The 71,420-nt window shown below is 40.2% G+C and overlaps 2 protein-coding genes across 3 annotated transcripts; both read left to right on the top strand.

Moving 5' to 3' along the window:
* The first annotated feature begins 14,710 nt into the window (after window positions 1–14,710).
* Window positions 14,711–37,926, top strand: VPS4B (vacuolar protein sorting 4 homolog B). Of its 2 annotated transcripts, none has more exons than XM_041475892.1 (11): window positions 14,711–14,881; window positions 17,623–17,734; window positions 19,120–19,270; window positions 20,532–20,599; window positions 22,226–22,345; window positions 22,568–22,724; window positions 23,937–24,085; window positions 24,261–24,342; window positions 26,323–26,542; window positions 29,197–29,334; window positions 37,297–37,926. In XM_041475892.1, exons 1-11 carry the CDS (start codon window positions 14,855–14,857, stop codon window positions 37,489–37,491), a joined length of 1,419 nt encoding a protein of 472 aa, XP_041331826.1. In that variant the 5' UTR covers window positions 14,711–14,854; the 3' UTR covers window positions 37,492–37,926. The 2 variants fall into 2 exon arrangements, with proteins under 2 accessions (XP_041331826.1, XP_041331827.1); XM_041475893.1 differs by lacking the exon at window positions 37,297–37,926 and adding an exon at window positions 31,116–33,434.
* A 6,928-nt stretch (window positions 37,927–44,854) lies between these two features.
* KDSR (3-ketodihydrosphingosine reductase) lies at window positions 44,855–69,717 on the top strand. The gene is made up of 10 exons (XM_041475933.1): window positions 44,855–45,087; window positions 52,021–52,110; window positions 53,213–53,269; window positions 58,181–58,246; window positions 58,395–58,490; window positions 59,480–59,671; window positions 61,372–61,455; window positions 63,842–63,925; window positions 65,731–65,832; window positions 66,198–69,717. The coding sequence occupies exons 1-10, from the start codon at window positions 44,980–44,982 to the stop codon at window positions 66,315–66,317; spliced, it is 999 nt and encodes a 332-aa protein (XP_041331867.1). The 5' UTR covers window positions 44,855–44,979; the 3' UTR covers window positions 66,318–69,717.
* Window positions 69,718–71,420: the final 1,703 nt, after the last annotated feature.

The raw sequence follows: 71,420 nt of genomic DNA, 5'->3' as shown, positions 1-71,420 counted from the left end.
CCCCACACGAAAATACAGAGGCATATGCTTTGCAATATCCCAAGGTTTTGTCAGACTCAGAATGGGTCTGGGGTCTGACTGGACTTGTCTCTCTTCCAGTACTCTGGCAGTCTCTGGCAGCTGCTTGGTAAAGAGGAATTTTCCATGAGAGATTCCATTTTACAGCATCAGCAGGCCTTGAGCTGATGTCACCACGAGGTTCAGGAAACGTCTCAGAGATCCAAGCGCCAGCCTAGCACTGCAGCCACCCGCCTTGCTTACGCAGACACCATTCTCAGGCATGAAAGCAACTAATTACCAGAAAAGTTGAGCTTGCCAGCAACCACGGGCTCAGCACACACCTTCAGGGAGGAGAGCTTAGGCAGGACAGTGGCAAAAGACAGAACCAGTCTGAAGGACCGAGAACACTGATGAGGGAGTAACTTGGAATAGCGGGGCAAAGAAGCAAACAGAAAATCATTCCTTTAAATGCCTCCTTGCAATTGCACATCACAAACGTGCTCTTTTGTGCCTAAGCATGTCTTAAATAAATTCCCCTGCATAGGCTACCCACCTTATCTTTGCCGTTAACTCAACCATTCTCACAGGAACAGACAATACACTCCTATACTGTGTCTGTCTGCTTCTCAATCTCTCTCTCTCTCTCTCTGCCCCACCCCACTCCACCCCCCAAAACTGAAGATTTGGGGCAAGTACTAACTTCACAGGTATTTCTTTCTGAGGAACTGGAAAATTACCCAGGGAACCAAGAATGCGTCATTCAGTAAACATCTACCACCCTCAAAAAGACAAATAATACAAAAAAATCTCATGAATCATGCAGTACACCTGAAAAACATTTAATTTGGAGTTTAATTTAATTTTAATGGAGTACATTATTTAGTATTAGCTGGCATGATATTATTCTATTCAGGCCTCTGGGTTTTCCTTACAGGTAAAAATCAATATGAAATCATATCCAGTTAAAAATACACCTTGTTCCTTTCTGGCTTAATGTTGAATTTGAGATGTAAATGCACTACCTGTGTTTCACTTCCTTGGGTTGCAAGACATTCAGAGTAAGAAAACAAAATAGGAAATTTTACATAATTGAATTAAATTCTTCTTCCTTATGCCAGTTAAAAGCTGTACCATGGCTCAAAAACTCCTCTGGCCTCATGAGTAACTCTCATACTATTCATGTTGGATCATTTTTTATAAAGTTTCGATGCTTCTTTTCAGTGAGAAAAACAGGAGGTATTTCATGGTGAACCTTTTATGTACCTTTGTTCATCCAGTAACTGCTGATACTCTCAAAGCTTCTTTGAAGGAGAGTGAAATTGTTTCTGGTAGTGGCAAAGCTCTCCATTCTAATTTCTTCCATTCAATGCTACTATTGAAATAAGGACCATTCAGGGCATTTTGTTGGGGCAAAAAGCTCGGTTGCACCCTTGACCTTGAATTATTGGCTGGATAGCAAATAATCTCTATTCCACCATCTGTTTCAACTGGTCAGTCTGTTTTTTATTCTCCATTTATTAATGACATATTATATTATATTATAGAGCTCACAACATTCATATTACTGAAAAAAATTTAAAGTATTAAATATTAAAAAATCTTAAATCTCTTTAAAGCCTTGAGCACCCCAAGCCTTGCAAGTCCAGTAAAGCCAGTTCCAGCAAGGTGAGAAGGGCTGAGGCTCCCAGTGAGAGGAAAGCCCATTAGCTGCCCATTAACAGTCTCAGAAATCAGACATAGCTCCTGAGTCAGTAATCACAGGGAACCCTCAAACAGGGAGGAGTCAAAAAACTGAAAATGAAATTTTACAAAGGCCTGCTGCATGGATTCTTATTGGGTGCCTCCTTTCTCAGGAAAGCAGACTCTCAGCATTTCCAGAAAGACCCGCAGCACTGGGGCATCTGCTAAGCACTTGGAGAGTGCGATCCACCCAACTTTATTTAAATTTGTGACTGTCACAGCGTGAAAGAAACACTTTCAGATACAGAAGGCAGCTGAAAGGTTACAGAACTAGTTCAGAAAAACCTTATTTAAACTTGTTTATTGATATAAGACCCCATTTTTTCTTAGTCAATCTTGGATTCAACAACAACTGCAAACCCCCACCCCAAAAGAAAAACCAAAACCAGGGAGGCTTTTACTATCTGCTTACTAAGGGAAAATCTAAATATAACTTACATTTAAAAATACAATCACAAGAATAGCAGCATCAGTGTGCAAATGTCTGACAAGTCAAGTTAGTTGTATGGCACGAATAATCTGATAAAGCAGAACCAAGTATTTATTTTATTCTTCTCTTGGTTAAGCAGTCTTTCCAGGAGAAGACACCTGTGGCAGATAAAGCATAGACAATGCTGGCCATCCAGTCCTGGGGGGTATATTTGGTTTATATCTCAGGAGCTGTGAGTGCCAGTGCTGTAGTCTCTCCAGTCCAAAAGAGGATGAATTATATAAAACAACCCACATGCAAATTTTACAAGTGAGGCATTAATATTGAAACTAGATCAAGAGTTTAACATGACCGTACTTCAGCTCTTACTCAGCACACACGATCACAAGAAATAAAAGATTTATCTGAGCCTTTTCTTCTTCTACAGAAATGACAACTCTCCACCTGGCAAATTATCTGGATAAAAAACCAAGGACACAATTTTGTCTGAACAGACATTGTGGAATACAAGATATCAGACTGATGTGGGACCAGAACATCTCATATGGTAGAGGAAAAAGCACTGTCAGCAACAGAGCGGGGAAAGTCACTCCAGGAAAGAAAGAGAAACAAGCCACTGCAATATGCTTTGTTGTACTTCAATAGCCAATGAACTGTTCAAACAAAATGGTCACACTGAAAATAAATTTGTAATTACTAGGCCTAAGCTCCTGTCCTTCACTTTAAACAAGTATGCATTAGTCACTTGGTTAATAACTCGGAGCAAACAGAGCAGAGCGTACACACCTCTGCAGAAAACGAGAGGAATGTTCCTTTCTAACAGGGGTTTACAAACCAAAATCCTACTTTGGTACATGAGGATTTTCATGGCATCACACGCAACCTGCTTTTTCGAATATGGGAATAGCCATTTGCAATAAACCACCATATTTTAATAATTCCTAATGCCTTTGCTGTCTCACCTGCCAGATCTTATTCACTGCTTCCAATGAATCTTTCCAAAAAGAAAGAAACCTAGCATAGCAATTTCAGCAGTTTTGAAATGAAACCAAAACTGTGTCATTTGGGAAGGCAAAAAAGCTTCTTTAATTCCACATGTACATTTTTGGCACAAATTTCCTTATCCCACTCCCTCCATGCAATTATGTTTCATAGCCAAGATTTGTTAACTATTAGCTTAGCATAAATTAAAGTATCAGAGAAAGAAAAAAGCTGTACTTACTTCGCAAGGCTATAATCCTGGTAAACGAATCAATGAAGTGAGCACAGCACGAAGAACCAGCTGCCCGTGCTGAGACCTTGCTGAGCAGAAGACTCTGTTACTTGCCTACTCATTGACACCACTCCCACTTTCCCAGCCTCAATTTGTGCACACACACACACTCCCTCTCACTCTCGCTTTTTTTTCCCCTCCCTTAATCATTCTTCATGGCAACTCCTACACTGGAGGAGCAAAATGATTCACACCAGAGTTGTCTTTGCCTGCCCAGCCACTGAAGACAACAACAAGCTCTGGCAGGAAAGAGCAGCCCTGTGTGTTGCCTTCAGCAAGCGCAGTACAAAAGGCACCAGACAAGAACGAATGAAGGAGCAAATGCAGAAGTTGATGAGCAATTTAAAGATCTTCTCAGCAAAACCAGCACTCCAAGAAACTCCAACTGGGATTACCTCTGTTTGCAGAAAAATTGTAGCCGTGAAAAACAAACCCAGAAGAAAACCAAAACACGTAGAAGTGTGTGGCTGGGCACTTTGCATCTGTATATGCATTAAGACAGTATCTTAACTCTGCCCACGAGGCATATGTGTGTGTTTGGCTGCCTAAAAAGCCCAAGGTCAAACTGGAGTTAATGCTCAAAGGAAAACACCTTGTTGCTGCAAAGCAAAGCTCCCTCCCGTAAGCAGCCAGGTCCTCTGCAGAGGAGCAGCCTTCCCTGCTGCCAGCTGTCCCCAGAGGTGGTACGGGAACAGAAAATCCCACCCCTTCACTTCCAGAATGGGCATCACTGAGTTCATGTAATACAGCCCACTTTAGTACCAGTGAACATGACAGGGTAGGAAAAGAAAGGGACAGGGAGAGAGGTGCCAGTGCAGCCCACCAGGTCTATTTTCTATAATTTGAAAGATGTATGCTGCCCTTACCAAGCCTTGCCCCTGCTCCTGCTCCATACAATTCCCTGGCTGGGCAGCCCAGCTGTCCACAGCGGCCAACAGCAGCAAGTACCCCCGGGAGGCCACGGCTGCCCCGCAGTCCCCATGAGGAAAAGGCCCCACACTACAGGCACAGCTCCAGGTCACACCTCACTAACCCCAGGTGGCCTTGCATATTTTTAGACCACAAAAAGCACAAGCAAGATAATTGAATCTGCCTTCAGGTTTGAAGTGCTGGTGTGCCCAGCTGTCCAAATGAAAGGGGTAGGACACCAAAGGATGCATTTTCACCAGCGTGGTACTCCCTTGGTGACAGTGGGAACTGGGGAGATGGTATCTCCTTCTGGAACGACATGTTTCTGTGTTGCTTTGAGCATAAATCAGGCCACACCACAGCATCCTGATCAGGTCCTACCCATGTTTCCTTCCAAGAAGCTCCTAAGCTCTTATTACCCAAATGATTTTTTTTTTTTCTGTGATGCAGATGGAGTTCACCTTCCATCAATGCCAGACAGCAAATTTAAAATTCATGTCCTTTTCCATAACTGAATTCATAACAAAGACAGGGTGTGGATATGTTTAGGCAATTAAAATAAGATACAGGCCAGCTGGCTAAACTGTGCCATCTGGGACATCATTGTTATGTATCTAATTAAGCTCTCTGTAAGAGAAATGTTTATGAAAATACACAATAATTTTGGCTGCCAGACTTTTCTCAGATGTCTGCAGGTAATCTAAAGCCAAGTGTTGCCATCTCTGCAGAAGCAAACCTTTTTTCAGACCCAGGTCTAACAAGTATAGTCACTGTGAGGTGGCTCAGGAGCTTCTGGATAAGCTGCGGGGAGGTGGACAACAGGCAGATTGCCTTCACAGAGACAGCACAACTCACCAGATCCATTTCCTTCTTACTGATAGGCAAGAAATACAGGTAAAAGCATGTGCCTCAAAGGGCTGGACAGTGGAAAAGGGAAAGAGCTCTGCATTGCCAAGATGGAGGTGTGTAAACATCACCTACACTTCACTGGGTAACTGCTCTGCGATGGCTGAGATCTGGCACCATGTAGCAGTACAGAATCCTTCAGTCTGACCTAGTTAGTGCTGAGAAATTAATTAATTCTGATCATGGTGCCATGAAACTAGTAATTACTTCTGCAATTGTTATGCTTCAAATGAAGTACACTGGCTCTGGTGTGAGTGACTCATGGGGCAGTTTTGCTTCCCCTCAGAATGGAGTTTGGGCTCACTTGCTCTTGGAGGCAGTGTTAAAATTACTGTGACTTCTTGCTAGCTACTTATTCAGATTTATGGGACTTGCTGGTATATAACTGGGTGTTACTTACAGCAAAAGATGCTAACTTGAAGAGTAAGAAGATGCTGAATCTCAGGTAGTTGAAGTTTGCACAGTACAAGTAGCAAAGCAGTTGCCCTTGTGTCCACGAACACTTTTCCTCCCTCTGACTGAATACCAACTACTTGTATCAGCATCCCCATGTCCTTCATTTACTTTTCACTAAATTAGTTCTGTTCAGTTTAATCTCAAAGTATTTTCAACTCACACATATTTTTACCTATTTTTTCACCACCACAATAAATTTTTAAAAAAAATAGAACAAATAACAGGATTTTTTCTTATGAAAAAATAAAAATCATTTTTAAGCCCCCTGTGAATTGGACATCTATCAAAAAATAGGTAAAAATAACAAGGTAGAAACAATGGGGATGTGACATGGAACACTGAATCTTAGTGTGAAGCCTTTAACACGGACAAGTTACAGTCTACTGGCAAAGTAATAAATGAGCTATTGTCCTCACTCTTCCAGGTCTCAAGGAAAAATCCAAAGCTGTTGCTGGATGTTAGGATCCAGCAGTTACATTTGTGTGCCTGCATCTCTGAACTGGCATGCCAGACACACTCCCTTGCAGAAGGGATGCAACCCACCAGGTGACTCTCCTGTTACTCAGCCTGCTCTCAGCTCTGACTCCCCTGGCTCTCCCTGCCACTCCCTCCTAGGAACACTGTTCCTACATGCTGCTGGAAAGGAAAAAACACCAGCTGTGCCTTCTCCCCACTCTTGCTGCTGGGAGGGAATACTCTTGCTGCTCAATACAGCATGAAGAACTATTTCAATCATTTCAGAGGCTCAAAGCATCCACTGTAGCCCTTATTTTTCCTTCCCGTAATCACTAACTCTTAGTGCATGTCTGTTTGCAATTAATGCCCACATATTTAGAAGACCACATGGGGAATCATTTACAAGTGGGACAGAATAATGAATAGCCTAAAACTGGTGCACTCTTTCTGTGCTTTCAGTCATGAAAGATCTTCTAATCAAGTTACAGCTTTCACAATAAGCTTTGGATCTTGCAAAGGAACCAGTGGTAGGAGGTTATTTGTACACTTTTGTTTTGATTTAGTGGCCTACAGCTTTAATACAATTAGAAATATTCAAAGGCTAAGAAAGACTGCAGTGTCTGTAAACAAGTATACACAGCAGAGCTTTTCATAGTTTTCACATAGCATGGGTCTATATTACTATTTAATAACAGGAATAAGCCATAGCCAAAGTATTTTTCATTTCATAAGAAATGCAAGTAAAAGATCACATTGACCACAAGTTAATTTGAAATTAAAATAACACCACAATAACAAAGCATTACTCCATGCTTCCATTGAGAGAGACATAAACTGAACAGCAACAAACAGCCGATTTTTTTTTCCCTGCCAATCCATCTTTACCAATATGTGTAAAGGCTGGTGTCACGTAGCAACACGCTGAACCAACACATATGGTAGCAAAATAGTTTTCTTCAGACATCTCTGCTGATTTAGAAGTATTACTCATCAGTGGTTACTTCTAATAACAGACAGGAAATTAATTTCTCATACTTCAATGCTTTCACTTTTGTGTTGGGGTTTTTTGTTTGTTTGTTTGTTTTTGGTGAGGCTCTTCTGAACTCTTCTGAGCAGGTTTCATTGGAAAAAATGTTTCATTGGGAAAAAAATTAAATAGGCAACCAAACAGCTGACAGATTTCAGTGAGAACAAGGCCTTTAATTTGCTCAGTAGGAAATGAATGATTCTGTGTGCTGAGATAAGGCTGTTGAAGATTTGACTACTTTCCCTAAAGGTGTTACTCCCAACACTTAGCACCAGGCATAATGCTTTGTGTAGATCAACTTAATAAAGACACAGATTCAACTGACTACTTGGAATAGCCTTGCAATATAACTAGGAATTTGAAACACAAGGGGAAATTAATATATGTAAACCAGACAAAAAACTGTGACACATTACTCTGAAACTGTACAAAGATCAACTTCTGTGAAAAAAAAGCAGAGAGACAATGCTTTGGATTAACAACTTCTCACCAAAACACCTGTAATCCATTCCTTACATGAAAAAAACCCATCTTTGAAACCCATCCCTGTATGCACTGCTGGTTCAGGGTGCCATCTCATGGGGACAAAGTTAATAGTCTTTTTCCTTTGTCACCAGTGCCCATTGTTACTGCATCAGTTTCCTTCACCAGGCTGAAACTATGATGCAAAATCACCTGCCCTATTTTCATCCCAGATAAAATGCAAACACACTCACATTTGTTACGTTTTCTATGGGTGTCTTTTTTTTCAATTTAGTGATATTTTCAAATGTTTGAAGTGTCACTCTCTAGTATTGTTTAGTTGAAATCACTTAACCACAGGAGTGCTGCTACTAGGAATGCTTTCCCTACATATCCACAATTTCTTGTGCTTGATTATAATTTGGGGAAGACCCCACTAGTGAATTATTGACAGCATAATAATCCATCAGTAAATTCCAAAGTGAGCATACAAGCAATTTTAGAATTATCTACCTTCAAATAGCAAAATAAAACCCACATGTGGATAAGATCACTCTTGTCAATGTGGAAACTCTAGAGAGGGAGGAGATCACATTGACATAGGGTAAATTAGCAGAAGTATCTTTCCCAAAAGAAATAAAGGGACCAAGCAGCTCCCTTCCTCAGATACCAAACCAGTTTTAACTCAAGATTCAGCAGATTGTGGAAGAGATTACATGACCTTCCTTGCTCACCATAGCAAACCTGGACTCTGACACACAGTTTCTCTTCCAGCTCTGTGCTTTTTATACTACTCCCTTAGGTGCCTCCTTATCAGTACAGAGGAAGGGGGAATGAGACTTAGGAAATTTTCCCCCCCATTTTTATTATCCATTGTCATCTGTAGATGAGTCACTTTCTTCTGTAATCCAAGTAGTTACCTCTGTGTGATTAATCTTGGTGAAGGCACGTATTTTCCCAGGCTTGCTTAGTGCAGGTTCACAGACTGAATTTATGCACATTAAAGTAAAAGAAAAACTTAGAATTAATATTTGCTGAATATTTCACTGGAAATGGGCGTGACTTCACAGGCTGAATTTACTCCTCTTGTGTGTTTTCAGGGTAGGATGAAGGTCTTTGTTTATCCCTGCATGCAGCTAAGACAAGGGGTGAACATGTTAATTCTTGTTTCTTCAGGTGAAAAGCAACCAAAACACCGTGTGGATTCTTATGCACAACTTGGAGAAACACACCCTGCACGTTGTTTGTGTGATCAGTAAAATACAGAAGTTATACCTGCAAACCTATCTTGACTCCCAGTTTTAAAATTTACAATTAACAGTCCAAAGCTCCAGCTAATGCAAAATGCAAACCTAGTGCCCATGAAAGTGAGGCAGCTATTCCCATAGTCAGTTGATTCAGCTCCTATGACCACTGACCCAGGACTGCAAGACTTGCACCACAAAACATGTAGAAAAGTATATTTTATTAGCCCATGATAGCAGAAGTATAAAAATGCAGTAAATTGTGAGACTCAGTTATATATTTTACAAAAGAAAGTTCTAGGACTTTATAATAGACTTCTTCCTTCTTACTTTCCCACTTACATTTACCCAGGCAATAGGTAGTCCACTGAAAACTAGTTTTCCTCAGTCCTTCTGAGATCTAATAGTCTCATTAAGCCCTATGGAAAAACTTCAGAGGATACTGCATGTATATTACAAGCTAATAAACTTACTAGCACAATAACATTAACATTTCTATAACAGGAGTAGGGTATTAAATTTAATAACACAAAAATGTAATAAGGAAAGATGTAATTACTTGTGGTAATGCAAGTACTTTCCTATTTGTCTATCTGAGGCAAACATTCAAAGTCCACTGCAAATGTGGCTGCTGACTTCAGTGGGTTTTGGGTAAAAAAGGGCAACAGTCTTCCTAGAGACAATTGTATTGAAAGGTGTGGAAGCACTGTATATGTGGAAGCACTATAGACAGGTTATGGTAGAATAATAGCCTGGTTCCAAGAGCTTCCTGCTTAAAATGAAAATTATTCTGCTAAGAGTGGCTTGGATCAAGAGAAAGTTAAATGACCTCTCTATCCAGTTTTTGCTCCTTTCCATACCTAATTAAAAGGCTTACGGATTAATAAACAGGGATCAAGTAGGGAAATTCTAGCCCAGGAATCTAGTGCAGACTACACTGCAGTAGCTCACAGCTAGTCTAGTGCCAAACCAGCTCTCTTTCCCTTTATCACCTTAATCATTCAGACCACAAGCCATTCAGTTATGTTGGAAACACTGCTCTCTACAGTCACACAGGCAAAAGCCACTTTGAATTCAGCATGAAAATTAAGTCTGGAAGCATCAGAGGCATCAGTCTTAAAACTTACTCATGCAGATGAATCTCTGTGTTGCAACAGCCAGGTTCAGTTATTCTGCTGTATATTGGAATGGCAAAAGTTATTCCCCTGTCATCTGCTCAGAGGAGTCTGGTAATACTTTAAAAAGGACCTACTGGAGCAGAACTGCTTTTATGCTTCTCTCTGCTTAACACAATTCAGATTTCTGGTACTTTGGCAACAGTAAACACCACAGACTTTCTATTGCATGGGAGATTCACGGAAAGAAAATCTGGGTCAACTCACAGATTTGTGTCTTTTTTAAGACAGCGAGACACATGCTGTGACAACCAGCTGGTTTGAACTCTTTCATAACACAGGTTGCAGAACCTGATCTACCAATTTTATGAGACCCATGATTTCTCTTTGGGTTACAGCATATATTTTTGAAAAATCTGGCAGTGATCAAAACAGACCCCCAGCTGATGAGAGCATCTAGAATATCCTCAGGAGTTGTTCCAATGATTCTACAGGTCATCAAAATTTTAAATGAAGGCAGTATGAAGCAATCTAAAATGCACAGTCGAAACCTGAACATTTCTAAACTCAAAGAAACATTGGCTGGGGAGCACTTTTTAAACTTTTAACAATAAAATCTCTGAGGGCTATATAAGGCTGTTAAGTCCTGTGACTATGAAAACGTTTCAAAAAGAAATGCTGCTGCACCAAACTCAACAATGCATAGCACAAAATCCCTGAACTCATATATGTGTAAAAGAGCTGGCAGTTTCCAGCTGGCAAAATTGTGTATTTTAAATGAAAATGAGTCAACCACTACAGCCCTGAGGCCACATCTGCTCAATTGTACAAAAAGCCATCATCGAATGGCTTTTATTTCATTCAATCTCAACAAGTTATCAAGACCTACAAATGAAAGAGTATGCAGAAAAGACCTAGGTGAAATATTTGCCCTTGGTCTCTATATAGAATGCCCATGAGAGTCCCTGTTTGCTGAGTTCAAGATGAGAAAAACCTCAGAAATCTCCAGACTTATGCTTGTAGAGGACAAATATTGCCTTTGAAGATAACACATGTAAAGTTAATAAAAATACTGTTTCAGATTTCGTTTTTTTATTCATGACAATTTCTGCCGGTCCTCATGTAACAGTAAAAAAAGTCCTGAAATTCACTATGCGAAATGTCATTCAAAAAACACAGTAGTAGCAGTGGACAGAATATTTCACAACTTAAGAAAATAAGCTATGTTTTTATTTCTATCCTCTGTCAAAAAAGATCAAATGAACAACTTCAAAATGTGCCCTGAGTTATACCTGCAATCATTGTCATAGGCTATTTTCATGTTGTGCTGGATTAATCTCAGTATGAACTACAGAAATATACATCCTAAGTCATTCCATTGCTGGGAATAAACTAACTTAGTCCAGAAAACAACACATTTTGTATATATGCACACCTGATTTGAAATCAGTGTGCCTTCAAGCATTTACATATTTTGTATTTCCAAGTTTAAAAACTAAAGCAGAAGTAGAGTGAAAATTAACATAACTAAAGCTCAAAAGTGACAAATTTAAATTTTCCACACCCATTACTGTACTATGGCAGGAAATAGTGTCACCATCCACCTCAGACCCACAAGATTGGGTAGAGTTGGAGGACCACGAACTCCTCAAAAGCCAGTGCTTCAAGTCTTGCCCCAAAGCTCATTCTTGTCTCTAATGCCATAAATGTAACACGGCTTTATTTTGTTGTCAGTCTTTCTGGCCCTGAATGCAGCTTTAATTCTTTCCCTCCTAGGCTCCATAGCTGCACAACAACTTCTCTGCACCCAGAGCACTGAGTGCTTTAGGAATAAGAGCTCTTAGGACACAGGTCTCCTCCATAAGGCTGCTATGGTTTCAGTGCTATTAAAGCGGTTATATATGGCAGCATCCTCCTGGGAATGCCACAGCAGCAGGACTCCCACAGGCCAGGCACTATGTAACAGGTAGAAAGGTTCCCAAACCCTGGTGGCTTGAAGTGCTCCTGCTTTTCAGCCCAGCATGGTTCAAAGAAGGGACCCAGCTGCACCACGAGTGCATTGCAGGTCCTGTCCCAAGTGCACGAGCTCATTATGTGTACACCAAACTGGATCGAGGTGCCGCAATGGAATTTGGACAACCTGAATTTTACTTGCTAGTCTTGCTACTGACAGCCTTTGTTACCTAGGTCAGATTGATCTGACCAGACTCAGCATCATTTCATCAGCTAGAGAAATATAGGAAAACAGAAGCTGTATTTTCCTGCCTTCTCTGCCTTGTCTGCCTGCACTGTAAAGGTCTCTAAGGCACTTCCCTCACCTGCATGGCTCTCACGTCATGTAGCTGATGCCAATCTCACTCCGATGGTAACATTAGTCATCTCTAGCCACCGCTCAGCTGCCAGGGCAGAGGAGAATCACAGACACGACACCTGGTTGTGCCGTAGGTATGACTTGTTTTGACGTATCCATCCACTCTTGGCCCAAGGTGTCCAGGCAACATGCAGTGTGGGCCCTTCCCTCCAAACCAAGGCATGGCAGCGGGAAGCATTCTGCACAACAGCTTACTCAGCCTTAGGAAACACAGATCATCAGCGCCTGTGCCACGTAAGGCCACAGCAATGCGAGCAATAACGCCCCAGGCAGCTATGGGATGGACTCAGTTGAGGACAGCAGGTACCCATATTAACACCTTTAATACGTTTTATTTTCATTACACTTGGTTGTACACAATCATTCTTAGAATATGGTAACACAGGAACTCCAGCACTGGGAAGCATTGGATAATGCGACTGTACTTGTCCCTCAAATTGAAGTAATGCCCTTAACGTGACACTTCATTAGCTTCTCAAGAAATAATCTTGATGTCATTACTCAGCATTCATCTAGTCTTTCCTCAGGCAAAACTAGCTGCAAAGTCAAATTATAGCAGGCATATCATATGAGTAAGAATTAAATAAGGAGTGCAAGATTTAGCCTGTTATCTGTAAATGACAGAGGTGCCTTTTCTGATTTACTTTCTTTAATCACATTTGCAGAAACCAGTCATTTTTTCTGGAGTTTCTTCTGGAAGCCAGTTCAGTGTGACTGGAGAGGCATACTTACACTCTTGCGAGGTACATACTGTTTTAGACCTCAGTCTAAAACCTAAATATAACATTAAAGAATTAAAAATCATAGGTACAGATGACACAGAATTACTACCAACAGGAACATATCTGAGAATACTCTGTTACACTAACCAGAATGAGAAGGTAAAGCCAAAAAGGAAATGATACCCCAAGGAAGGCCTGTTTTAAATAAAAAGGAGGTTAAAAGTAGCCCAAAGGCTTCATAATGGCATAATCAACCATGAAAGAGTGAAAGGGATGGTTTTGCCTCATCCTTTGAAGATGGAATAAAGAAATACATGATATTTAACCCACTTTTCTTGAGCCCCTCCCAACACTGATGCGATGCTTGAATCCTGATGACCACACAGCTGTAAGGCTCCTTTAGAAATCACTTCTATTTAACCCACTTTTCTTGAGCCCCTCCCAACACTGATGCGATGCTTGAATCCTGATGACCACACAGCTCCTTTAGAAATCACTTCCCCTTTCACTTTGGCCAATTTCAGTTGTCTTTAGGGGCAAACTCTCTTTACCATCTCATTTCCCAAAGCCTGATTGCATGACTTAGTCTTTCCTGTGTCACATCTTTACACATTTGCAGTTGATGCAAGGAGAACAGCTGTCACTGACCATGTCTAAAAATCAACCAAAGCATCCCCAACTCGTGAGGACACTTACCAAAATAAACTGCCAACCAGACGGAGAGATGGAGAGATTCACCACACCTTCCGGGTACAGGGGGAACTGTGGATGTGCCTTTTTCCTTTGTGCCCAGAGTAAACGGCCTACTGACCATACCAAAAAGGTTCAGAGGGCTTTTATTACAAAATAAAATCAAAAAAGTTACACTAGAATTATTAAGTCAAAGCTGCACTGTGGTAAGTTGGAGGTACTTGGAAGAATAGGTTTTATTACAGCTGAGTTTGCCAGATACTTTTTTTGCCCTAAATGAATTAATGTACCAGAAGGGAAGATATGGCACTTATTTAGCAGACATCCATACATCCACACAGCGAGCTGGCTTTCCAGAACTGGTTTGTAATTGCTCCTGTGTTGAGTCACTTCCTCCTCCCCAGGCCGTAAGCGTCGCGCGTCACCTGATGTTCGTCACTGACCCACGGGTGAGTGACACTCGCCCACGGCTCCGTCATGATTGATTAAACAGGATTGGGCCTGTTTAATGCGGAGAAAAGAGGACTGAGAGGGGATCTTATTTAATGCATATAAATATTCCCCAAGGCAGAGCCAAGAGGACGGTGTTTTTGGTGGTGCCCAGCGGCAGGAGGGGAGCAGCGGCCATAACCTAAAGCACAAGTAGCCCCAGCTCAACACGAGGAAGAACTTCTTCACGCTGAGTGGCAGAGCACTGGGACCAGCTGCCCAGGAAGGCCGTGGACTCTCCTGTGGAGAGATTCCAAACCCCACCTAGGTGCGTTCCTGTGTCACCTGCTCCAGGTGACTCTGCCTTGCCAGGGGGATTGGCCTGGACGCTCCCCAGAGCCCCCTTCCAAGCCCAAACACCCAGGGGGGAGCGCGGGGCGGGCCGGGCGCTCGGGGCGTGCCCGGAAGCGGAGGCGGAAGCGGCGCTCGGCTCTCGGTGCGGAAGCGGCGGCGGAGGCCGCGCTTTGGGTTCCGCGGGCGGCGGGACAGGGGCGCTGCGCCACCGGCAGCCGGGCCCGCTCCCCGCGCCACTCTTCTCCCGCTCCCTCCCCTCGCCGCTCCGCCATGGCGGGCAACTCCGGCAACCTGCAGGTACGGCGACGCCGGCCCTGCCCGGCGCGGGGCGGACCCGGCAAGCGGCGGCGGGCGGGAGGCGGCGCCAGGAAGGAGCGGGGCCGGGGGTGTCCCGGGCCGGGGCGCGGGCGGAGCCGGGGCACGGGGAGCGCGAACGCCCCCTGCTCAGCGGGCCGGGGGCAGCGCAGCCGAGGGGGCGTGGGGGGCGCTCGGTGGCAGAACCCGCGGGGTCGGCCCTCAAAGCCCCGGGCGTGGGACCCTGCGGAGGGGTCCCGGGAAGGGGTCCCGGGGGCACGGCCCTGCGGGACGCGGGCAGCGGGGCCCAGCGCCCGCCCGGGAAGCGCTGGTGGTGCTTCTGCTCTGGACGCGTGGTTCGGCTCGTGTTGTAAGGCTGCTGGTGGCTGTAGGCAGCTCCTGCCTGCTCGGCTGTTCCGCTTGCGTTAACCCTCGGCTCCGCGGCTGTAATCGGGGCTGCGGCTGGCCGGCAAGAAAGACCCCGAAGTGAAATAAGCGCGTTCCAAACAGCCCTTTTTGCTCTTCGGCTGTTTGAACCGTGATCATTTTTGTATGCCTTGTTTACACTGGCAGTGTGATGTTTGCATTGGCAAAGCTAGAGGAGATGTTACAGGGTTTATGATAAGAAGAATGACACCTCTTTAAGCTGACATTCTTTCCTTGGGTGATGTTCATGAAACTGTAAACCCATGGCCTGGTAAAACATAGTGTTTGTGCCTCAGGGGGTTAGAGCTGGTCATCTATGCCCAAGTTCATACAACTTTCTAATAATGTTTTCTGTTTGATAGCAGTGGTGTTCTTCACAGTAACAGGCTAAGATGCAGCTGATGTAAGGAATTATTAGAGCTGAGAATCTAATAGCCAGGTAATAGTCTTTGGCTGTTTACAAAGAGAGTGTATAGCAAAACCAGGCAATACGTGATGCAGACTTTTGCCTATTTCAGAGGAGCAGGTCTGTGGCATGCCCTGTTTTCTCACAGTTCTGTTTTAGCAGGTGATCTTTGCCATTTATTCTTTGGAATTAATGTCACGTGTATCACTGTCTTTGTTGTACTGGATCCAGGCGGTTGCCCTGGATATTGGGCAATAATACAGTTACTGGGCTGCCCTGTGGTAATTTAAGTCACTGACAGGATTTAAGAACTTTAATATGAAAATAACTTTTGGGGGGTTAATTTTTGCTCTGTTGCTGTATTTGAATGGTGCACAGAGGTGAGTAAGGGAGCCAGCATGAGACGGGCAGCAAAGAGGCAGCTGTCAATTCATACCTGGGAAAGTGCTCTTGAGCTCCCAGCCTCTCCATAAAGGAAAGACTGGATCTGTTCCGAAAAAACAAATGCTTACAGTGCTCCAGCACTTGCCACAACAGAGCCAAAGTCTGTTTAATTGGTTCATTGTCTTTAAATACTTTTGATTTCAAGTAAGTCTGTTAAGATGATCTTTGCTTCCAAGACAGCAACACAAAGCGATAGAATGCAGTATTTTGGTGTTTCTTTCATGGCTATTGTTTACTAGCTTTGTTCTGCCTGAAACAGAGCAGGCTGTAGGTAGCGGCAAGAGTATCTCTACTGGAATATCTAATGGAAGCTCCTTGCTGCAGTTCAAACTCTTAACCTTGCTCCCTGACATTACATAACCATCCTGAGCCATACTAGCAATGCTTAGGAAAGGGAACCACATGGGAAAAAATAGATGAGGAACTATGGAATACTTAGTTGGTGTTGGTTAACTCTGGCTGACTACTTATTTTCAACTTACATGAACTGATGGTCAAAATGACAGTTTTAATTGTCTGGAAGTGGTATGGACATTCCAGGAAGGAAAGTGTAATAAAAAGTAATAAGCACTTACAAGCAAGCAACGGAATAGTGGTGATACAATAAATCCACAGGGCAGTGTGTGCAGTATAGTGGCTTAGATCTCAGTCAGATTTATTTGAAACTAGCTGAACAAATAAAGTAAAAATGCATTCATAGCTTCTCATAGAACTCTTTGATGCTTGAGATTTGGGTATGTTCTCTGTCTGTTTTGGGGGTTTTTTTTCTCCTCTCCCACTGGAGTGATAATTAAAATTTCTCACTAGAATATCAAGAATCTAAATCCTCCTAGAGAAGCTACGCAACTCATCTTTGAAGATGTCTCCAAGCATAATGTTTGAAGAGTGGTAGTGCTAGTTTCAGTGATTGTAATCAAGTACTTCCTGCATTGACTTTGCTGTTTACAGGGTTTAGTGATGTCATCAGTCATAGAATCATAGAATTGTTTAGGCTGGAAAAGATTGAGTCCAGCCATTAACCCAGCACTGTCAGGTGCACCCCTAAACCACGCCTTAAGCAGCATATCTGTGTCATAGTTCAAAGTTTCTGTGTCTGTGATAAAAAACCCCCAAGCCTTATAACGGATTTCCAAATCTTTCCATGAGAAAGTGCAAGAGATTGGTAAGACAGCCTGCATAGTAGTAGCAGTAGTAGTTCCAGCTTAGTACACAGAAACTTGTTCTTCTCACTTGTACTTTTTTGTGCGCTAGTAAATTTCAGCAGTTTGTAAATTCTGCTGTTCACGAAAGGGTGGAAATGTTGTGTCTTGTACAAAACACCACCTATGACAATCAATTGCCTCCAGCTTTGAGGGGGTAAATGTTGAGGAGCAGAAAAACTGGCCATCAGAGAACAGTAACAGCTTAAATGGTCTCTGATCATGGAAAATGCTCTTGTGCAGCAATTAATTATTTGTTTGTGTTACAGAAAGCAATAGACCTTGCTAGCAAGGCAGCACAAGAAGATAAAGCAGGAAACTATGAGGAAGCCTTCCGCTTGTACCAACATGCCGTGCAGTATTTTCTCCATGTTGTTAAATGTAAGTGTGATGTGTTGGATGATTAAGTAGAGTTTAGTTGTCAGATTGCACAAGAGAAATCTCTTATGTTGACATCAGTATTTAAATTTTTGCTCTCATCAACAGTTGATAGTTGCTAATTGTAGTTTGACTGAGGTCATGTATTTTGCAGCTTTTACCTTTACTGTGTTGTGTGCTTGCTCCATTCTTGTAAGAAATTAGATTATTTTTTACTTGTGTTTTGTTTTAGGTTTTTTTAAGACAGGAGGCAGGTGTTTGCTGTCTCTCCTCTGGACTTTTGTAGCAGTGTTTCAAGCTGGCCACTGCACGAGGAAATATGACAATAAGTACAGGGATCCCTGTATTTCTGTTGTGCTGAAAACCATGTTACACATGAAGTCTTTGCTGTTTCTGCAGAGCGCTTTTTGCTCCTTTAATTCATGCTGCTTGCCCTTCTAAAGCCTCTCTGCTGACATTTTTTGCTCCTTAATGTCATAGTCTTGCTGTTTATCTTGGCCGAGAAAATGTATGAGATGGACTTGTATGTAACAATTTTTCTTCAGTTTCCATATTCTCATTATGCCTTTTCACACTTCTGTGTACCTTTTGTGCCACATTTGGTGTTTGTATGCAAGAAGTGGGCTTTCTTAATGTGGGTACAGCCCTAATGTAAGTGGGCTAGGGTTGCTTGCCTGACAAAAGTATACTTACAGATCTTCATAATTTGAAAACAAAATAGTTTTCTTTATAGTCCGTTATTAGGAAAATCTGTGTGTTTATCACTTCTTGTCCATTTAAATCTTACAGACTTTCTCAGAATATCACTTTCTATGCTTTTAACTATATTGATGTACTTTTGGAAACTTAGCTCAAAAATCTGACATATGAAATTCTGATTGTTGGTTTGAAATACTGTAATAGTGATTATGAGAACAGCATGGCTGTTGAAACACAGAGTTCTTTCAGTTGTTTTATGTAATGTTTCTTTATCTTTTAAAATTAGCAGGCTGTGGAAGAATCAAGTATGATTCTAAATAAAAATTGCCTAGCACAAGCAGCTTCTTGATTAGCTATTTTAGAAAAGCAGTTATTGAGGCAATGTCTAGCAGCTTGAAAGGCTGACAGAAAAGCTTCCAGTGCTGTTGTCCTTAATCCTGTAGAGTCAAATTTTAAGCCAAGGTAATGTTCAGGTGAATATTTGATTTCTGTTACATGTTGACATCCTTCTGGTCAGTTCTTTCCAAGGTATAGTGGAAAAATAAGTAGTTGAGATGTTTGGTTATGTTGTGAGCCCTGAGAGAGGTATATTGATAAGAGATAAAGGAGACAGATCTTTAGTCTTGTTTTTTGAGTGATGCACATGTGTTTTGCTGTTAACAAAGAATTGTTTCTCTTCAAACATTTAGATGAAGCACAGGGTGATAAAGCAAAACAAAGCATTAGAGCAAAATGTACAGAATACTTGGACCGAGCAGAAAAGCTGAAAGAATATCTGAAAAAGAGAGAAAAAACTGCACCAAAACCAGTTAAAGAATCTGGTCCTGCTGAAGGAAAAGGGTATGTTTTTGGAGAAGGTAAAGCAAAATACTTCCTGAACTCATCTTATTCTAAACTTCAACTATTCAAAGATCAATTTCACTTGTGTTTCTGAAATGCTTCAGATGATTACTAATGCTACAGTGGGCTAATAAAAATAACTTGAATTACAATCACAAGCATTTCTGTGCTTGTTTACTGAAATGTGAACATTTGCATAGGAAATTAACTGAAGAATGAAAGCTGCTTCAGACTAACAGCTGAATCCAATGATTATTGGATTTAATGGCAAGGAGCCTGATGGCCTTCAAAGGCTTTCTGCATTTAAATACTTAGTAACTACAAAGTAATTTCAGACTGGTGATTACTGGGGTTACTCAGTTTGATCTGTCTCACACGTGATAAGAGATGAAAAGCCCTATGTAGGGTAAAGTTCTGTAAGGTGGACTGAATCCTTCCAATGTGTTGCTGCTGCCTGTTCCTTCCTCTGCTTTCCTTCTGTTGGATTTGTTTCTCACTTTGCATATGAGAGAGTTGAACAAGCTGAGCCACCAAAACAAGCCCAGCCTCTTTTGCATTTGCTACTTCCTTTATGGGGATAGGAAAGAGGAAGGATTCAGGATTGTGCCTTCTGGTGGGACTGCCCTTTCTAGGAGTCCTAAACAGCTGAAGTTGCTCAGTTGTCTCTTAAAACTTCACCTGATTTTCAGTCTTTTTCAATGTCTGCTCATCAGCCTTATTTTTTGAGCTGTACCGTCTTCTGCTTATTTATAATAGAAGGAAATGGTAATACCACGAAGGCTAGGTGTATTTTCATGACCTCCACTCCAGTTGTTCCCTCTTTAGTCTCTTTTCCTTTAACTTCCACTTTCCTTTGCTCTGATGAGAATTTCATAGTACTAGATGGAATTGACCAAGTCCTGTTGTAAGCCCAGATAGAGGGGAAGTGCCAATGTCTACAAACAAACCATTCCAGCACCTCTGTGTTGCTGGATATAAGGGCTGTGTTTCCTAAAAGCTGTCTCAAAGCACATAGAAGTGTGTTAAGAGGGCTCAGACCTATAAGAGGAAGTTGAAATGGCAAAGGAGGGTGAATTGGAAAGAAATCATAGAAAAATGTACTTCTGCTTTCCTACAGTCATGTAAACCTTTAGAGGTCTGGAAGCATCTCAATGTTTATTTAATTCCGCAGCCTGATGGGTTTTCTGCTCTTTGCGTTCTGATTTTTATGCTAAGACAGAAGTCTCTCTTATTGTATTTCAACATTTTGTTTCCTAATCAGGAATGACAGTGATGGGGAAGGGGAATCAGAGGACCCTGAAAAAAAGAAGCTACAGAATCAACTTCAAGGTAATTTGAAGCATCCTTTTCTTTAAATAGGGATTACTTATATTTTTGCGATCTAAATTTTATGGATCTGTAAGTGGCTCAGCTGGTATGTAATCTTCAGGTGCAAATGCATAGTCTTTATGGAAGTAAAAGGACTTGTGTGCCATGAACTTACATAGTCACTATATTGAAATGCATCTCCTGCACCCTGTGCTTCGTGTTAAAATTGTATCACCTATCAAGCTAGCATTTTCCAACAGAAGTTGCACAATCCCAGGTAGCTATTGGCTAAACTGATTTACTGGGGTTTTTTTTACTCTGAAGTGCACTAGCATGTTACCTAGAGGCTAAGGAAATGATGATACAAATACATCGTGTAAGCAGGACTGTTTTCACAAAAAGACTGGTATTCATGTTCAGGAGTAAGAAATATGGATTCTTGCCCATTTATAATAACAGGCAGCACTTTCTTATCTGCAGTGATGATGCTGTCCCAGTTCAGTAGCATAGTTTGGGTTTTTGCACTCAAATACAGAACACAGTCAGTGAAGCAATGTATAGCAGCTACCAGCAGTTTGGTGTGCAGTAAAAAGGAGGCTTTTTGATATTTTTCCCTTTAATAATGAAGAACTGTTCAGAACTTCCCTACCAGAAGGTGCTTATGGATCTGAAGAAACCTCATTGTTCTCCTATTTTTGACTGTAACAAAGATCAAATGCATTTACCAGATCTTGTGCCTGTGTAATTTCAGGAGCTGTTGTATCACCATTGGAAACTGTGCTGTGCTTTTTCTACTTCTCTGCACGTTACTTGATCCTATGCACAGTTATAAGAAACAGTTTCCTGATTTTTTAAAAGTGCCAGAAAATTGATGAGCCTTGAATTCCTATCCTGTCTCTCACTATTCAAACTTCATTTCTTCCCACATGAATCTGACCTCAGATAGCAGAAGTAGTGGCTAGGATTACAAGATCTAATATTATAGTCTAATAACCTATTATTACCTGAGTTCCAGGTTTTCCCATCTAGAAGTAGTTGAGACAAAATTTTTAGCATGCCAGACTAACCAATCTGAAGAGAAGGCTGAATTACAAGCTCAGTTGGCTGAACTCATTGACTGAGGAGGATGAGACTTGGTGCAAAACTTTGAATGTGCCTTGACTAAGAAAATACTTCTGCAGCTAAGCAGGATCCACATAACCTTTATGATGCTTCTAGCCCTAGCTCTCAAACCTCTTTTCCATTAGATGATCCATTTGTTTGCTGCATGTCTGGAGATAACAACAAGTTACTTCATCTGCTGGAGAATATTAAAAATTCCTGAGCTAGTGCAGCTACATTGTTTAAAAGGAAATTTCAAATTTTTTGGGAAGTGCAGTGGTGGTTTAGTTATGAGGTGGTGCCAGGACTTCCCATAATTCACAAATGTTCTAGTTATCCATGGTTTATTTTGATGAAAAAATGTGACCGATATCTGTAAAAATAACACCCATTTGACTAATGGAATTCAGTGTTCCTATCATCTTAGAAATACCTTGTTTTTATTCAGTACAGACATGGGTGTATATTTCTTTTTTCACCAAATGGAATTTATTGTAATTGTGAAAAGATACATACATCACTACCTTAGACAATCTTTTCTTACAGGAGCAATTGTTATGGAGCGACCAAATGTCAAATGGAGTGATGTTGCTGGCCTCGAAGGTGCCAAAGAGGCACTTAAAGAAGCAGTCATCCTTCCCATTAAATTTCCACACCTGTTTACAGGTCAGGATTACAGCATTTATTTACTATTGTCCAATCAAGACTGGCACTGGGACCTGTGAAGTGTGTTGTGCCAATGTATCACAGACTCAAGAGATCTCTTAACAAAGAGATTTTGATAGATCTGACAGAAGTTTCATGGGTAGATGTGGAAAACTTCTGAGCACCCTACAGGAGGATACTCAGAAAATAGTATTTTGAAAATTGCTGGTTTGTCTCTTGCAGGCAAGAGAACACCCTGGAGAGGGATTCTTCTATTTGGACCACCAGGAACAGGAAAGTCTTATTTAGCAAAAGCTGTGGCAACAGAAGCAAACAACTCTACCTTCTTCTCAGTATCTTCATCTGACCTTGTCTCAAAATGGTTAGGTGAAAGTGAAAAGTAAGTTGGAGTTGCCAGAGGTCTGGGAAAACATTGTCGAGAGGAAATTATTATAGAGATAATTTGCCATAAAGAATTTAAGAGAATGGTCTTGTCTTTTTAAAAACCAACTATAGGTGTTTCTATGCTTCATGCTGCAGTGCCATGTAAAGATACCATTATATGCTGCATTTTGAGAAACTTTTCAGTGCTCAGAAAGATTTTTTGGGAGCACCACAGAGCTCATACATTTGTTACTGCATGATGTATGAAGAAGACCAGGAAGCCAGAAGACCATGAGTGACATGGCTGCAGTCTAGAAGTCCAGGAATTTGTCTATCTAGTCTTCCAAAAGAGATTTCCTGAATTAATAAAAAGCTCTGGGTTTACAGGGAAAGGATTTTCATATCATGATAAGCGTACTTGTCATAACCATGATTTAATAGTTTGAAGTGTGGGACAACTGAGCAACACTATTTAAAGCTGATAGAATGAGAAAGAAAGGCTAATAGATAAAGTGTTTGAAGTGAGGTTTTTTTTCCCCTGAAAGCTGGAAACCTTAAGCTGCTTTTCTTCTGTTGCAAAATGAATACAGGACTGGAGACTAGCTTGGCATTAGATTTTATGCTTGACTTCATTTGAGACTATTGCCTGAGATTTAGTGCTGTAATATGAAGAATTTCCCAGTGTGTTCCTATTTATTTTTCTTTTTTAAACTAGTAAAGTGTGTTCATGAGAGATGTCTAGGAGTATATGGGGTTTGTTTTAGGTTGTCTTGTTTATTTGATTTGAAACCAATATTCCTTGTCATACAAAAATTATTTAGTAAGTAAAGTTGTACTTAAAGTAAAGATACATGTTATTTCTTACAAAATCTCTAGAATTAATTTGAGTTAGAAATGTTTAGAGAAAGATTCAAAAGAAAAAAACTTTCTAAATTGATGGTTTTGTATAGTCCATTTATATAGGCTGTCATGTAGAAGTGTAAACTGAAAAGAGGCTTTATTTTGAGAAATCATCCCTGGAACACTAATTTTTTTTTCATTATGCTGGGTTCTTTCGTTCAGTGTAATTCTGAGTCATGGATTGGAAGAATGTTGTTTCTTTGAGTAGCTTTATGTCAATGCTTTTTCCCCCTTGCTTTCTTTAAAGGAAATGATGTATCACAATCTGAAGTTATGTGTTTCTGCTGTTGTAATTATTAATATAGCTTAAGCTGTTTCCTTCTTTAAGATTAGTGAAAAACTTGTTCCAGCTTGCCAGAGAAAACAAACCTTCTATCATCTTCATTGATGAGATAGATTCCCTCTGTGGGTCAAGAAGTGAAAATGAAAGCGAGGCTGCTAGACGGATAAAAACAGAATTTCTAGTCCAGATGCAAGGTAAGTTTATTTGGTTTTCAAAATCAGACAGAGAAATTAAGGCATATATTTTTAAGTGTAACTTGCATTAGAATACTAAAAATATCTGCGGTTCCATCCCATTAAATTTTGATGGCTTTTTAAAACAATCTATGTTTACCATCTAAACTGTGAAATTATTTCTACCCTAATACAGGGGTTGGTGTTGACAATGAAGGAATCTTGGTCTTAGGAGCAACAAACATACCCTGGGTTTTGGATTCTGCTATCAGGAGAAGGTATGATGGCACTTCTTTTCATGGTGTGCAATTCACAACTGGTGTGAGCCTTCAGCCAGAGAGTGCTTAAGGTGTTCATCCAGCTCATGTTTGCAGAAGTGCTTGATGTTCTGTAACTCAGTTCCATGAGGTAGACTTAGCTAAACTGATAGCCACTTGCCTCTTTAGAGAGAAGTAGGTTATTCAGTCCTGTAGTTTATCTGATTTCTTGGTTAGATGATTATGCTTGAAGAAATGAGTTTTCTGCTTGCTTTTTGGTTTTCTGGGGACTTAGGGGACAAGCTAGAAAATACACACCTCAGAAGGGCAAGAGAGGGTAGAGCTTTCCTTTTCAGCTGTTAACAAACTGGTGAGTAGCTTGAGTTTTTTAATGGAAGTGTAACCTTATGGAGAAATGCCATGTTTTTCTACTGGTCGGGCTTAACTTGTAATTTTTTAACTGCGGTTTTGCAGATAAAGGACTTTTGCAGATACAGGACTGCCTGTACCTGATTATTTGGATCTTTCTCTGAGCTGCAGAGCAAGCAGAGGACAGATACAGTTATGTGACAAACAGGATTATGTTGTGATGAGGACACAGCTTGGATAGTGGCCATTTTTGTTGACTAAAGAATCATTGATTTTTTTTTTTTTTTGTGACTGACACTGACTTTTATTTATATACTGAATTCAAGCTGACCATACTTCAGTTTGATTTGGGGTTGGACCAGGTCACCTCCAGATGTCATTTCTCATCTGCATGACTCTAGAGTTGCATAAGCCAGATTTAAAAGGTGTTGCTGAGAATTTCAAGTCATTCTTGCAATTCCAGCTTTGGCTGGGATCCACAGTAAAAGACACACATAGACCTGATCGAATGTGTTCAGAAGGGGGCCATGAAAATGATCAGGACACCTTTCTTCTGAAGGCAGGTTATGAGAGTGGGGCTGTTCAGCTTGGAGAAGAGAAGGATCCAGAGAGACCTTATTGTGGCTTTTCAGTATATAAAGGGAACTTACTGGAAGGGTGGAGAGATGTTCCGTGGTTTTTTTCCCAGGCTTGTAATGCCAGGACAAGGGGCAATTGTTCAAACTGAAAGAGGATGGGTTTTGATTGGGCATAAGGAAGAAATTTTTTATGATGAGGTTGGTGAGACACTGGCACAGGTTGCCCAGAGAAGCTGTGGATCATTGGAAGTGTTCAAAGCCAGGCTGGATGGGGTTTTGAGTAAGCTGGTCTAGGGGAAGGTCTCCCTGCCTGTGGCAGGGATTGCAATTAGACGATCTTCAAGGTCTCTCTCGACCCGAACTGTTTTCTCATTCTCAGCAACATGAAAGAGAAATTCCCTAGCTCTTGCCCACAAGACTTAAAGGAATTTGTACAACAAAGGCTGTAATAAAATTAATTTTTCATGGATTTGAGGCACTTTGTCACGTATATCAGGTTTATTGTGTTTAGCAGAATTTGGAGTTGCTCTTACTTTGTTGGTAAGAGGTATCTCCACTCTGCGACCAGATGCTGCTTCAAAGGAGGAACTGCTGTTACCAATATTGAGAATGACTTCAGATTTACTTCCATGTATGGTGTTTTCTTAATTTAGTTGGAGACTGTAGAAAGTTGTTGCATAAACTTGTTATCAAGCAGTTTTTTCTTTGAGTGTGAAATCTGTTCAAATACACTTTAACACTTAAAGACTTCTTCCTCTCAGTTTTTTTTCTTTTAAGACTCAAACTGTGCTGGAAAAATGTCAGTCTGGAGAGAAGGATTTTGTAATGGAAAGGAAGCAGTTGTTACATTCTGGATATTAGCTTGTACTAACTAAAGTATTATTTATGTGAAAAGGTTGCTGAATATTTGCATCAGATGTTTTTTTAAAGGTTTGTTGTACTGAAACTGCTTTCTAATATTTCTAGAAGCAAGCTCATTTGCATGAACTCTTTCCACTGTGCACCTGCATGAGTTGGCATCTTGGGAGCTTTGTTTTTGTCTTTTTTAAACCAGGTTTGAGAAGCGTATTTATATTCCTTTACCTGAAGACCACGCCAGGGCTGCAATGTTCAAACTTCACCTTGGGTCAACTCCAAATGACCTAAAAGACTCAGATTATCGAGAGCTTGGGAAGAGAACTGATGGCTATTCTGGTGCAGATATAAGCATCATTGTCCGTGATGCACTGATGCAGCCTGTTAGAAAAGTGCAATCAGCAACTCACTTTAAAAAAGTAAGTAGGAATCAAAATTTTTCAAGTTATTGCGCCTATGAGAACAGTCTTAATTTGAAAATTCCTTACAAATAAACTGAATTTGGTTTTGGGTAATACTGCATGCTTATGAATGTCCCTTATATTGGCTGGGGAGAGCTGTTCTTCCTTTCCCTCTACCCCCCCTAGTCCTGCCATAAGTCTGCTGGAGCTAATTTCTGAATATTCGTGCTCTGACTCTTTAATGTCTCTAGAGGGTGTTAAAAGCATTCAGTTTGCCGTTTAAATGGCAGTGTTACAGAAGTGCTTTTTTTATTTCAAGTTAAGTGGTTTTTAACATGCTGGGAAAAAAAAGTATCCCTCATCCACTTGAGAACAGATGGATTGTACTTAAGCACATTCTGTTTACTTGGCATATTTTTCAAACTGAAAAATTAAGGTTCTTGTAGAGTTCTGGTAGAAACATTGAATCAATTACAGTAGTAAAGATGCAACACAACTGAGCGAGGTCTGTGTTTCATTTACGCTGCTGAAATGTAAAAACCAGTTTACTTTTACATAGGTACACACCAAAGAGCCTATTCAAACTATATTGTTTGGCTTATCTTCCAGTTACTTCTACGTGCTATGTATCGACTTAAGTAACGTTTCTTCACAATATTTGAAGCTCAGAAACTTTGTCTGTACAAGAACCAATTGGCATTCTTTACCACCAGTCTAAATCCATTACATCTGGGAATGTCTTTCCCCTGGAGAATTTGCACAGATGGGCCTTGTTCAGTCAAATTTATTGTTCCTTGAAAACTATTAAACTCTTAAATGGAAAAAAAAGGAGTGATAGTATCAGTGGTATAAACAGAGGTTAAAATATATACAATGTGTATCAGTTGAATAAAATTTTATTTTGCTGTGTAGCATATTTTAAAGTAGACCCAGACTAAAGGTACTTTTTGTTAATATTTTTAGTGCAAAGTTTGATTTTTGCAAAAATTCATGGGTTTTGGGTGAAGGTGGGTCAGGATATTCTGCAGAGGTGCTAATTGCTGTAGAAGGAAGCCTTAATTTGTTGTTTCTTAAAAGAGCAAGTGTAGTAGGAAAAACTCCTTAGGTGTGGAGTACCATGCATGTTGTGTTGGCAGCAGTTCTTTGTCATCTCAGTTACAATTAGAGTTTCTTTACCAGCAACTCAACCTGACATAAAAGGGTTAAGGGCCCTGAACTGAACAGCTTCACTTGCTTTGAAGATAGGCTCCTTTTTTTCAATGTCGTTTCTTCCAATGAACTCATTCAGCTTAAGATTCAAAGAGAAAGACACACTTAAATCCAGTATGGTCCAGAATATGAGAGGGCAGGAAATTTAACTTCTGGGGACAACTCACAGTAACGATGTGATGTAAGCTGTATTTGTAGATAAATAAACAGTGACTTTGATATATCAAGGATTTTCTAGATGCTTCCTTCCCTTAAGCAGTGATGTCTGAAGTATTTATCTGTTGTTAACTTTATGTGACAATGGCATTTCTGGCTAAAGGGCTGTTAGCTTTTAGTGTTTAGTTCAAATTTGGAACAATCTGAGGCATGTTTCAGCTTGCCATGGAGCAATGAAATAACCTCAGTTATCACAGTTTGTGGAACAACTTCAAAAGCACTTCTTGCATCTGAACTATTTCTGCTTAAGAAAATTTTAAAAAGAAAGGAAAAACCCCACAACTGAACTACTCTGAACACTCTGACATGAGCCAGGTTGATTCCACTTGTATTGTTAATGCTTCGATTGGATGTGCTTTTGCATTTGTGTAAGCAAAATCTTAGCGTTATTATTTGTGTTATAACAGACGACTTGCCTCAGTTCAGCAGAGCTTTCCTCAGTTGTCAGTAATGAACTGTAAACCTTTCCTTGCCGTATGTGATAATGCAGGTTTGCCAGAGTGCATTTTGAATATTACAATCTGCTCCCCAGCATCTTGCTCTAAATAAATACAGCTTGGAGCAGCCAATCCAGTTCTGTCCATGGTCAGTTAGCGTGTTGTCCTCTAACCTCTGTGTATGCTCCGAGTTCCGTGGGTGTGCGGAGCTGCAGGTAACAGCGAGGGAAGGCAAAATCCTTGGTACCGGACAGTGTACTGCGCAAAGGGAACAAATGCACGGGGCAGCTTTTTTGGGGTCTGTCCGTCTGTCTGCGTGCGGAGGGGGAAGCTGTTTTGTTCTCCCGCTAGGTGGCGCTGTTTTCTACGGAGCGCTGCTCAGGTGGTGCCGGGAAAAGTGCTGGAAGCTTGGGAAGGCGGGATGTCAGAGGGAAAAGCACTGGGAAGCTTTTAGAGAGCTGTTAACTAGCGATGAATGACCTCCTAAAGTGACCAGGGACCAGGAAGGGTGGTCTTCACCAAGCAGATTTCCTGGCATGTCAGTTTTCCACAGAAATCCTCAGTCTCAAGAGGATGTGGCTTCTGGGATTTGACCTGATGTGAATTTAAGTATCTGGCTACAGCTGCATGTTTTCAAAGTGAACAATGGCAGTACACTTGTACAATTTCTCTTTCACAGGACGTGTGCTCCCAATAGGTAGGGCATCTGCATAAAATCAAGGGATGGTTTTTGCTTGGGGTGCTGTTCAGCTTCTGGTTTCTGTTTTCGAAATAATAACTCCCATAAACTGAGTGTTTTCTTATTTTTAGGTAAAAGGACCATCAGTGTCTAATCCAAATATGATGGTAGATTTATTGACCCCTTGCTCTCCAGGTGATCCTGAAGCCATAGAAATGACATGGATGGAGGTCCCAGGTGATAAATTACTGGAGCCTAGAGTTTCCATGGTAGGTATTCCTTGTAGCATTTCTCTCTTACTTTGGAGAACTCTGAAAACACTTTAAGATAAAGAGTCTTTTTCAGGACAATTGGATGAAATGTTTGTTTTCAGAAACCCTGGGCATACCAGATAACATTCGAATTCTCAACGTAAATCACTACAGTATGGCATGCTATGAAAAAGACAGCTATCTATCCCTGATAAGCATTTTTTATTCTTGTCTGCTGGCATGCAGCTGCCATCTTTTCATCCATAGACAGTTTCTCTTGCACTGTTCTTTCACTTGGCTTTTATTCATTCAAAACCTTTAGGGTTCCTGCACCATGATACACTTTCTTCTCATCACTGTGGCATTAATACTGAGAAGTGGAAAATTACATTCACTGTAAATTAGGAAATGATGTTCTATAGGTAGATATTGACCATGAAATAGATACAAGTATAAAACCAAAATGTAAGAAGATTTTGGATATAATGGTAGTTTAGGTTTAAATTTATTATAGGTGATACCACTCTTTCTGCTGTTTTCTTTGTGCATGTGAAAATACTTGGTTTGGCCTAGGGAATAAAATATCTAAGACAGTTTTCAATTTTAGATCACTGTTTAAGAAAAAAATAATTGCTGGACACTCATTCTGTATTTTTCCCCAAGAGCAGCAGAAGAAAGTTTTATATTTAAATACAAAGTTTGTGGGAAGCACTTAAACAAATCTGTGTTGCTGTAGTTTCCTGTGTGCAAAGGGCCCTGTAAGGAATGAAAGAAATCAATGTGATCATGGAGATCACAGGCAATGCTTTGAAAATAGAACCATCACTGTATTTCAGAAAAGAATTTCCTGTGTGTATTTGCATACTGAGGAAGCAGAAGAGGATTTATGCAGGTGCAGGCCTGCTCTAAAACTTCTCTCTGCATGGTCTAATTGGATTTTTAATCAGTCCTTCCTGGAATTAAAGACAGCAGTTCCTTGTGTGCTCCTAATGGTACCTGGGCTCTGATGCACTACAGGCAGATGTTTCAGTGCCCAAAATCACTTCTTGCCTTAAAACATAAGGCTTTAATTCTTTTTGAGGAAGGGTGCCTATGGTCTGATGAGACAAATGTCATGTGTGGAAAACCATTATACTAATTTTTGGATTTTACCCGTAATTTTATGGCAATATGAGGTGTTGGACATCTACTTTCTTCAGCTGCCCTTGGCTGGGAATTGATTCGTTTTCTTTACCCTTTTTATTCATAGTGTGTTTTAACTGCTGCTTTCAACTTCATAGACCTATGAATTTTTTTCTAAACTCCCATCTCCTAGCATCTAACTATTTATCTAGGAAATTTACTGAGTTGAAGAGACAGAAATTACCAGTCAGGAGCAGTAAAACTGCTAGAGATTAATCACAAACTGTTGTTCTACATTGCTGGACTGTGAAGAGTACATGGGAACATCTGATTATTTTCCACTTAATCTGCTGTAATTAATCATGGATTGAAAATAGCAACTGACCAAAAAAAACGTTCAGTACTTTTAAAAAAATAGATTAATAAAACTTGAATGGATGAGTGGCTTAAACCTAAACCTGAGGTTGTGATTTCGTTACTGGAAAACTCATTGACTGTTGTCTGCATTCAGAGGATTAAAAGGCTGCCTCTGTGCAAAAGTGTTCAGGCTTACTTGAAGTTTTGTGTTAATAGGAACTTTTTAATGATTTTTTTAATGCATATTTGTCCTGGTAGCAAAATTGCTAGCACTGGTACTATACTTGTTTCTGAAAACATGTTTGGTTTTTTTCTGACAGGCCGATATGCTCAGGTCGCTTGCTAGCACAAAACCAACAGTTAATGAACAGGACTTGGAGAAGTTAAAGAAGTTTACAGAAGACTTTGGTCAGGAAGGCTAAACCAAAGAGATGTGTGAAGTGTTAGAACCTTTTTTTTTTTTCTTTTTAAAGTATTCCTGTGTCTTTATTGATGGCACTTCAAATAAATGCCAATAAAATCACCCCTTTCTTACTTTGCAGAAGGAATAGAAGATACCTTTGCAAAGACCTGTAAGCTTTTGTATTGTATTGTTTTCCTCAGATGTCTATTAAATGTCTTCTATTGAAAAAATAATACAAAAATGCAATTTTAGGGTGAGACAGCAAAGTGATGTGGTAATGTCTAATAAATACTAGAAAGCTTTAAATTACTAGTTCCATATTAGGTAGTATATTAGACCTGGATACCAGTGAGTTTTAGGTTTTAACTTTACCTCCCAGTAAGGTCAAAAACCTTCTTAAGGGATGGGAGAGAACATATTTGTCAGGTGTTTTCAATATCAGTCAATCAGCATATGTATGAATTGCTCTCATTTCATTTAGGAAAATGTAACAAAATTTTCTAATCAAGCATGCTGCAAGTGTGGGTTTGCTGTTAAAGTAAGAAAGAAGACACTGTGAGGATAAGACTACATAGGCCAGTACTTTGATTAAATATTGATGGACCTGTTATTTGGCTTTTTTTTCTGCTATGCTGTGTTAAAATTTTGCCTTAAACAGCAAGCTTTTGTTTTTAACTCTTTACTAGCTGGTACACACTGTCACTATGCAACTTAACACAAGTTTGTTAAATGCAAGTAACTCAGAAGGTGTTTTGCTGGCTCTTCTTGGGGGGTTGTTTGGATTTGTTTTATTTGTTGTTTTGGTTTTTAAAATCTGGATTCTCTTCCTGGTGAAGCTTTGACTGAAATTAGAAAAAAGCATTAGTAATGTCCTCTAAGATCCCATGTGTTGAGGCTGGCAAGGTATATGTAGTCTTTGGAGAATGTCTGGGAAGTGTTTTGGGAAATAGCATACTTCACATGCAAGGAGATTAGAACAGATGTTTTAGCCACAGCCTTTCCAGTGATGATTTAACCCAGAACCCCACTGGTAACTGTAGCATATAGGTTACATCAATTTAGTGCTAAAACTGGGAGAGAAGGCTGGCAGTTTAGTATAGAAGTAGCACTTCCATTGCTCTTTTTCTGCAGAACTGCAAATGGAGATGTGCCTGAATGTAACTTAAAACACTACAGCATCAGCATTGAGTTTGTGCCTTGTAAGTTTGCACTGGCTGTAGATATGAAACACCATAGAATATCTAGAATACTCTTCCATTATCATTGTACAACTCTATCCTGCAAATGTTTTGTTTAACTTGCATTAAAAGAAATTTGCACATTTTAGGTGTATATGTTCTATGTACATATGCACAAATATGATCATCTTTTGATGGGGCTTGGTTTCTTCTATGTACATATTTTGTGTACTTTATAAATCATAGGATGGGTGACATTTTCTGTACTTTAATGAAGTAAAATGTTGTAGTACAACATCAGTTATGTTATTTGAGTATTTCTTCAATGTTATGTTCAAGTTTTTACTCTTTATTGTCTTCTTAGACTTTTGTTTCTGTGTTTAACAGCCAAACAAAATAGTTAAATATTCTTTGATCTGCAAGGTGCTGGGCTTTTTTTTACTAACATGATGAAGCATTTTTTCCAAAATCCTTCAGTTACACAGCTTTACCTTTGTCTTACATTAGAATGTGTAAATGTGAATCAGTGGGTTGCAAATCTTTCTGACAGCTTTTGTGGGGATGGCAGGAGAGGGAGTGGTGAGGGCAGGAATTCCAGCATAGGTATAACTAACTATGGTTAGTAAACTTAATCCTTATTGCAACAAGATCTCGTTTGTAGTTTTCTCTTGTGAGCACTTCAGAAGTGAGCCACATACTAGCGTGGCTGTCCTTCAGAGGTTTGAAGCCACTGTCTGAAGTATCTATCTCTTGACATTTTGAAAAATGAGAGTCCTTACTGCAATCCTGCAATCTTAAAATTCTCAGGAACATTTTGTTTTTTGGTTTATTTTTTCCTTTTTGTGGTAAGCTGATTTGTCTTACGGGCTTCCATATGCTTAACTGTATAATCTTGTATCTTTAATGCAAAAGAAAAATATACTGTATGTTTTAAATTTACATCTTGCTGCTTGCTCAGATGACATCTGTAACAGAACCTTTACTATTTGATGTTGAAAGTTGTTTTTAGAAATATTCCAAATAAACTTTGCTGCTTAGAATTGCAGCTACAAGGGCAACTTTTTGGTTTGCTTCTTTGTAAAATTATGATAAATTAATATATATATCACTGAGCGTCCTAGCCAAGTTATCCGTAGCAGATGACAGCCTAACGAGGGAGCATGCAAAATCACTTTTTAGTTTTCAGTGTTAATTTAAAATACTCTAAATCAAAGAATTTGTGAAAGGTTGTATATGCTTTGAATAATGAAAAGCTCTGTAAATACTGGACAAATTAGTTGTACATTTTTAAGAGGTCTGATCTTTGGCTGGTTAGCTTACAAATTGTTTTCATACCTTCTGGTGTTACTGCTTACTCTGACTGCAGTATGAAAAAATGTCATTTCCCTTCCTGTGTGTAAAATAATTTTTCAGTTAAATCACTTCTATATGTGCTTATGTCCTTCACAGATGGTTTCTTCACAGTGACATTGACTTTTGGATTTCCTACCATTTGTGGTCTGTCTCTTGATGTACATACTTACAGGGTTAAAATAGCTCAGTAAATCAACTTATATTTTTTCCTGGATTCCCTGACTGACATCAAGTTCCAGAGTAGTTTGATTTATGTGTTGCCTTTTTGTTCTTGTCTAGCATAACAAAAGCATACAAATCTTTTCATGCTTCCATAAATCTCTTAAGTTTTTCATTTGGTTTGGTTTTTCAAGTCTGCTGGTCTTTGAATATACTCATATGCTTTTGTTTTAACTAGTGGAGCAGAACAAGTGTAGCTGAGGGAGATACTCTGGAATTGGCTTTTTTCATGTTCCTGCCTGTCAGAATTTGCTCTTTTTGTCAACTGAAGCAAAGAGGCTGCTGAATATTCTCTGGTCAGGTGTTTTGATCTACTTTTGGTGTTTATTTAGCATTAATAAGAACATTCCACATTTTTTGTTGTTCTTCAGAGGATTATCTTAACAGGAAGCTATTTAATATGTTGAATATGTTGAAATATGCAGGAACATCTTCATTTTGCTGTTTACTCTTTCGTTCCTCCAGAATGACAAGCTTGTTTCAAGATTGGCTTCCATACATGTTTTTGGTCTTAACCAGATTCACCCTAGTAATCATGGTTGACTTAAAGCCATTCCTGTAACTTACGTAAACTATTGCAAGAACTCAGTGGACTGTTTGTTTCATACTGTGCTGCTATTCCAGCAGATAATTAATTCTTATCAAAACATTGTTTCTTTTATTCTTGAGCAGTCAGCTTTTGTTGTAGCTCTTGTGGTGTAGCTTCAGTGCTTACCCCTTCAAATTTTCTTTAGGTTTTTATTAACATACTAATCTAGGGATTTTATTCCACAAATCCTCTGTCGTCATAATTAGCTACGTAAAAACTCTTTTAATTGGTCGTTCATCCTCTGTCCTGGCATTTGTGTAGTGACAGCCCAGGTATTAGATAAGATTGTCCTGTTTTTATCTTTTGGTCCCTGTGACCTAATTAGAATTCTTCCTCTCCCTCCCTACTTCTACATGCACACACACCCTTCTGATGGGAGCTTTTCTATTAGGTCGATGGTTTGTGACATTTTCTGTTTACTCGCCTTTGCAGCCTTCCTACCTGAGAGGCTCCAACTTGATGAATAAATACTCAAGGATACTTCTTCCCTTTGTCATATCCCAAGTTCCCAAGACACTGGATTTCCATCCATCCATGCCGTCTGTGCATGGTACCTGCCACATGTACAATCTGCCAGTCTTTTGCAGAAATACTTGACATTTTTGGACTCATTCAGCTGAACTTCTCAACCAGTAGTCATGGAAACACAGTAGAATGTCCTATCTACATCATAGCAGGAGCTAGGTTCCCTTCTAAATAGGCTTTGGTTGTGTTTTGAGACATCTCCAGGAAATAAGTCACTGACACATGACACAGGCCTGATGTTGATAATGCAGCTAGAGTTTTCTTTCCTGCTTGGTGACCTATTATCAGGCACTGTAACATGAATTGGCAGGACTTGCTTTTGCTTGCCCTCGCTCCTCCTCTGCTGCCTCAACTCATTTAAATCCAAGCTATTCAAGGCAGGGACTTTGCTTTCAAACATGCTCAGTGTCACATGCATTCTGTCAACTATAAACAGTAATTTCCTCTGACTCACTCTGTTGTTGGCCTGATGACCATCCACAGGTAATTTGTTACAAAAATCTCAGCTGGAGTAGTTGCCTTCTGCTCCATGTCTCAGCAGTAGCGAGTCAGCTAGGCAAGGGGCTGGGAAAGTGGCTATAAATATCACCATCTCATTCAGGAAATACAGCGGCAAATGGGGACTGTTAGTTGCAGCTGTGACTTAGGCTCTGGCAGAGCCAGGTGAATTGTTTGCCCAGTAGAAAGTTAGGAAAATATTAAAACCATATCAATGCAAATTATCATTTCTTCTTCCTCTTCTCCTTGAAGGCTAGAGCATGGGCTCTAGCAGGGAGGCTCTGACCTATCAAGACTTCTGCTTTATGCAAGATTTTAGGAAGATCTGGAAAAATTAGCTGATTACTGTTTTCAAATGTCCCATTTAAGTTGCTAGTTGAAATGCTCATGCTCTTGCCTGACTGAGCATGAGCTCATTTAAAGTTTTAATGATGTTTTAATTAATTAATTAATCACAGCTATTAGTTGCTCCATAGACAACTGAACAGCAAAGAAATTATTACTGTTTTAATCTTTATACCTGCTCTTGTTTTGCTGTAGACTGGTATGTTTGTGTCCTGCCTTGCCCTGTCACTATAATTTTAAAATGTTTTCTTTTTTGTTGTTGTTTTTCTTACCTGCCCAAAAAGCTCATGCCCACGATGCACGTGTCCCCTTCCAGTGTGGGAGCAAGCAGGGCACTGTGCCTGCCTGACAGCAAAGCTGGTTTAGCTGCAGCATAGCCCAAGTTTCCACAGGAGCCACAGGACCTGCTGACAGAGCCTAAACCTTTCTGTCCACCCTTCGTCTTCTCTGCCCCTTCACCAGCTTCAAGACAGAAGGGGTGCCCCTGTAAAAGACACTGCCAGACTCACTCGTGGGGCACACGTGCACACCCGTACATAGGAGCGCCGGTGACAAACACCTCACAGACACGCGGGGTCCTGTGTGACCACCCACCCACCCAGGGCACGCCAGGGAGGTGCTAAAAAGTTACCTCCATCCAGCACCTGGAGTGCTGCGAGGTTCCTGCACATTGCAGCTTTAGGTGGGCTCAGTCCAGCTGGGAACAAATGTGCTGGAGCATTTGTGGGGTTTCTATGGGGCAGTGGAACATAGTGTTGTTCATCCTGAGCAGCCTGAGGCTCTACATGGGATAAATGAATCCACAGAAGTACGTGTAGGGTTTGTGCTTCAGATCCCCTGGAGCTGGCGCAGGCTGGAAGTTGACTGGTGAACAAGGGCAGCGATGCTGACACTCAGGGCTCCTATGGGGTTTTGTCCTAGTTGTCAGCTGTGTAAAATGGTTTCCACAAGCTTTGAGGCTATTTGGCTTATTCTCTTGGGCCTTTTTTTGTGTAAAATGTGCTCGCTTCACTGCAGTACATACTGGAAATGCATGATGCTTCTTACAAGAAGAAAAATGTTTTGATGGGAATTTTCCTTTGATGTGAATGTTAATTGGCAATTTTTGCCTGCCTCTCCTGTTGCTTTTGACCAATTTTCTGGGCGTTTTGTTGTTTTTTTTTTTTTTTAATTTTGGTTTCTTTCTTTTTTTTTGTCTTACTTACCCTCTGTCCTTCACACCATTTTTTTTTCCTTTCTCAAAAAGAAGATAAAGCACTGATTTCTTTTTAAATCCTATTTCAAAGCTCTTTATGTTCCGATATTTCTCCAGTGTTTATAGCAAAGCAAGTTTATATCCAACAAAGCAGAAGCTGACAGAGTGTCTCTGATTTCTGTTTTTCCCTTCAAAGCAGCAGGCCCATCTGTACACGCTGTCCTTTCCCGGGCTGACAGGAGGAAGGCAATGTGCTGTGCTGTTGTTACAGGACGGAGACACACTTGGAGGACCACAAGCAACTCTAATGTACTTGGTAGCAGTGCAAGGGGAAGGAATGGTTGAATTGCTTGTGTTCAGCAACCTGTTTTGTACCTGTTTTTGGGGTTAGAGGGGGAAAAGAGAGCTATGTACAAGACATCTTCTAAATTTCTCTTGCGTAGCAGCAGCTTCTCTGCAGTGTGTGCCAAGTTAAATTAGCAGGGACTGATGGTAAGGGCAGAGGTTGTGTAATTTCATTCAAGAAATAAACATCATCCTCTTGCCAGTGCTGTCAATATCCTGTGTGTTACCTGGAACTGGAAACAGACTTAATTCATGTTAAAAGATTGAGCAAACAAAGTTGTCTGAATGGCTTTGACAGAGAACCTGGCATGAACCTGGAGGAGGTAATTTCAGTTCTTCCAGTATTTTTAAGAGTGCAGCTATAAAGCAAAGAGCAATGGGAGCCCACGATGCTGTCCCACGCAGCAACGTGGGGTAGGGCAAGCAGCTCCAGAAACAAGAGTTGTCAGTGAGAGGCACAAATAAGACCTGGGCAGCAATGCTGTGGTTTGCAAGCATGGCAACTACCTAAGATCACCTACAAAAGGTAAGTTCTTGAGAAAACCAGAGGTCTGCCAAAACTATAAATCATTAATTTGGCCTTTTGTAACAAGATCGAGTCATATCAATATGTACATCGTAGATGTGGCTTAACTGGGGTGGTATAACTGGTAGCTTAGTTCTGAAGCAGAGAAGACTGCTCACAAATGTGTAGGACCTGTCAATCTTTAAAGATTACGTGGAGGTGTTTCCAAAAGTACAATACAAAGCAGAAGATTATTCCTATTTTTGAAAAACACATTAGCAGCTTGGGTGGAGCAACTTAATCACCAAGTTGATGAGTAGACATAGGCCAAAAGTTGCTGCAAATTCAACTACAAAAATGTTCCCTATCTGGCTAAAAAGTGAAAGCATTCATGAAAATACATATCCAGGAAGGTAATGGTGACAGTAATAGGTAAAGACTTTGTCTGAGGGAATGCAAAACATGATACAAACATTGAGCAAGCAGTTCAGTAGCTTCAATGGTAATTCCTAAGCCTTTTCTGGCAGTTTTTTTGAAAACAGCCAGAAAAGGCTGCCTCCTGTAGCTGCCTGCCTAGAGTTTCTACCTGAAAACCTAGAAAACTATAGTGACCAAGGAACTAATTTCCCCATAGATGAAATTCTGTATTAAAGCTCTCCCTGTCACAGTATCATGATTGGAGCTTAGAAATTATAAAAGCAGCAGCTATGGATTTTCTAGACAAACAGGGGCCAAGGGAAGGTGAAGCCATGGCAATCCTCACATTAATCTGCATTTATTCAACAAAGGGGGAGGGGGGCTCTCAAGCCTTCCCCTGCCCTCTTCTTTTTCTCTCATTATCCAGTTTTCAGCAGGAGGTGTGTGTCACCCCACAGTAAGCACAGCACTGGCATCGTCTCCTCTTCCATGCCTCTGAAGCACAGATTCCCAAGCAATGCATATTTTTGATCCCTGTGGTCAGCAGATCCTTGGTCTATGCACTCAGCCGTTCAGCTCTTCCTTTGACACTGGGAAAGGGGGCAGCTGCAAGCAGCTGGAGAACTTGAGGCAGGATAGGAGTTGCAACTGATTTTGCTGGCAAAGGAGGAAAGGCTGTATGGCAGTGCTGACAAGTGGAAGGCTGCAGGGGGAAGGTGTGGAAAGCCAGAGGAACTCCAGAAAAGGCTGACACGTGTCACATCTTGAAATACTGCTGATTGTAAGAATGGCTCTACCTTCAATTTAATGACGAAGACGTTCAAAACACAAGCACTACGCTTCCTCCAATAAAGACTATGGCATGTCTGCGTATTAGAAAAAGGACTGCCTTTCATTAGGAATAAAAGAACACCCCTACCCAGCACTCAGGGTATAATAGGTACTGGAGAAAATCATGCTACACCTGAAAGGAAGGTGATTTTGGTAGAACTGCATTTTCAAACTCCCCAGTGTATCACTTCTAATCCTATAGTGCATTTTCCTGTACATGTTCAATGACTGTGGCCCAGTAGAGTGTTCCCAGGGGATAAGTGCAATAAGGTGGGAGGGGCAGTGAGGCTCTGGGGGTATTGTTACAGTGTCAGGTGAACACACCGTTGGTGTCTCTGGAGCTTCATCTAGTCAGACAACTGCTGTTACCTGTAATATCAGCTGTGCTATCTTGTAACATGAACTTGCATTGTAATCATCTGCTTAAATATCATTTTTGAGGTGATAAGACCAGTTGGGAGAGGGTGCTCATGTCAAGAAAAAAAGTGGATGTCCCTGTGTAAAAGACCTGCATTTACTTCCTGCAGATACTTAATTATGTTTGAGCTCTGAACCTTGCAGTGCAGGGAACAGCCACAGCCTCTTCCCTCCTGTGCCTGTGCCTGCTCGCTGTCAGCAGTACTTTTCCATGCCACCTGAGGAGAAGGTAGGCTGCCCAGCCTTCTCTTCCAACCCACAGTCCACAGCATCCCTAGGAATATTTAGCAAGCTAAAGGAGTCTCATGTCCAAGTGTGAACAGCAAATTGTTCCCATGTGAGGTCTGGTATAAGTAGGTGTACCAAATGAAAAGGAACACATACTAAATGAAGTTCAAGATCATTTTGGTCCCAAGTTTAATTTATGTCTTTTCAAAGTACTTGCTTTTGCTACTGGGTTGTCACTAATTTTATTTCAATAGATCTAGTGCTCAGCATGCAAAATATCGGTACAGTCACTTCTTCGGCATAAATTAAAAATAATAACATGTAATGGTTCATCATTTACAAAGAGTTAATTCAGAATATTGGTTTCCTTTTTTTTCTTTCTAACACCTATGCCAAACATGTTAAGCAGTTAAATAAGTTTTGAAGTACAGTATGAAGACAAAGTTCTGATTCAAACAGCACTTTTGTTTCCAGAACGCTCCTCCCAAAGCAGCTGCAGCAGCCCCGGGGAAGCAGGCTGGTGCCTGGGCTATATATGTACATGTCACCTGCTTTTGCAGCACACGATCAGACACCAACACCTCCTCTGCTCCAGCAGGCAGCCCCTCTTCGGCCTGAGCCCCAGCTGCCTACAAGCACCACCTGCCTGTGTGCACGCAGCCCTGGGAGCGGCTCTGCAGCAGCCCCTGGGCCATCAGCCATGCTCACTGTGGCATGGGCTGGCGGCTGAGAGCACTGGGATCCAGCCCTGCGGCAAACAAGCACCTCCTGGGAGATGCACAGAGTGCAGCAGCATGGGAAATTTCCTTCCAGGGAGACCCACAGAATTAGGCTGACATTTTTCCAGCAGAGAGGGTACCTGGACAGGGTGCTGTGGCCTGAGCACTGCTCTGGGAGCTGTGTGGCCCTGCAAGACAAAGACAATTCTGTGATCTCTGCCAGCACGACCACCAGCACACAAGTTGTTGTACAGATACAGCAGGGCCAGTTTTTTTTGTTTGGAAAAGCGCAGCCAAGCAGACAACAAGTTGTTGTACAGATACAGCAGGGCCAGTTTTTTGTTTGGAAAAGCACAGCCAAACAGACAATGGGTGTGATACGCATTCCAGTCACCCTACATCTGTCACCATCATATTCTCGTCATCATTTCACTCCTCTTTCCCAAGTATCCTCTATAGATAATGGACAGGGATAGACAGTATGTTAGATCCTTTTCTGATGGAGTACAGCAGCTCTTGAGTTCCTGTTAATTATTCTTCTTCAAGAGATAAGGAATCATGAAAGCTGGTTGACAGGAACCACCTATTTGTACTGCCATTATTCTAAAACCTTGGGTTTCCCAGGAATCCCAGAATTATTAGCATGGCTCTTATGTCATGTAACCTTTCGTGCTAATTTCTTAAGAGGGCTCTTAGATGCCACATCTATGCTTGCTACAAGAAACAAGAAAAAAAAAGAGTTGGGAGAGGCTAGAAAAGAAAGCAAGTATTTTGGAAAGAGAAAATAAAAAAGTTATTTTGCTTGGCCATGGAAATTACTCTCTCACTATTTCTTTTTTCCAAATACAGTAGGAGAGTTTGGATGGAAATCTCACCAAGGCATCTCCAGCTTTATCACAGTGTAACCTATGGGATACTGGTCTTCCCCTGCCCTTCCCAATAGGCAAAAAACACAACCAGATAATTCAGTAGATTAATAGTCAGGCACAAGTGATTCCAGAGGCTGGAGGCTGCAACCATGCTACCTGCTCTTCCAAAACTTCATCTCTTCTCCCAAAGGCCTCGGGAAGCGTGACAAGTTTCTTTTACCTGTTGATGTGTTTTGGGAGCATGTATCTTTTAAGCTCAAAAGGACATTTCTAATATCAGCCAATTGTCCTGCAGTATTACCAATTCAAAAACTTGTTTCCACATTTAAATGATAACTTTGATTCTACAGTTGCCACGTCGTTCATACTGAATATCTCAACCCACGAAACTGTCACTGCAAAACTCTGTTGAAAGATTTAAATTAACAAATCTGAGGAAGGAGAAAACCACAGCTGCAACAGCTCTTATACTTTGTTTTCATCTACTTGTATTGTATTCTCTGTCCTTCTCTAAACACATCACTGTTGTATTGAAGCTTCTTCTGCAGATTAATTAGCAAAGTAATGAGTATGTTTTATCCATTCTTTCTCCCTCCCCATCCTCAGGGTATATACAGGCATTGGCCAGCTCCCTCTTGAAAATTATATACTTTGTGATGTTATTTATGAAGGTCAGATTAATTAAGTATTGCTTTATATATAACTGCAGTTTGGAGTGGTGTTATAATGTTTATGTTAGCATTCAAATTCCAGCTCCACAGTCATTGAGAAAACAGTTCTATTGTAAACAATTCCCTTGTGCCAGGAATGCATTTCCTCTGTGAATGAGGTCATGTGAGATGAACACAAACCAGGTAACTTGGGGAGGGCAGACTTCAGTTTCCACTGGCATTATTTAAAAGAATCAAAAAGCTTTGCTGGGGAATCCATTGGTAACTTGTATGGAGTTCATAAGGTCTTCCCCTTTGAATGCCTTTCTCACACAGAAGCCAACGTCACTTTACAGTGCAGAGAGCAAAACAAGAGCAAACATTATCACAGCTGCACTGTCAATCCCAAGGTTGCTAAAATGGCCTCTTAGCCAGAAGAAAAAATCAGTATTGTTTTTTTCCAAGAAATCTGCTACAAGAGAATTTCTCCATTAGTGAGCTGTGAACATTTAACCATGACTGACCAGGGCAATATCACAAGTTCAAGGATTCTAAAGGTCTCCTACCAATGTTTAACCTTCATTTTACTGGGAGCTTAGTGCAGATGATTTTTTGCACTCATGTCCTCACCTCACCTTGACCTCAAGAGTTATATGGCGAAAGACAGATTTACTTTTGTCTGCTTTGCTCTATCTCTATACTGCTGACATTTGAGCTTTGAAAGCCACAACATCTCCTGTGGTGGAAGTTTAGAAGTAGTCTATAGTTATTATCTGATTAATTTCCTCTTTTGTGTCAATTTGATGCTGTTGGAAAGACGGCACATATAGACTGTCCCATATGTAAAAGAGGAAATGAACATATTTGGTTGCTGCTTTTTCCTGTCCACATCCTATTTTGACTTCTGCTAACAACATAATTAACATACTTTTCTTAAATGGATCACTAATCAACTTCCATGGATGTCACCCTAGCAGCTAGCATTTTTTAAATTATGCACAGTATCTTCCTCTCACTTCCTTGTGCCTCCACCTCTGAAGCACTGGATTCAAAATGCCACCAAAGACATATTCCAGATCAATCCCATTTCAAGACTAAACCTTGGTTTTCTCATCCTTTTACTGCATCAAATTCAGGTCCTTTGTTCTCACCCTAAAAACTGCATAATCCCTGCCCACAACTCTGTTTCCATTTCCACCTACTCACTACTTCTAATCTCCTCCTCTAAAATATTACTTTCAACACCCTTCTGCACACCCTCTTGCCTAGGGGATTTTAGTTTTTCCTTTGTTTTATTTTGGGTTTGGGATTTTTTTTTTGGGGGGGAACTATTTTGTACAAGCTAATGACTGCATATTAAATAGTAAGGAAAAGTAATCCGAGTTTTTAAGTTACAAATAATTATAACTTAAATGAAAATATCCTAAATAAATATCTAAATGTCTAAGTCAAACGTGGAATTATTTCATTCAAACTGCTCTAGATTTTTTGTATGTATATTTGAATATTTGTTCCTATATTCTGCCTTAAAGCTGAAAACTGTGCTTTTATCTTCTTTTAATGTGAATAACATGAAAAACCTGTAGTTTCACTCAGCAGGGAACACCATGCTGAAAAAAATTTCGGATTTAGAAGAAATCAGCAGCATGAGCTTCAAGCGCAGCCAGCAGAACCCAGTGGAGCTCAACCACTGTGCAAACCAAGTCCCACAGAACCTGCATCTGTTTTTACTGGGGCGATGATGCAAAACATCATCAGGCTTTAAAACACGTCGTGATAAAGTCTGTTAATCATCTTGCATAAAGGGTTTATGCTTTCTACCTCACTGACACACGATATTACCCACAGAAGGGAGAGCTCTCTGCCCTCATCCCATTCCAAGTGCACATTGCAGGAACGTTCCGACACATCTCCACAATTTTCGTCATGTCAGTTGGTAACCTCAGGCAATGTATTAACAAGTTGGTGTACAAACAGGTGCTTCATACTCTATAGATAGAGAAGTCTGTGTAAAGACCTCGGAGCAACCTCCCAGTGTCTGAAGGGAACCCACAGGGAAGACAGAGAGGGATTCTTTCTCAAGAGCTGTAGGGGTAGGACAAAGGGGAAAGGGTACAAACTGAAAGAGGGGAAATTTAGGTTGGATATAGAGAACTGCGTTACTGTGGGGGTGATGAGGCACTGGAACAGGCTGCCCAGAGAAGCTGTGGATGACCCATGACTGGCAGCATTCAGGCTGGACGGGGCTTTGAGTAACCTGGTCCAGTGGAAGGCGTTCCTGCCCACGGCAGGAGGCTGCATCGAGGCGATCTTTTAGGTCCCTTGGAACCCAACCCATTCTACGATTTTACGATTAAGCAAAGTCAGGGGCTTTTCCCCTTTCCCTCCCGAGGCCGGCAGTTCCCTCCCCACGGACGGGGCATTCAGGGCGAGCTCCGAGCCCACGCCTCCGCGGCGAGCCCATCTCGGGGCGGGCGGCAGCGGCGAGCCCACGGGCCGGGCCGGGCCCGCCCTCACGCTGCCCTGCCGCCGGTACCGCCGCCAAGGCCGGGCTCCCCCGACCGGGGCCGCTCCTCGGTGCCCCCCGGAGAGGCCGCCACGGGCAGGGACTCGGGGGGCGGCCGCGCAGCACCGCCGCTGTCCCGTAGGGGGCGCCCTCCGCGCCGGGAGCGGCTCCCGCTTCCCGCCGCCCTTTGCCTCCGTCCCTGACCCCGGGAGCGCCGCGGGCTCCAATCCGCGGGCCCGGCCCCGCCGCGCCGCCAACCCGCGTCCCCGCCGGTCCCGCCGCGGCACGGGCAGCGGACGGGCGGCCCCGCGACCCCCGCGCCGCAGCACCCGCCCGAGGAGCTCGGCCCCCCGCCTGCCCGCTGCCCCTCCTCCGCCGGCGCAGCCCAAGCCATGCTGCTCCTGGCCGCCGCCTTCATCGTGGCCTTCGTCCTCCTCCTCTACATGGTGTCGCCGCTTATCAGCCCCAAGTCTCTGAAGCTGCCCGGCGCGCACGTCGTGGTGAGTGCGGCGCCCCTCGGGAAGGGCACGGCGCGGGGTCCCGCTCGCCGTCCCGCTCCGCCGCGGGAGGAGGCAGCGGGCGGGCGCTGCCGCTCGGCCTCGGCGCCGGGGGAGGCGGCGGGATGGCTCCCGAGCCGCCCGCCCTGCGCCGGGAAAGGGAGGGAAGCAGGGAACGAAGCCGCTTTCTGCGAGGCGGGGGCGCAGGCTGGGGGCAATGCCCCGCTGGCAGCCGGGGGTACGGCTGCGGGAATCCCGCGGCAGGAGCGGGGAAGGCTCTCGGCGGGAAGGGAGGTTTGGGGCACCCGGAGCGGGGCTGGCGGCCGGGCAGCGCCAGGCTTGGGGGTGCCCGCGGGTCCGAGAGGAATGGTGGAAAGCTGGCGGCGGCACCCCGAGCTACCAAAACACCGGGAGCCACAGGTCCCGGGTGATAAGGAAATGACCTGTCCCGATGGCTCTGACAACCGCTGCGTGTCCCGGCTGGCTTAAGGCGATGGTCTGAGTCACCATCTTCCAATCTCAGCACTGGCTTTTTGAGACATTCCTTTTGTATTCTCCAAAGCCACCGGTTACCTCGAGTTTTCTTTTAGCATCATCCATGGTAATGACGTGGTGTGTTTACACACGCATAAGCCAAAGGCTAAATCTATTATCTCCTTGGTCTAAAAAACCAAGTCAGGTACGAGGAAATGGAAAAACCAATACAAAGGAAGTGGTCAGATGACACTTGGGCGCCCTTTCATCTTTAAGCACAGAGATATGGATGTCTTTGAGCAACATTTTGACAAGATGGTAGGAGGAAGTCTTTGGAAGAGTGTACTGTTGAAAGAGTCCATGAGTAGTACATCACTGGAAGTTCTATGAATATGTGGCTTGGGAAGAGGGGGACGGAAAAAAGGGGAATACTACCCAGTTGCTTTCAGAGGCATCACAAAATAGTGAATTTGGGCACATGACAGCAAATGAGTTAAGTGGTTCAAAAGATTCAGCGTCCTAGAATCAGCTTTCTTAGTTTATCTCCAAATCTCCAGGGTATGTTTTGCGCAGAAAAGCTGCAGTTTACGGTTTGTTTAAAATTACCGTGAGTGAGTAGTTTTGGTTTGATTTTTTCATTTTTATCTTTTGGAGTACCTCTTTGGAGGATGGAGCTGTCCCCAGGATGATTAAGTTGCGACAGTGCTCCCCAGTTGCTTTATGCAGTAGGTGTTAACTTGGGTGCTGTAACTGGCTTTGCAGCATCATATTCTGTGTGAGGTGTGTTCAAGGTTGCATTAAGGTTCTTGGGTTATGGCTCTTTCCCTGCAGGAGTAATGATTATTAAGGCAAAGGTGAAGGAGACTTACACACTTGCTGTGACTTGTGAAGAAATAGAATAGCAGACATAAAAAGTGAAATGGATTTTGGTTGGTTTGTTTTATTTATTTATATATGCAGTGATTACATGGAGTTTTGTTCTTTCTGTACAGTGATTAAACTCTTTAAAAAGCTACTGTGCTGGCTCTTCCAATCAGAAGGGTTCATTTAAACAAACTCACATTGAAAACTACTAGAGTGTTCTTGTTGGAGAAGCCTCCCTGTAACCATTGCTGCTAATTAGCAGTTTAAGCTCCATTTGGTTCTAGTAGAAGTCTGAAAAACAGTATTCCTGCAAGTCCTCTAAAATTAGTTCAACTGGAAAACTAACTTTATGATTATATATGAATACACTGATAGTGAAAAATCTTACAGAAAGGCTGTAAGATGTATCCATCTTGATGATGCAAATGCAAATCTGCAGGCAACAGTTTTATTGATGTCACCACTTGTGGAACTGCTTATTTTGACTTCAGTTATGCTCCTCAGGTGTTTCTGTAAACTAATGAAATATGGGACAGTTGGCTTGAAGGTCACTGGTTTTTAGATGTGTAGATGCTGTTAATAATGCTGGACACTTGTGGATTTCAGATTCCCTAATATCATGCATAAGGAAGAGTATTGGGTGACGGTAATGTAAATCAGAAATGCTATTCAAGAACACTTCCCATGTTGTGTGTGTAAAGTGAATTCTTTAATCGTATGGCAGGAGTGAACATGTTCTGCTACTGAAATGACTGAGAGACTTCATGAAAGTATTTAAGGACAGTAACATTGTGCTTCTTTGAAGTCTTCTCACGGAAAAAGGTCAAAATCTGTTTAAGTATCAGGCCTCAGTTAAACCCACTGTTGAAATAAATAAAAGAATGACCTGCAAATTGTGTATATAGCTGGTTGAGCCCTTTCAACAGGTTGAGTGATTGCCATTGCACGCTATAATTTTTCAAAATATACCTGAATAAATTGCTTTACTGAAGCAGAAAAAGTCAGACTTCCCTAGAAACATTTCTTTCTACAGGTCTGTTGAAAATATAATGAAATCTGTTACATTTCTGAAGGAAGGTCATTGGGCATTTCAGAGGCTATTACATACCAGTTATCGAATTTTCAACTTAAGTCAGCATTCTTTTCACTTTTAATCCTTCAGAAAAATTATTTCTCTTTACTCCTAGCAATTATGATTAGGAGATGTCTGAGTTATGGCTGAATAACTTACTCTGGCTGCCATTTGGGATAGGAATTTGAAACAGAAAACTTGAGGGTTTTTTTTCTTGTCCTCTCCCACAGTCATTTGTGCATTTGCGTGATGGAAGCCCTTGCTGTGTTAGGCGAGACATGGTTTCTGGAGAAATCATAGAATTATAAGAGTCCCTTTTTCTTAGAAAAGGAGTGCTATTCAGAGTGAGAGTCTAGAGAACTCCAAATTACTCATCGTCTAATCTCGTGGGTTCCTCACCCCCTCTCCCCCCGCCGTCCATATCTGCTATGTATTTTCTTTACCCCAGCTAGCACCATTAAATGGTAAAGGCTTTTTCTGCTCTTAAATTGGCTCAGGCATTAGGTTTAGCTTGTTTTCAACAAAATGCTTCTTAGATGCTTAATACTTTTTTACTTCTTGCATGACAAGGAAAGCATTCTCAAAGAAAGGGTGTAAAAGTTATTTTTGTGCTGTAGAGATGCGGCTTCATGTGCTGAACTTCTTTGTGCTTTGTGATTCAGAAGGCAGCTTAATACATTTATTATTTTGCCATTGGCTTTATCTCTCTTGTTTGGTCTCAGGCTACAAACTAGTACATGTCACAGATTCTGTGAGAATAAGCTAGTATTTTGGTAGCTGTCTGTAACAGTAGTCAGGAGTATGAAAATAGGTTAGGGCAGTCACCGCTGCTGCATTTGCATTGAGCTCACTCGGACCACATTTAATTGCCCTTTGCCAGGGATGTTACACCCGCTCTCTATACATGTTCTTCCTTAAGTTTCTCTACAAAAGTTCTTGAGTGGTGTTTAAAAACTCCTCGCTTGAAATATTAATGCTAATCTTCTCCCCTTGTTTCAGGCTTAATCTTTCTAAAACCAAGACCCCTCGGGTCTCAGTGTTATGAATGCAGTTATCCAAGTTCTGAATAGCGATGGCAGGAAATGGAAAGACATTACCTGCTTGGCACTGTCTCCCATTCAGTTTGACAAGGTCCCCTTTTCATGTGGCTGTAGTTCAGGATGATTGTGCTGAAGCCTCCTGCACTTGGGTCATCTCTAGTCCAGTAATTTCCCCCCTTCTGTGCAGAATCCAGCCTGGTGACTGTGGTCAGCTGTAAGGAAGGCCCATCCTGGTGTCTCACACCGTGGTTCCTGTGTTGGGAGTGATAAGATCTGTGGTTTGGACACATCTGAGTGGTTCGACAAGAGGTCATTTTGAGTCTAGTCAGGGGTGCTAACCACTTAGAGCCGGTTAAAGGCACGTGCTGTTTCAGTAGAAGCTTCTTTCAGAGCACTGTCTAAAAGCATGAAGCCTGCTTGCGTGCGGTTCTCAGTGAAAGTTAGTGAGTTCTATTGGAGATGCCATATCAAGTCTTGATCATTCCTGATAACAGTTCAGTTAATTGGGATTTGGACTGTCTCATCAAATGAAGTGAATTTCCAGTATCTCAAATTTGAAGATCTAGTAGATCAATTCTCTGTACCTCATGCCACTGTTTTCACTTATAAGGGGGAAGTAAATCCTGTGACTCTTAAAAATTGAACTCTGTTGTCAAGGATCATAGCTCAACAAGTTGGAGCCAGGTACTCTTTGGCATACATAGTTTGGTACCTGTTCTTTTTAAGCATAGTGCTGCATTCTGAACATCTGAATTAATGCTAAGGTTTAATTGTGCTTTCTTGTCAAAATACTAATCTATGGTTTGAGTTGCAGTGGCCATATTTTTATTTTTGTAACTCCTCTCAGGCTGGGTTACAGTAAAATTTAAAAATGGGATCGGTGGCAATTCAAATGTCCAGAATTAGTGAAATGCAGGAGCAGTGTAGAACCATTAGCCACAAGGGTAAGTAATTGTAATGATGTTGTCTTTAACAGAGTAGGTGTGTGCTCTTCTGTTAGTTCTGAGCATGTTAGGAACTTACATACCTAACAGACCTCATAGATTTGCTTAGGTTAACTTCATCATAGCACAAAGCAAACTTTTCACTGGTGTTGGGGATTTTTTTTTTTTGCTATTACATTAGCACTCATGGTGAATGTTTCTTAAAGATGTATTAGTAACAAACTCCCACGTGCTTGTAGCAGCCTCCCACCTAAATGCTAAAGTTTCCCGCTAATTGATATTGTACTTTATCATCAACCAATCTGACATGAGCTCTATCCAGTGTTCTTGGGTGTGACTGTAAATAAAAACTTCCTTTTTCTGTTCCTTGCATGACTTCAGACATTGTCTTTCTGAAGTGAACCTTAGTGCTGTTTGACAAGGTGGAGGCTTGGTGCCAGTACCTTCACCTGCAGAGAATTCCTCAAGCACTGCTGTAGCTGACCCATTCCTGATAGTTGTCAGTTTGTGCTGGTAGTAATCAGCTCTCTCACCAAAAATTGGAGTTGGAACAGTCTTCCCTGCCCATTGATTAGTGCTGGTGTACCTGCTGCTGATCTGTGGAAGCATCTCTCACATACTGTGGATCTGAGGTCTGCCTGAATGTATCAAACTATTTTAACCTTTTCAGATATGTATTGAAATATTGCAATCTATTTTAAGAATTTCTGTGTATTTGTTGCTTCTTTCCCTAATGAATCATTAAATTAATTCTGTGATTCTGCTGAAGTCACAGATCAATAATTGCCACTCGCACTCTTATGGGCTTATTTACTCTGAGAACTGTCGCTGTTGGTTCGTAATACTACAGACAGGGTCTTGCATTTCCAAACGGGACACACATCTTGGAGTTATTCTCAAAGGCTTGGGTAGTGTGAAGCTGATCTTGCAGAGTCAGTTAGAAGTTAATCTGAAGGAGTTCTCTCTAATAACAGAGGAAGCCTAAAGTGCTGAAATTAGTCTTTGTGAGTGCTATGCCTATTCTTGGCCCATTTACGGCTCAAGATGAACCAGTCAGAAACTGTGGATCGTGTCGAAAATCTTTGCTGGGATTATTTTATTTGCACTAAGCTGTTTTTGAAGGCTAGTGGTAAAATACTCAAATGAAAGAAGAGTTTAGTGACTCATGGGAATGTACTTCTGACTCTTCTGACTTTACTGCCTCCGGGAGTGGAAAGAATTTTGAGGATAATGCATCTCTGAAAACAAAACTGAGGCGTTACCTAATGAGGAGACAACACAAGGCTTTTGATAGGATGTGTAGTTAGAGACTGGGATCTTTGTTGGTACACTAATTAGCTCAATGCCTCCATTTTCTTAAAATGCAGGAGGTAACCTTTCACTGGAGTCTTTGTAAAGGTTTTGATAAAAAGCGAAAGGTGATGATTTCCGAAGAAATCTGAATTTCATCTTCTTCCAGTTCTTCTGAACTCGTTTCATCAATGTGTTTTTCTTTAAGATAACTGCTTCTAGGTATTTTGTTCCAATATTTTCTCAATATGAGTTTTAATATGCTGTTTAAGGAAAATTCAAATAACTGCAGTATATAAGGAGGATACCAGTGTCCTAGAACCAACGGCACATGCAGGATGAGACTGATCCAAGTCACCTAAAGATGTCAGGGCAGACATTTTTATTTTGGTCAAAAAGAGAGGTCAGGATTGCCATCTACATCTTGATCCACAGGCAGTTCATAAGTAGGTTTATTGAGGGTAGTGAGAGAGGTGGTAAGGTGACCTTCACTTGTATATTGGTATGATTTTTCAGGGTACATTCCTGCAGCATATGATGCAGGACTGTAGCCATCGACCTGTATTTGTCTAATATTAATGAAATATTAACTTTCTGTTTGCATATAAGACTATCCAGGTGTTACAGCTTGGAGGAAGAAGAAGAGGTTATGGAAATTTAGGTGCTGACATCCTCAATAAACTGAAATAGCAGGATGGAATGGGGGCAGTTCAAGGTTCTGACTGGCGGACTGAAAAATACAGTAAAAAGGGCAAATGTTGAATTAATAGGATTTTTCCTTTAATAAGAAAGAAGGTGTTTTATGTTTACACCATGACATCTTCAGAAAACAATCTGCAGTAGCTGATTTTACACATAATTTCTACTGTGGCCAGGTATGAAGGGACAGTATATAATGGCACTATCACAGCATTCATAGTGATTTCAAACTTCTAACAACGCGCTTTTAGGAGCAGCCTATGGAACATGTGGGAGTGGTCTAAGTGTGCCTGACAACGGAAATGACCAAAAATTACCGCTGAGGTAAAACTGGTTTTAAGGCAGAAACACAGGCTCATTGATCTGTTCAGACCTTATGTTTCATTCATACTCCTTAAGTGAGCTAACTTTAGTGCATCTCCTGTACTTGTATCTCCTTGGGTGACATTTTAACCTCGGTATGTTTTTAGAATTTTCATGTGATTTGACTCATGCATATGTGAGAAAGGATGAGGATAGTGGACTAACACTGATATTTTCAAACGACTTTTAGGTAACTGGAGGCTCCAGTGGAATTGGAAAATGTATTGCTATTGAATGCTATAAGCAAGGTGCTTTCATAACACTGATTGCAAGGGATGAGGTAAGTGTATGTGTAACTTTACCGGCTAAACTGTTCACAAAATCTGTATAGGTGGGGAATAATTTTGGAATTGATCATTATTCATACTACTTCACTGTATATTTTAAGGGGACCCTAAGCATTTCAAATTAATGCATTTGAATAGCAGAGGTGGCTGCCTTTTTAAGAAGCATAGCCCAACATGGAATTTGTGATTAGCTTGCTTTAAAACTTCACCAGTGCTGTTGCTTTTGTTATTGGCATTTGTTACATCATTGTCTAGATTTGTGCCAGAGCACAAAATCAGGAAAACCCCTATATTGGTTAAAACTGTGGAATTTCCCTACAGTAAGTGACATGTGGGAGTTTAATCATCTCTAAAATTCACAAACTGTACTGATGTCCAATCAGCATTATGTAATATTTTTTACTAGTGAAAAACTCTTCATCAGGACAGCTTTGGAAGAAAAAGCATTGCTTTGTTGTTTTTTTTATTGCTGTTTTTTAACTAAGAGGTATTCAGAATTTAATTGGAATTACTCTGTTTTCATAATAGGCTGTTGTTTTATTTGTTGCAAAAAACCTAATTATTCTGGAAATAAAAGCATTTAATTTTTGGGGGGCCCTCAGTCCCGGCTGATTTGATAGTTTACTTACACTTGAGAACTTACTTTACATAACCTTGAATGTAGTCAGAATTAAAAGAATTTTTCTTGAAAGGACTTTCACACTTTGAATTTACCCGATTTTTGGGATTTGATGATTTCATGCCACTGATTATTCTGCAGGAAGGTTTATGTAATTTCATATAAATATAAAATAGAGCCAAAATAATGGAGAAGAATGAATACCTACCGTTTTAGGTGCTCTCTGTTGCATGAAACAAAAACATTAAATCTATGGAAGTCATTACTGGCTTTAGAACACCAAGTGAAAAACAGAGAAGCGAGTTCTTGATAAATTTCATGTTTTCATATCTTTGTAAGTCTTCAAAATGACAGTAAACTGCTGTAACTAGTTGAGGATAACTTCGGGGGGGCTTTAGGGTTTAAGCCTCATTGAAGCACTGAGGACTAATTCTGCTCTCAGAACTATGTTTCAGTTGTCCTTGTGTCCATTTCAGAACAAGCTGTTGCAGACGAAGAAGGAAATAGAAAAGTACTCTGTTAATGACAAGCAGGTAAGGTCACTGCCAAGGGGGGCTGTCGTGTGTTTTGTTTAACACAGTGACTACAGCTCAGTTCACTGGTCCTGTGTTTAAAACAAAGCTGTTTGACAAAATGAGTGAGGACTCAGTGTTTGGGTTCAGGAATACCAGTCTGTTTACATGAGATGTTTTGAGCTCTTGCTATATTTGATGTTGCCTAGCTAGTGCATTAGCCTGCTTTTCTTAGAAAAAGAGGTCTTCATCTGTAGGTGTAGAATGCTTTTTTGGATAGCTGCAATTTACTGTCACTTGATAAGCATTTTATTCTTGCAAATGAACTGGAAGAACCAATTTTTTTTCCCTCAAATACCGTGTTTTTTGCAATTCATAAATACAGCATCTATCTTGGGAAAGAAGTTTAGTCGCTTGTTCCCAGGTTTATTTCACTATATCATACTTTTGTTCCTTTTCCTGACTAATTCCTGTACTGGTTACACAAGTTGAAGTTGTGAAGTTCAGAAACTTCTAAACATAGAAGCTGCTTTGCTGAATAGCTAATGCACTCGTGCATGAGGGCAATGGTTTAGAGCTTGCAGAAGTACTAGCTTGGAATAGCTAAGCTTGCTGTGTTCAAAACATGCAACCTTGAGGTGAAATAGTAAAATAATTTTTTCTTACTACTAATAATGAAGGGGAGAGGGGAAATAGTACTGAAACTATTAACATCTCTGATTTCTTGTGTTCCAGGACTTTGTTGATCATAAAAGTAACGTAGTAACTAAGTTCCTTTCATGATCACAGATAAAAGTAATTTATTTGTTCATAATTTTTAGGGGGCCCTCAGTCCCAGCTGATTTGATAATTTACTTACACTTGAGAACTTACTTTAAAGTTCTAAAGAACTTTAGAGATTTGAATTGATAAACTAGATGTTCTGTTGAAAAGAGCAATGAAAAAAAGCTGAATATTTGCCGGCAAGAATGTTAGTATAGTAGCTGATACAAAATTTTTTAATACCTCCATTTATAAGATAAGATTCTGTCTTTGTTTCCTTATACTTTTATCAAATGGCTTGAGCTGTTTTTGTGTTTTTTCCTGTGCATGCTGCATTACTCAGATCAACTTTGTTTGAAAATCTAAGCCATTTGAGGTGAGGAGAAGCTGTATTTTGCCCATTAAAAAAATCCTGATAACCATTTTCTTTTAGCTGCTCTAGCAGTTTCCCAAGCTTAGCATTATAGTTAATCCCTTGTCAAACACTGTGTCAGGATGTTCTTGTTAAAATCTCTCCTAGCTTGATAGATGCTGACTTCTAAAAAGACTATTATTTGGTGCATGTACCTAGGAGATTCAGTGAAAATGTCCAAAAGCACCTTCAAGGCTGAGCAGGCTCCAGTGTGGACTGACCAGGACTTCTTTTGCAGAAGCAGTTTCAGGCTTGCAGCCAGGTTAAGCAGTTGGCAGTGGAGGTGGCGGGCAGGCTGGCTCCTGGTTGTGGACGTGGTCTCAGGGAAGCCTGACTGATCTGAATGGAAAGGACAGAACTGGAGAAGGCAGGGAGTCTGGGGCAGAGCTGGCACTGGAACAACGGATCAAAAGCTGTAAAGTGACAGTAGATGAACAGAGAAGCTGTACAAAAGGATTACTGAAAGGCTGTAGAGAAAGGTGGTGCCTGGTGTAGGTAACATACACTGACTGTAACCTTTAGTAGATACAGAATCATGGAATGGTTTGGGCTGGAAGGCACCCTAAAGATTGTCTAGGTCCAATTCCCCTGCTCTTGGCAGGGACACTTTCCATTAGACCAAGTTGCTCAGAGCCCCATCCAACGTGGTCTTAAACACTTCCAGGGATGAGGCATCCACAGCTTCTCTAGGCAACCTGTGCCAGTGCCTTGCAGTAAAGAATTTCTACTTAGCGTCTAATCTAAACTTACTGTCTTTCAGTTTAAAGCCATTTCCCCTTGTCCTATCATTACATGCCCCTCTTCAGCTTTCTTGTAGGCCCCCTTTAGATACTGAAAGGCAGCTGTAAGGTTTGCCTGAAGCCTTTTCCATGCTGCACAACCCCTCTCTCAGCCTGTCTTCATAAGAGGATTGTTCCAGCCCTCTGGTAATTTCTGTGGCCTCCTTTGGACTCACTCCAGCAGGTCCATGTCCTTCTTGTGTTGGGACCCCAGAGCTGGATGCAGGGTTCCAGGTGGGCTCTCAGCAGAGCAGAGCCGAGGGACAGAATCCCTTCCCTTCCCTGCTGCCCACACTGCTTTGGATGCAGTCCAGGACATGTTTGGCTTTCTGGGCTGGGAGTGCCCATGGCTGGATCATGTCCAGCGCCTCATCCACCAGCACCCCCAAGCATGCCCAAGCCCTTCTCATCAAGGCTGCTCTCAATCAGTTGTTCATCTCCCAGCCTGCATCGGTGGAGTGGAGGGATGGCCTCAATCCAGGTGCAGTGCATTGTACCTGGTCTTGTTGAACTACATGAAATTCCCAAGAGCCCACTTCTCAAGCTTGTCCAGGTTCCTCTGGATGGCATCCTGTCCTTCGTGTGTGTCAGTTGTACCACCAAGCCTGGTGTCACCTGCAAGCCTCCTGCAGACCAAGTTGTCTGTGTCCTTGAAGACACTGAGTGGTCCCATGTCAAGAGGCAGAGAGCCTCAGGAAAGATTACTGTTTTCTTGGGCATGTGCTGTCACTGTTCAGCTCTTGGATACATGCTTGAAACCAAGTTGCATTGACAACCAGAGTCTGGCCTCTATGTACCTTTAACCTTTCACCTTTGCATGCGATTTAGAGTGCTGATGGTGCAGCCTCTCTGGATGTAGGTGTGCACCACAGCAAAATCCTTACCCTTAGAGTTTTTTTCCAGTATTTTTAAAATCCTTTTTCTAATCTAGAATATTCTCAGTTGCTTTACTCAAAGTAGAGTTGATCTTTTATTGGGGAAGGCTTTCTTAAAGATCCAACATCACGCAATATTTAGAACAAAATGTAATGAGCAGGACTGGGCATAAGACTACTTCTGGTGTCCTAGATGTGGATCTATAGTCCATTTTTTTGAGTAAAGGTAATTAGTATATGGTAGGAGAAAGAATGTATGATAATAGAAGCAAAGAGGTGAATTGTAAAACATGGTAATAGTCAGTAAAAGCTGTGGTAGTTCCCGAGTGTGTTGTTCACAGTGTAACTAATCTATGCCATCTGTTAAATTAAAAAATTTGCTCCAATTTCTATAGAGAACTATGATTTACTTCATCTCCTCTCTGATCTTGGCAAAGACATCCAGATGATAATTCAATGTTGTTTGCATTCAGCTGCTGTTTTGTTCCTAAACTTACGAAAAAGATAAATGTTTCCAAAATGTAATAAATGTTTCCAAAATGTAATAAATGCCTTAAGGGGATTCCTACCAATAACTTGTGCCACAAGTTTACTCTGCTGTCCAACTACACACAGTGCTGGGAGGCAGGAATAGCCAACCTGCTGTACAGGAATGGCAGGCAGATTCTGTTTATGCAGCTAAGAAGTGTTACAGTCTGACCAGGGGCAGGACTGACGATCCCTGGCTGCCAAAGCAGTTAGTTACACTGTGGTGAGCCTTTTTTTGTGTGTGTGTGTTTGCCCACATGCTCCATGATAAGTGGTCATGAGCGCACTTTTTTCAACTACTGATGACTTTTGTTTTATTTTATCTCTAACTTTTAAATTAATTGACCAAAGTAACAGAAAGGATAGAAGTTGGAACAAGAATACAGGAGTCCCTCTTATTATTGCTATAGGAGATGGCTTTTCTGTTCAAGATGAGGAATTGCCCCAGAGCTCTGTTGATGGCTTAGCAGAGACAGTAGCTTATTTGTCAGTACATGGTGTTTGCAGCCATGTGTTTACATGGTGTCTTACAGTTTGGAAGTGGTAACCCAAAAGAAGCAGTGCTTTCTTTGGCCTGAAGTTGATTTGAAGGTGTTGGAAAACCTAGATTCTGAGACCATCTTGCTGAAAGTAGTCAATAACTTTCAAGGAAAGCAGGGCCTAACTTTTAGCTGCAAAAAACCGTATTACTATAACCTATTTTCCTTCATCCTGCCTGCCCACCTCTCCCCTCTGCTTCTTTCTTTCCTGGTCATTTTAATTTTTCTATATCTTTCGAACTAAACCTCTTAATGTCTGATTTTCAGACAAGATGTAAATATGCACACATGCCTTCACTTTTTTAGATATTTATGACACTGTGCAATGAATCAGTTTCTCATAGAATTTCTACTTTCATTTTGTCCTTGAGGTGTCCAAATTAAATATTAATGCAACTAGGTTTACTACTATTCTTAAAAAAAATAATAATGAAATAAGGAGGTAGTGTGTATTGCAAGTACTAAAATTAGGGGGGTTTTAACACTTGCTTTCTAAATTTTGGAACAGATTTGGGTTTTTTTTGCAGTGCTGGTGCTGCCGTTTCAGGGTAACACTGCAACAATGCCTTGCTATGAGGTGGAAAAAACCTATTTTTTCTTTAAAGATGAGTCTAAGCCATACAAATGGTTTGACTTGTGTTTAGCTGATAAAAGTTAAACATATTACTGGGGAATTTTGATTGTCTTAGTTAAAACAGCTTTTACTAAACATCATGTAAATAACTCGGTCAATAGTGTATCTTAGTACAGTAAATTAGAAATTGTACTTTGCACATGAGTCACTGCTTTGAAGATCATGAGGTGCTTATTTGTTCTTAATGCAATCTTTATTATACTAGAACCTGTGTATGAGGGGGAGGAGCTTGGAGGTAGCAGAAACTGCTTTCTTCAATGTGCCAGAAGGCATAATATCTTGTCAAAAGATTTTTTTTGTGGAAAAGATATGACATTGGGCTTGTTTCATTTTGAAAGGCTCTAAGTCAACAATTCCTGGGCTTGGTGTGTTGTGAAAATGTGCTTTCGCTTTTCTTTTCTAGGTTGTACTCTGTATTTCTGTTGATGTGTCTAAAGACTATGAACAGGTGGAGAATGTTCTAAAACAGGTGAGAAAATAACTGGTTCACCTGCATAGCTTGAGAAACTTATCTCTGTGTGTTGTATTTCTGTTGGAAATGGTATTTTATTTGGTATGGTGATACAGGAAGGTTTTTTCCTTATAAAGAATATCTTAACCTCTGTCCCCTCTTCCAGGCTCAGGAGAAGTTGGGGCCAGTTGACATGCTTGTAAACTGTGCAGGGACATCAGTTACAGGAAAATTTGAAGATATTGAAGTGAATTCTTTTGAAGTGAGTGAGCATACTTTTTTATATATTTCATCATATGATAATTTCTTATTTAATCATTCTAACAATTAAGTTGCATTCTGTTCCAAAATTTGTGTCTGCAGACTTGAACAGTGCTACACTTGGCTTGTGCTAGCTGTTAGAATGTCTTCAGATTTGCAAAGGTTGCCTCTAACTTCTCCCCTGATGATTTCACATAGTTTCTTTTTTATCTGTTGAAGATTTTTCTTATCTTTTTTTTTAACCTGTTTAAGAAAATGCAGAAAAAGAAAGAAAAATCCGTGTTCACTTCTGAGACGGATTAATTGTTTCAGCTTGAGAAGCTGCTGCTCTGATGAAAAGACAAAAAAGCAACCCCAAAACACCTGTATTTTGGTTACTTTTTGCCCACAGCCCTCAGGCCTCCGTTCATCTACAGACACTGCTGAATCATCTGAAAATACTAAATGGGCATAATTTTATAATAAATTTGAATCATCCATTTTATTGCTTGTATAGGCTATCAGTTGTGTTTTATGTTTTGTAGAGAATGAAAGTAAAGACTTCCCTTTATCCTGGCAAAGAATAAAATCTCTGAAACTTGTAAATACATAGCATTTTTCCTGTTTCCTGTTTTAGAAAGCTCTTTAAACTTTCAGTACGTTTTCATGCATCATGCATAAATGGATTGCTTCCTGGAGGCTGTTCAGGTTAGATTTTCCCTGAAATATTATTCTTTCTCCTTCAAGGCCATATGGTTCACAGTATTATCAGTATCCTGGATGCTATTAAGACTTACAGGATTTCTTTTGGCTTGGAGAGAGATTTTTAGCTATAAAACAGTTTATGAAGCTGTAGAATAGAAAACAGTTGTTTCTTTTGCCAGAACAGATCTGGTGAACTTGATTGCTAAAGCAGACTGAAGCAGGGGTTTTTTTGATAGATAAGACCAAACAGCTGAAGAATTCTGGATCTGAGGCTCAAATACTCCACTACTGCTGTTGTTTGTACAGAGATTAATGGCAGTCAATTACCTGGGCAGTGTTTACCCAAGCCGAGCAGTGATCGCTACCATGAAGGAGCGCAGGATGGGGAGGATTGTCTTCGTGTCGTCTCAGGCTGGGCAGTTAGGCCTGTTTGGATATACAGCTTATTCTCCCACGAAATTTGCTCTTCGAGGGTTGGCTGAAGCCCTGCAAATGGAGGTATGTGTGCAATGATTTCAAGTAATTTTGGTTATAAACAATTTTAATTGTCCTGTTTAGCACAGGACATTTTCATTAAAAAAATTGGGGGGCGTTTGTATTGTGCAGCATTGCAAATATCTGTGTGTTACTGCTGCCTCATTTGGCAGCAGTACAATGCTATTGCTCTGCATGGGTTGCAGAAACTAACCTGATTTCAAGAAATAGAAAAAATCTGTTCCTAAAAACTGAGTATGACCACATGTGCAAACATTTTTTAATCTTTTATTTTAATTAAAAGGACTAGATTTTTAAGACTTTTGATTAAAAGCCTTTTTCAAGGTTCTAAGTGCAAAGTGCTATTGAAGATATCACATGGATGCATGAGATTGCCAGTTTGTTTGAGTGTCCATGGTAAGTGGTATGTGAGCCATATGAAACTGTAAAACTCCTAGGCTAGAATTTGGGGATTGTCCACCAAAACAAAAATTGGGTTTGCAGTCACTCACCCTTCCATATTTTGATATATATGAGCTTTTTATCCTGCAGTGATCTAAGCTTGTGTTTAAGACCAAAACTAAACAAGCACTGTTTTCATTATTCAGTGGAACAAGGTGGGTAAGTACATTGTAGTAAGAGAGATAAAACTGACTTGAAAATTACTTTTGCCATTCTCCTGTCAAGAATGTATATTTGAGTAATTACGGGTTTATATATAAAATGCTTTTGTTTGGTTCCAGACCCTTGCATAGTCCCTGTCATATGCCTTGATCAGGATAAGAATGTGGGGTAAAACTGCCTCTAACCACTCCTGGTCTGCCAAATAGAACAGTGTGAATGCAGGGTCTTTCTTCAGACTGGTGACAGATACTTCTATGAAGACTGAATTATTCAAGACTAAAAATAGGGTGTTTATGGGCGTGTGGTGTGGTATTTCAGGAAGTGTTTTCAATATAGAGTGTTTCATAATATAAATAAAAATGCTCAGTGTTTTACAACATTTTGCTTTATCGTAGCCCTCTGAATATTTCTATTAAAAGTTTGGGGTTTTTTTTTTGTACTGTGGTACAGATTTGCATTGTAGCAGTTTGAATAGGATTGCAGTAAGTAGTGTAATTCTATGACATGTACATGCATAAATAAATACAATCCTTGATGTAAGACCTTCCATTTCCCCTCACATTTTCCAATTATTTTTTTGTCTCCTTAGACTTTGACCTCTTGCAAGTTTATACCATGGGTTGAAAAGCCTTGAGACTTGAGTATACCTCTTACAGATAACAAATTTGAATTTTACATTTTTGTTGTTGTTTTTCCTCGGTGAAAGCCTTTCTGGCCTTGTGTGTATAAATGTTGGGTACTGGTATTTGACAGTGGTTTAGTCTTCTTTTAGAAATTGAAATTGGTAAAATTGTAGACCTAAACTACTTTAATATTCTTTCCAAGTGTCTTGAAAGCCACCAAGATTAATCAAATAATTTGCAAAGTTTTTAGGGCATTTTATTAGAAAAAGCACCACAACCACCTTTTAAAAATCTTTGCTGTTTTGTTTCTCAGTTGACAAAGCTGCAAGTCTTGAAATTGATGAGTACTTAACCCTAGAAGCAATCTGAATTGTTGCTTGCTAAACTTATTAATTAGAAGATAAATTGATGAAATTATAAGGGACATGTGAAAGCTGTCGGTATTAAGGTAACACTTAATGCTTTTGTAAAACACAGGTAAAACCTTACAATGTCTACGTAACAGTGGCCTATCCTCCAGATACTGATACTCCTGGCTTTGCAGAAGAAAGTAAAACAAAGGTAAATTATCCTTAGTTTTTGAAATCAGTATTTTTAAAGCATATTAAGTACTCTTAAACACTTCAATTTTACCAGTTCTTAACTATGCAGAGTTATATAGCTTGCAGATAATTTTGTGTAGTTTCTCGTTCTGAGGCTTTAATACTTGCCTTTAAGATCTGAAACATTGCAGAGTATTCCTGCATGCAATCAGAATATTGCTGTGGGGTGGAAAACTGTGAAATCACTATTTGTTTTGATGCTAAAGCTTAATTAGCCAAAAACAATATTCCTGTTTTGCATCTTCGATAATGTGTGGCTGTTGTGATAGATGTGACAGATCAGTAAACCTCAGTTCCTTCAGTGAAGCCTGCAGCCAGATCAAATTGTATGAATGCATGTACTGACGCAGTTCAGTAATGGCTGTGCTCTAGTATTGCAGTAGAAAGGGACCTCTCTGGCACTGTGTTCATAGTGGAAATGACAGTATCACTTTTCAGAAGGATGTGTCAGCAGCAGGAGCCCTTTTTCATTTGGTTTACCTTAAAAGTGAAAGTTTTGACCATCTTGTCATTTGCCATGTCCATACACGTGAAGTATAATTCCAAAAATCACATTCAGGCACCCTGTTCAGACTACAGCATCAGGTAAACAGAAAAAAATCTCATTATTTTTTATTTGCATACTGTGAACTAAAAATCTGCTATCTAAGACTATCATCTTTTCAACATGCACCATCACGTACAATTGGAAATTGAGTTTGAATTCCATTTTTTCTTTCACCCTTTGAATAGGAATCAGTAGGGATTGTATAACACAATCCTTACTTCATCATTTCTTGATACAGATATTCTGTATTAAATGTATACTCCCACACATCCGCATAAAGTGCCAGAATTAGACATCTGCAGATACTTGTACAGCTTGCATATTCTCTAGGATTTTTAGCCTATTTCAGGGCACCAGCAGGCACCAGGAGAATGTACTGTTCATCTAAGATTTCTCTTCGAAAGAGATTCAGAGAGATTTATCTTTTTTTGTCAAAAAATCTTTTGTCTTTTAGGAGAGAATTATGCTTTGCTTTAGCCTACATGACCTCTTTGGATGACTTGCTCCTAGCATGATAGTGTACCTTAAATCTTTGCAGTATTGCATTGCTCTGACATTTCAGATACCCATTTATTGTTGCATTTATTTAATACTACTGAATTAATATTAATATTCAGTACTACTTAGAACATATGCCTCCATCTTGCATCTCCTTATTTTTCTCTGTAGTTATTGAATATAGTAAAAAAAAAAATGTCAGGAGCTAGGATACAGCTTTCCTGTGTTTATTCAGTAAGCTTTTTTTTTTTAGGTAGCTGCCTCACAAATGACAGCTGTACCTTGGCCAGCTGAGTAGCCAGCTCAAGCATTTAATGGCTGATTTCTGCCTGCCTTATTCCCAACATATCATTAACTTTAGCTGTCACTCCTGAACAGCTGCTGGTTTTTTCCCAGATTTAGAGTTTTTGAATTACTGTTGATATCCCTATATCTCATTCAGATTCATTTGATATTGGCCAGTAAGCTCAAAAGTAAATAAGGGGCTATGAAATGGACATAAGCCATATCACTGTGGGAATGAATGTAAAAGGTTTTTGTATGTGATTTTTGCTGGCGAAGGCACTGATGCGCTCTTGGCCACCCTTAAAATACACATATTAAAAAGAATAAAATTCAGTGAGTTGGTTGATGAAATCAGAACTCATAATTCTACAAATATAGGGAAATAGGCCCTTTTCTATGAAATTTAATTACTGTAGTACTTTGAATTGATGATGAGAGACCTGTAGTTGTTCAACTTTACCCTAGAAATGCTTTTTAAAAAAATAATAATCCCAGAATTAAACTAATCCCAGTATTAGAGTAGGCCTGGGGAAAAAAAAATTTAAAAAAAAATTAAAAAAAAAACAAAACCAAAAAAAAACCAAAAAAACAAACCAACAAAACAAAACCACCCAGGCTGTTTTATAGGATCTTAAAATATTTCAGGTCTATCTTATACTTCATTTCTGGCAAAAAACATTAAAGAACAAATATAAGTATTGAGGAAAAAGAGTTAAAGTGTTTTGATAGCTTCTACTGAAAATAAAATACTTGGGGGGAAAAAAAACTCACTTTCATGGAAGTAATAAACTATATACAAAAAAGTACTACTCAGGGAAAAGTTATAACTTCCCTTTGTAAAATTGGACTATTATTTGTGAACATGCTTATACCTTTGTTTAAATGGGTGTTTTAGGTGACACTTGCTAGCAGCAGTATCATCCATGTCAAAAGACCCATACCCAAAATTTGACCTTCCTGTTTTTCTCTCCTGTGTGTGCTTAGTCAAACTTAAACTGGTGTTTTTCTATTAAAGCCCTTAGAGACGAAGCTGATTTCTGAAACCTCATCTGTTTGCCAAGCAGAGCAAGTTGCCAGAGTTATAGTGAAAGATGCCATAGTAAGTAAATTGTGGTTTTTTGAGCATGTTCTGTGTTGAAGAGTCTGGGACTGAGACTATAAGATAATGGCTAAGCTAAATGCAAAAGCAATTAACACAAAACAGTTCTCTTAGGTTAGTTTGAAAAGAGCTGTTTTCTTTATTCTTTTTTTGCCACTCTGCCCACAAACAATTTTATACAGTCTCTCAGAAATAAAAGGTATCTGAAGCTGTACATAGACAGATTAAAATGATGCATCAGTATGATGCAATGTCTCAGGGATGGATTATGACTGACTTAAAAGCACTAAACTACTGACTTTGTATGTATCAATTACCATTTGTCTAACCTCAAAAGCTTGTTGTACTCTCTTAATTTTTCTTGAAGATGAGTTCATATAAAAATAATTTTACAATAAAGGAAGGCAGTTGACCTTTTTTGGCTTTTAATATCTGAAGTATGTGATTTGTGAGTGATTAAAATACATAAAATGCTGTTCTTAGTGTATTGCCTTTCTGAGGATTTTTTTTCAATGTTTTGTGCTAGGCTTGCATGCTAAATAAAGCACCTCAGAACAGAAACAAACATGAAATTTCATGATTGTAAAGCACACCCACTGAATCCTAAAATCTGCAATTACTTTGCAGTTCCAAATACTCTTGATATTCAACATGGTTTACACCTACAGCAGGTGTTCAGTTGTGAAGTTTTTACAGTGTTGTAAAGTGCTGTTTACAAATGCAGCAATAAACATAAAATTATGTCTGATTTTGTTTTAAAAGCAAGTACTACCTCCACAGAGTATTCTTCTGTGGAGATTAAGGAAAATTAATCTCCTCTCTCATCCTAAGCATCTGGTATATTTATACCATACTTTCTACACTTTGGATCATATATTAGTTCAGATGTGGTCTTTATGCACTCTGGCCATGAGCAGAGAGACTGAAATAGAAACAAGAAGGTGTTTGTGTACTCTCAGGTGTATGTTGGAAAATAATCAGATCTAATAACCTCTACTACTTTGCATAGCTTTACCCCTAACCCTGAATCAGGAACTCCACCTTTTCCTTTCACTTCCACATTCCATAGATTTAGTCCCACAATGTTTCAGAAAGTCTGTCTGGCATAAAGTCAAATGAAAACAAATGAGAGAAGCCTGGGAGTAAGAGCTGTAGAACTGCAATTTTACTGTTAAGTAATTAAAGTTGTTTGGTTGTTTGGGGTTTCTTCCTGGTATCTTCCCCCCGCCTTTTCTCTCCTCTGAATTGCTTAACAAGCTGTGTCTTGCAGTTAAAAATCCTTGGTGTAGGTGAAAGAGAACCTGCTACCTAGCATTTGAAATACACCCCCTTGCAAATCTCATGTGATAAGCAAGCTAATTTTAACAAAAGGCAAGCTGTATTTGTCATACAATTGCAGTAGTGGTTGGTGATCTGATAGAGTTAGGGTGTCATTCAGTTTCTGAAATATGCTTATAGCTGTGAAGACTGTCGTGTATTTTCTTTAGAAGTAAGCATGCCACAAGAAGAAATTTGCAGCCTTTATGTCTTGTAAAAATCTGCAGTAATTTAGCACACTCTCTCTAAAGAGAAGTTGGCTTCTTTTTCCATTTTTAAATGAATACCTTTTATAATGTTGCTGTATAGCCCAAAATATTTTGGAGTATTTTGCTTCTTAATTGTGGCAATATTTTTTTACAATAAAATATTTGTTGTTAGCGATATCAGTTATCTGTGTCCATCAAGAGTAGCTGTTGAAATAAGGCACATCATGATTTGCTACAACTGGGGAAATTACTTTTTGTTTTCTTAATCCTTCCATCCAGCAAGGGAACTTCAACAGCTCAGTTGGATCAGATGGCTACATGCTGTCAATATTGACAAGTGGAATGTCACCAGTCACTTCTATTACTGAAGGTCTTCAGCAGGTAGGATTTGGGAAGTACCCGTTGTCATAATTTCTGGTAGTTCAAAACAGTCTCAGAATGTAGAACATGATGCAAAAATGGATTATCTTTTCATCAGATGGCTGTTAATACTGTGGCACTTGGGTTTAGGAAACTGCAGTAGTATTTTCAGGCTGAAGCAGCAAGTTGGTGACTGAGCTGAAAGTATTCGCTGCTACTCAAGTCCTGAACTGTAACATAGTTAGCTTGGTTTGGTCAGTTTGCTTTCTGAAAGTTATATAACATGTCTGCCTAGAACTTGGGGTTTTTAACAAATTTTATGACTCAATAATGTGGTGGAATCCGGGATCCAAAATGAATTGAAAGCTGTTTCTCTCTGTTTCCAGGTTGTTTGCATGGGCATTTTTCGCATCATTGGCCTATTTTACCTAGGAAGTTTTGACAGCATAGTTCGTCGCTGCATGATGCAAAGGGAAAAATCTGAAAGTGCAGATAAAACTGAGTAATCTTTACTTTGAGTGGAAAGAAGAATGTCAAGCGGTCCTGGACAGCTTGCTGCTTAAGTGGGACTCAGTTTTGCTCCTGAAGGATTTAGGCTGGAAGTACTTGCATGTGTGACAGAGGAGTCCCCTCAAAAGCTATGAAAGAAAAAAACAAAAGTACAAATCCAGAAAATGCCAAACTATGCAAAAGTGTGATTGAGGATTAGATAACTTTTTTTTTTTTGGTGATTTGAGTTGGAAAGAATTTGGAGAGCTCGTAAGTGATCTGCAGAGTAGAATTTGAGAATGGATTATGTGTGGTAATTCTGGACAAATACTTAAGTTTTCTCACTTTGGTGCTTATAGATGAAATAAGTACCATGACAGACTGGGCTGAAGTAGATTGAAGTCCCCTGAACAAGTTGGTACCTTTTGCTAACGTTTTGGGACTGCTTTGGATTTAGAACGTTAACTTCTCCTTTGGCCAATCTACAGATCCTTCTGTCAATGACAGCTTTCCTTATTCTGTCCAACATACGACTGTGGAAACCTGAAGATGGCAAATACGTTTGTATGATCCAAGCTTTCTCAGTGTGGGAGTAATTAAAAAGTATGATTAATAAATGCATACTTTCTAAAGGGAGATGAAGAACCCGTTCCCACAGAGAAATGCTAGGAGATGTGGTCGGGTCTGTAGCTCTTCTGGCCTTTGAAGTACGTTGTGAACAACAACAACAAAAAAAATCAAACCAGTATCAATGTGTCAGTTATAACTCAGCATTTTAAGCCATTGAAACAATGTACAATTTTTACTGATACCTAATCTGCCAGTTTTTGCTCTGGAAAGGAAAGTGGCTTAATGCTACTGTTATGCACATTAATTTCAAAGCTGCAAATGATGAGCCAAACCAGTAGTTGATGATAGAATCAATTGTAATTAAAATGCCGGGCTCTTCCAGTAGCAGGAATGTAGCTTTTTAGGGCAGAGGGGTCCGGAGGGGGGAGAGGTGTGTGTCAGAATGGCCTTCCACACTGCATTTTATCACTGCACGGAAAAGCTTTCACATGAGAAATTACATAAAATACTCTCCTTATATGACCCACTTCTAATTTGTTTCATTTACATTATATGAAACAAGGCTGCTCAATAACTGCTTCAGAATACACAGAACCCAGTGGTTGTTTCTAACAGATCTCGTTTAACACTGAAAAAGCTTGATGCATAACAATGATGTTTTAAGGGTGCACTATGTATACAGTTTATTTAATGGACCACTATAGTATAAGTGCCTTGTGAGCTGCTTTTTTTTTTTTCAAAAGCTGCATATTTTGTATTTGTTAGCACCGCTGTGTTTTCAATGTCATATTTCCATTTTCATTCAGTACTCTGAATCTAAAATTATGTGTAAAACTGGGCACTTTCACTTCTTTGACAGAAATATTTAACAACCAAAATAGGCAAAATTGATTGCTTTTGTTAAGAGATTCTCTATATCTATTTAAGAAGATGTATTCAATTAAACTGAGATAAAAATTCACAGGTGGTTAACTGGAAAACCTTAGAATGTAATTTATTGAGGCTAATTTTTTCCCTCTCTGAATTAGGCTGATCACTTTTCAAATTTTCTTCACATAGACTAAACTTGCTTTAATACCTGGTTATAAACATATTTTTTTTGGAGAGGATCACATTGGCACTCTCATTTTAAGTGGTGAAAATTCATTAGATTGCAAATGTTGAGGCGCTGTTGAATTCTTCACAAAGCCTGTGTTTTAGGTCCTGCCTCCTGATTTTGTTTAGATATGTGAAGTTGTGCATGCCTATAGTATAATACTAATTTTGAGAATATAGTGTATTCCTGCATTTTTTAACAGCTTGGCTTCAGTGCAAAGAAATCCAGTGTGCATTTGTATTTCCTGTGCTGCTTAATGTGAGTGACATAAAGGAGCATTTATCATACATCCATTGTCAACATTGCTGTGTTTCTTAAAGCAACATAACAATGCTATTCATAGAATCATGGAATGATCTGGGTTGGAAGAGGCCTTAAAGATCGTCTCGTTCCAACCCCCCTGCCACGAGCAGGGTCACCTTCTACTAGACCAGGTTGCTTCATCCAGCCTGGCCTTGGAACACTTCTTCAGACCCTATGATCTATGTTATTCTTGTTTTGATGCAAATCAAATACTCTTTTGACCACCTGGAAAAGATACCAAAATGGGTGAATTGGTTGTGTTGTAGTTTGAAAGAAATGCTTATGTAAGTGACTTGATACCAGCACTAGCTTGAAGGTCAGGACTTAAAACCAGTAAGCCTTTGGATACTTGAATTTTCGGATCTTCAGCTTGGAATGTTAAAGGGTTTGCATTTAAGAAACATGACCCAGAAGGTCAGAGCACACACAGCACTGTGGCAGCTGGGCCTCTAAAGCTTTCAGGCTGGACATGCTGGATCACCACTCACCTCCTAGTCATGACTGATAGAATTCAATGCAAGTATCTGAATAAGTAAGACTACCAGGTGAAAGTTATGGCCCTGATCTACAGACAGTTTTGTGGTTTTTAAGACCTGATTTTGCATAGTGTAAGTGGTTGTCTTGACAGTGAAACTGTAGATTGTACCCCTCAGCAACTGTGGAGGTTGGAACAAGGTATGTTTTTTAAAGCAAGAAGAATAATCTTTTTCATTGTTCTAGTTTCTGCTGTTGCAAGTTAATGATGTTAATTTTAGCTGATAAACTTCTCCACTGTTTTACTGTCAAAACAAGGTAAATTTTCAACTACAGCAACCTTTGGTGTAAATTTTGTTTTCTTATGCACATTCTCTATCTACCAATGTAGTTATTTTAAGGTCCAATATAAAGTGAAGGAGATGCCTTGTAATCTTGTGGAAAAATGTTTAGCAGTTGAAAACTCTTGCCAGTTTAAATGTTACAAAACTTCTGCATCAAAATGTTTTAGCAGTGTATTAGATTCATGAAGATCTTCAAATAGGCTTTACTTTCTACTTACTGTCTAATTGTCAATAATTTCATCACTTGTGCCATATCATTTGCTGTCTTGTCTCTTGTTTTCTTGGTCAGCCTTTAAGATTCAGTTTAGGCTTTGATAGTCTTTTCCATTCCATGTAGTTTCTAATGACTGTTTGCTTAATAGACAGATTTATTATAATTTTACTTCTAGTTTATTTCACCAAGGTGTTCACGTGCAATTTAAATAGATTTAATATTTTAATAAGGAAAAATATATAGGTGAATAAAGTTTATTTGCTGTGAAAAACTCTAGGCACTTTTAAATGGTAAAGATATATAGCGTTATTTGTAAACAGAAACTTTGTGCTTATTGCAACATCATTTTTTTGTGCCAGAACTGTAAACTAGTTTTCATATTTTATATTTCTCAAAATAAACGGAGAATCAACAAAGCTTGTAACTTTTAACTTCTTTGAGAGGATAAAGACTAATGGATAAATTCGTTTGCAGGGCTTTGCTGTGGTGGGGTTTTTTAGTTTGGGTTTTTCTTTTTTTAAACTCAAGATTAGCTCTGCAGGAGTCTCTTAATTTTTAGGACAGCAGAGGGGGCAACATGTCCTTCCATTTTAGCAGCTATGGGCAGAGGTAAAAAAGGATGTGAAAAATTTGACTGAGCATAGTCAGCAGACCCAGTATCCTCAAACTACAGTGAAAGTGAGATTAAATTGACAAAACCTGCCTTTGTTGCTGGAGGTAGGGCCAGTATGTAACCAGTGTTTGTGCTCTCTGGAAGTGCTTGAGAATCCTGAGGAGCCGAGCGATGCTCATTCTTCCCAGTGGAAAACAATAGAAGTAATAGTTAGGGCAGATGTCTTTCTGTACCAGCGCTGAGCACGCAGCTGTGTAGAAAATCACTGCATTATGTTGGAGTTCTGTGGTAGGAAGGGCTTGAGTGTGTAGCTTGCCCCCAGCATAATAGTGAGGGGAAAATAGTGCCAAGATACTTATTCTCAAAGTAAATACAAAATCTCAAATCTTTTAAAGAGACATTTGTATTAAATTATCAGAGAGACAAAATCAAAGATGGATTGAGGAAAGCATATGCTGTCTAAAATGTGTTGCTGATGTTAATCTTTTAATTCCCCAACATTCTAAGTTTTGAAATGGAAGAAGGCCATTTTGCAACTGGAGCTCCTGTTTTTTCCAGTTCAGTACACATAGCAGGCCAAACTAGATTGCTCCTCAATCTTTTTCATAATTTAGCCTTGTAAGTGAAATAAGATTATCTTGTAGTTCCATTTAATTGGGTTTTTTCCTGCCCAGCCAGTACCAGGCACGCTGTAGAGTAGGTGTGTGCGTGATTGTCTGTCAAAAGCTGGTAGTAAAAACCTCATGAAGTAATTTCCTTTCCTCTGTCACTGGAGGGAGACTTCAAAAGGCATCTGTCTTGCCATGCCTCTCATTGTGTCTCTTACTACTTTCAACCTAAGTTGCTCTAAATTGGTGGGAAAGGTTGACTGTGGGTGATGGTTTGCGGTGGTGGGAAATAATGCTGGTAAGCTTTTGGATGAAACTTGCACTGAAGGAAGTGGAAAGTGCAAATTTTTTTTTTAAACCCAAAAGATGCGTATCTAATTTTTGGAGGGGGGGTGGGGCAGAATCTAATTTGATGTGGGAGATTGATTTCATAGACTTGATTGGGAAGGTTTGCTGTTTGGGGAAACCTTGATGAATATAATACTAAGTCTCCTCTGTGGTAGAATACCACCAATGCAGTCTGAAATTTTCTTTTTTTAAGTTGAAAACAAGTTTGTTTTCAGCTTGGAGGGGAATCCCCATGTTAATTTTAAACCTTTCCAGTTCTAACTCTGAAGTTGATTCTGTAGTGTGCTGCTAGAGCAATGTAAATAAACATAAGTGGCAAGAGCAAAACACACATGATTAAAACAATCATGCTACCAAGCACCAAGAATCAACTCCCTTGACCAAAAAAAAGGTGTTAAATCTATAAAGATACCAACTGTAAATAATATATATAAAATGAAGTTTAAAATGAAATTTTTAATGACATAGGTTACTTGCAGCTGAGGGGAACACCCTTTCAAAGCTAACAGGTGCTTCAAAGTAAGTTGTTAAAATGAAGTGTGTTGGTCTT

Source organism: Pyrgilauda ruficollis, unplaced genomic scaffold (genome assembly GCF_017590135.1).
Source record: "Pyrgilauda ruficollis isolate IOZ18807 unplaced genomic scaffold, ASM1759013v1 scaffold37, whole genome shotgun sequence".
NCBI lineage: Eukaryota > Metazoa > Chordata > Aves > Passeriformes > Passeridae > Pyrgilauda > Pyrgilauda ruficollis.
The sequence above is the reverse complement of the archived record's forward strand: the minus strand, read 5'-3'. Positions and strand labels throughout refer to the sequence as shown.

What these genes read in the sequence shown, in the direction of transcription:
- VPS4B (XM_041475892.1), top strand. Translation starts at nt 14,855, where the DNA reads ATGGCGGGCAACTCCGGCAACCTGCAG. An exon ending in GCTACAGAATCAACTTCAAG is followed by an intron (nt 20,600 to 22,225) that starts GTAATTTGAAGC and finishes CTTTTCTTACAG; the next exon opens with GAGCAATTGTTATGGAGCGA. An exon ending in TGGAGCCTAGAGTTTCCATG is followed by an intron (nt 29,335 to 37,296) that starts GTAGGTATTCCT and finishes TTCCCTTCAAAG; the next exon opens with CAGCAGGCCCATCTGTACAC.
- KDSR (XM_041475933.1), top strand. Translation starts at nt 44,980, where the DNA reads ATGCTGCTCCTGGCCGCCGCCTTCATCGTGGCCTTCGTCCTCCTCCTC. An exon ending in TGCCCGGCGCGCACGTCGTG is followed by an intron (nt 45,088 to 52,020) that starts GTGAGTGCGGCG and finishes AACGACTTTTAG; the next exon opens with GTAACTGGAGGCTCCAGTGG. An exon ending in CAGAAGAAAGTAAAACAAAG is followed by an intron (nt 61,456 to 63,841) that starts GTAAATTATCCT and finishes TTTCTATTAAAG; the next exon opens with CCCTTAGAGACGAAGCTGAT.